This window comes from Varroa jacobsoni, unplaced genomic scaffold (genome assembly GCF_002532875.2).
Source record: "Varroa jacobsoni isolate VJ856 unplaced genomic scaffold, vjacob_1.0 contig01062, whole genome shotgun sequence".
NCBI lineage: Eukaryota > Metazoa > Arthropoda > Arachnida > Mesostigmata > Varroidae > Varroa > Varroa jacobsoni.
Window position 1 is genome coordinate 524 of NW_019214577.1, and position 72,089 is coordinate 72,612.

At 41.1% G+C, this 72,089-nt stretch overlaps 1 protein-coding gene and 1 long non-coding RNA gene across 5 annotated transcripts in view; one reads left to right on the forward strand and one right to left on the reverse strand.

Moving 5' to 3' along the window:
• Nucleotides 1-836: 836 nt before the first annotated feature.
• On the reverse strand, nucleotides 837-35,389 carry LOC111271819 (uncharacterized). 4 transcript variants are annotated; one of them, XM_022852821.2, is made up of 13 exons: nucleotides 29,931-30,211; nucleotides 28,633-28,684; nucleotides 15,670-15,876; nucleotides 14,842-14,985; nucleotides 13,924-14,289; nucleotides 11,222-11,484; nucleotides 6,869-7,084; nucleotides 6,531-6,672; nucleotides 5,125-5,232; nucleotides 3,773-3,958; nucleotides 3,226-3,399; nucleotides 2,334-2,603; nucleotides 837-1,911 (listed from the first exon to the last, which is right to left on the reverse strand). In XM_022852821.2, exons 3-13 carry the CDS (start codon nucleotides 15,817-15,819, stop codon nucleotides 1,435-1,437), a joined length of 2,496 nt encoding a protein of 831 aa, XP_022708556.1. In that variant the 5' UTR covers nucleotides 15,820-15,876; nucleotides 28,633-28,684; nucleotides 29,931-30,211; the 3' UTR covers nucleotides 837-1,434. The 4 variants fall into 4 exon arrangements, with proteins under 4 accessions (XP_022708556.1, XP_022708559.1, XP_022708557.1 ...); XM_022852824.2 differs by lacking the exons at nucleotides 28,633-28,684; nucleotides 29,931-30,211 and adding an exon at nucleotides 34,692-35,389; XM_022852822.2 differs by lacking the exon at nucleotides 28,633-28,684.
• A 30,300-nt stretch (nucleotides 35,390-65,689) lies between these two features.
• LOC147751934 (uncharacterized) overlaps nucleotides 65,690-72,089 on the forward strand; it is an 11,636-nt gene continuing 5,236 nt past the window's right edge. Inside the window, exon 1 of the long non-coding RNA XR_015315481.1 lies at nucleotides 65,690-66,327. This is a non-coding gene — a long non-coding RNA (uncharacterized LOC147751934). The remainder of the gene's footprint in view (nucleotides 66,328-72,089) is intronic.

Consider the following 72,089-nt stretch of genomic DNA (forward strand, 5'->3'; position numbering starts at 1 on the left):
CTCAATTATCATGTAATTTCTTGACAGATGCCCAAATAGACTCACACCAACGTTTATATCGACGGTCGATGATCAATTAGAGTATGGCTCATATATATATATATATATATATTGTCTGTATTTTTCCCTGGGTCGGTTCTCTGAGCGTCTCGCCGGCCTTTGAATCTGATCGTAGTCTTCAGTTATCATCGGCCTGCTCACGTTAGCGTTCCTTTATCTAGGTTCTTCTTTGCTACATCAAATATTGCACATATGTGTAACTTATCGGTTCGTCTCGTAATGGCATATATATATATATATTTAATGTATATATATGGCTGTTATGTACACATGATCATGTTCACACTGAATACAGGTCGACATACTGTAACGCGTGCGTTCGAGTTCATTGAAAATGATGATCTCAACGATTAAATTTATTCCCGCTGGATAAATGACGTCTATGTAAATTGTGATAATTATGTTTCAATGGCGACGCTAAGGTGCGGTTAAATTTCAACCGCCGACCAAAACGTAAAATGTATTACGTATCTATGTAATCAGTAAATGTCTGTATATGGATGTGTTTGTTGTTTCAGATGAGCCGTGTATGGTAGCTGCGAAATAGATATGTGCTGATCTCGTCATGTCGGAGTAATTAACAAGATCGTCTCAGAATCAACTTAGATATAATAGGGTTAATTTTATGAATGTTATTATCTGCCTGTTATTGTCCTGGCACCAATCATGTACACGGTACCAACTGTAAGCACAAGAGGTAGTAGATCTACGTAGCACCCTATAGTCTCTAGTCAATTAGGGAACTAAAGGCCAAGTAAAAACAGAACGCATTCGAGTTATTTGGTTGAATTTGCAGACAGTTTTTTTTTCTTTCTTTTTGTACATTAGGGGGTCTTTTGCGCATATGAGGTTGTACATTTTATAGGCGTTCTTGTATATTTGTTACCTTTGGAATAGATTACTTCGCCAGATCGTCGTTGAAAGCTTGTGCTGTTTTTTATGAAATTTTGCCCTTAGGCAAATGCATGAATTGGCTTACGATAATAGCTATTCATTAACTGGTGCATGCGAATATTTACAGCCATTGCGTTCTTTCTGTAATATTGAGCGGTATAATTTAGGCTTTTCACTTGGTATCGGAAACGGAGAAGGGGCAATACTGTTGAAGTAATTATTCCTGAACCACTGCAATATTCATCGAATCATATCGGAAAACTAGAATCCTTTAGTATTCGAGAAGTGATCCGCACAGGCAGCGTACCAGCTTATCTAATTAGCAGAAGCTTTCACAAATCCCTGAAGTTATACATACATTGGTATATATATATATATATGCTCACCAGAAATTATAATTTCCTATTTCTACCAGCTAATTATACTTACAAAGTTATTGTCAGTGGAATAAATTTCTAGCCAACGTTCTGCGGTAGGTGTTTAGGCTCCTTCCGACAGCCTTCGTGCGTTGGGTTGGGTTGAAAATGCCTTGAAATCTATGGTCGTTGTGCGGGGCACTCCGCGAGGTTTGGCGTAAAGTGGAGGTCCCATGCGTGGTGTGTGAGGACTCCCCTGTGGACTTGATCTTAACTGAGGGCTTTTCAACAGCTGGGAGCACGCACCTTTGGAGGGACTAGGTAACCCCGAGTGACCCAAGTTGGTTGCAATCGTTGACGGACCTATCAAATGACCTTGATTATGTACCTGTCCTGTAGTAAGACACCTTTGACGGCCCATTCGAGGTGTGCGAGGACTCCGTGGATTACCGAGTCCTACCATAGGACTAACCGGAACATGGCTATGTCCGTTTAAAGGCATCGCCGCGGCAACGTTTGTAGGACACGTCCCTCGTCGTAGTGGTGAACAAAGAGAACTTTGCATCAGACGGGGACTTTGATGAGGAGGTACCCGCGGTGCCTAAGAGAGAAACAAGAACCGCTTGTGTGAATGCAAAATTTCGATGCCTAATGTTCACGACCGATATGGTAGAAACATGCACGCTTCGTTCAAATTGGTGTTTTTTAATGATTATTAATAATGTTGTATTCGTACACTACGTATAAATAAACGGAGATAAAACATGTATCGGAGCCTATCATGCAGTGCATACACCCTGTAGCTGTGTCTTATATTAGTTCGCGTCCTTTTGAATATTACTCGAAATTTTATACGATGTGCTAAACGTTAGGTTTAGGTTCAACGCGTTCTGAACAGGGCATATGGTTCGGCCTCTGTCCCTGTAAGTTTCTTAAAGGTTCTGTAAAGTTTCTGTAAGAGCTCTTAAAGGCACATCAGACATGCATGAGTTCCATGTCAAGGTGTATAAGACTAGTCGTTACCGGTTGCTGTCTGGCGATTTGTGGACTCATCTGGAGGGGAGCATTTGAAGTGCTAGCTCTTCTTTGAGATGGTGGGCTATGAGTCAATGCTGGACTGACCCCTCGGACGGCCGCTCCCCCCAGACCACCAGCCTCTCCGCGTGACGGACGAGGGCTCCCCATCTGACACGGACCCCTGCTCAGATTCAATTCTGACCCGATGTTTTCCAATGTACGCATCAAAAGGAACTGCTTAAACTGTAGCAATTCACGATGTAGCAATAATTTTTCCTGTGAGAAAGGTTATTCAACAGCAATCTGATGGTTATTTTTTAGTTGTTGAATCAGCTAAGACGTTTAAGCCAACAATATCCAATGCGAACGGTACTAGTAATCAAATGATTAGTATATAATTTGTTTCACTAAACATAGAAGGCTTGCAAAGCCTCTCGATACGGGTACGCCTACAGATCGCCAATTAGCTAACTACTCACGGAGCTATTTATCAAAATAGACTAATATCACACAAAGAATTATCATGACGTACATTTCTGTACAAATTCCCAGGACGGTAATCAAATAAATATAAACCAAGTACTAGTAACCTAATCTATCTCTCGGGGGCTTACGTGTTTCTGTTTCATCACTTCTTCAAATGGTGCCCTAAACACCACTGATAATAATACATATACATACATACGTGAATCTATGTCAACAGTAAATATAATAAACACGAATTATATAAAGTCTTCTAGAAATTAACTAAATTATACTCTGTGTACAAAACGAAAAATACCGTTCGTAGAAAATCTTCTTAATTAGGTTCGTAGATTGCATTATCTGTTTCGGATATTGTATAAATGGAACACGGTCTGTAGCGTGAGTGAGCTGGTGAGCAAATAATATCGCTCACCTGTCTACTGATATGCTCCTCCGAACGAACATCGCGAATCTTAGCGCACAGGGCCTCCCGTTCATTACGTAGACGCTGCATTTTCTTAGCTAAAGAAAGCGAGCAGACGTCAACGCGATCAGGACCGAGGATGTTTCCTGCGCCCGATAGCCCACGCAGAGGGCTTCCACAAGCCTGTTTCACAGAAAAAAATAAATAGGTACAGCACACTTTGATTTGGCTACTCTGGCTCAGTCTGAGTCGGTTCCATATGGGACAATTGACACACAATCTTACATATACATACATACTATACTAAAATAGGCACTATAACAAAAAAGTAGAAAAATGTCCTTCGACACTTAGCTAGGATTCACATTTGTTGCTCTTAAGTGTTTTAAGATAATGCTATATGATAAAGTTTTTGCATTTGACATCTTAGGATTCTCATATAATAAAGCATTTATTTAGTATCCTGTTTGATAAAGCTAAGACTTTGTTCCTTTAGCAATGAAGAAAAAAAGAACCACTGGACAAATATTTTACTGTTTGTTTCTAGAGCTCGCACCTGATGCTGTTGAGAGGTTCCCCTTCGGCCTCTGACTGGTGTATGCGTCTGACTTTTTTCACGAGCAGATCGTAGTTGTCCTTTAGCCACAGATTGGCTCCCCTGAGCCTGTGTAGAATGACTTGAATTGGATTCTTCATCCAAAGATACCGGTGTCGTAAGCTGCGATTCAAACCCTGATTCGCCCTAAAAACAAACACAACGGTTAAGTAATAACAGAACTACTTGATACACGCATTATTGGAGGTCGCTCGCCGATAGGTTTTCAAATAGTTGGCTCCCTGTTGTTAATTCGAAACCATGAACTGTGATTAGAGTTATTATTTATAGCATCATGACACGGGTAAAATAAAAGGTAATAAATAAAGGTTTGTAGCCACATATTTTATGTTTACGTTTCAGAGTACTAACAGTTGCTGCCGGAATCATTTTGGGTCATCGGCCAAACAATATCACACCACCATGACCGTGTCACTTTTCATTCATCGGTTTTCGTACTGGTACGTATCGTTAAAGTGTGTGTGGCATCTACGTACCGAGAATACAGCCCACTAGATCTTGAAGTTATAAAATAAATACTGGAAGCTTGCCGTTTTGTTAACATTCTTTTCTATGTAGACAGCATTTAAACCTCAGAACAGCTATACGCAAGAAAGCTTTTTTTAGACACAAAAGTCATGATCAGCCCTTCAGTCTTCAGTAACGTGCACTCGCAATTTACCCTCCACTTTTTACCTACCTATTCTATCCATCGTATATGTAAAAACTACTGGTTTTTGCTCCTAACATGGTTTAATAGCTAGGACATGTCCCTTCCACTCCGTAAAGGACAAGTTTCTCTTAGCAGATTTAATGGGAGTAGTTTCGTATTTCTACTGCAACTTAACTTGGCGTTTCAACATATTCAGTATATTTTACCAAATAAAAATAGCAAACTTACGAAGAAAATCCTTACGACAAAAAAAACAGGCCCTGCTAACAGACAGAAAACCCAAACAGCACTAGCCTCCTTCAAACATCTATGATGTCAGGTAACTGAATATCCGGGGGCTATTGAAGTATCACATAAGACAGCAAAAGGCTTCTAAACCTCTAATATATAAATAAAAAAGGAATTTATAATAACATAAATGCTTCAAAGTACGCCAAAATGAAATCTTTCAAATTAAAATCTACAATAAGTGGTAAAGGCGAAAATTCACAAGGGTAGAGTACCGTACGACGAGGCGTAACCCTGGTACGCATTGGGCATCCATCCATTAGAAGGTGACCACCGACGCGATGATGACTCAAATTCAATTTGTTCGAACAGACGGGATCGATACCTACGATAGAGCGAAGACTAATGATACCTGACTGAACTGGCTAAGAAGGGACGCATCTTCACGTAACATTCTTCGCACGGTGATGACATCACTTCCGCCGCTCTCCGTTTGGTAGCCGTCCGAGTAGGCCTCATCCTAAACACGAACGTGAATGATACAGCAGCATGGTCATTGACTTGGCTCAGAAACACGAATTTTTCAGGCTCAGTTTTAGCCTAATTGAAGTTTTTGTTGTACCCATTGTAGTTTACACTGCATAAGTAAATATAAAGTATTGTGAAATGGTCCGTAAGGCAGCCATAATAAGGGGTCATATTCGAAATTTTGCGATTAATACCATATAATAGAGTTGGAGAATTGGAAGAATGCCAGTTATTATTTGTGCTGCAGTATCTTATATTACAGACGAACATAGTGCGTAGGGAACATAAATCGATGAAAGTTACCCATAAGTAATTTTTCAGTTAAGCAATGTTTACCCAATAAGAATTCTACATCATCTGTTCCAAAACGAATTTTGAGTGTGTTGTATAATAACACGTTTGTCTCCTTATCGGCTATTTCCTGAGTTAGCACCGCCTACCTATGTCTATGCCTACTTTACCCTATTCGGGTCAAAAAAAATCTGCGGGACATCAGCTAGTGAAGACGACAGGAAGTTCAGCGTCTGATCCCAAGCAAGGGATCATCTTATTGCAGTATATATTTATACAAGGACCTAGTCGAGTTCTATCAGTGAACACATTAGTGAGATGCATTACAGGAAACCTCCAGTACTTTCGTTAGGGCACTGTTCGTCTGCTATCATCGCTCGAGTAGCAAAGAAAGGAAAGGCTGTAAAAAATTTAAGAAGCTCTCCCCATCCACAAACTGGATCCGAAAGGGTCCCGGAGAATCGAAAGACATGTGCACGCTGACGACATGTAGAAAAAAAACTGAGACCGTCTGCTCCATAGCAGTGACAACAATAGCTCCTTTATTAACAAAGCGGACGACATACAACAGAACAGATATATCCAAAACAAATCAATCACAGTCAAAAGCAGTAACAATGAAGAGAAAATATTTGAATATAGTTAGTTTCTATAAGCTGCTTAGTTTTAATATACGCTAATAGATATCTTTGTTTTGGGGACATTGTGTGATATTTCAGTATCGATCACTGAACTAATAAAGAAATGCGAACCTTTACCATCCCCTGTAAAGGGGAACGGGTACTTAGCTTCATTTGTAATTATTCTATATTCATTCACAATAATTCATGCGTTTAATCCTTGGAATCATCAATATGTTTTATTACAAGGATCCCATGGTAAGGCAATTTATATGTGTGTGCAAAAAGTGTATCTGCAAAATGTGTGAATGCCTAAAAACGTATTCAGCACTAATGGCGGCAAGTGTGATTATTTGAGTTACTTGGAAAAATTGCTTACCTCAGATGACGTGAGCTCCGCGGGGTCAAGATTATAGCCGGGGCTGAAATAACTCTTTCTATGTGTACGTGCGCTCTCAGGTCGGCCAGACGCTCGGACGCTCCTCGATCCAACGGATGTCAGACGTGTTCCTGATGGGTACCTGCCACCCACGAAAAAGGCACAGCAGAGCCAAAATTTAAGGTCAAAATGGCTATAAATCAAGAGAGGAAATTTCTGCTACTACGCTCCATGCAGTGTGTAGGATGCAATTAACCTAAAGATAGCGCGGTATCGAAAAACATCGATAAACTACGAAAGGCACATTTGGCGATATGCATACGCGTATCGCAGCGTACCTAAATAGAGCCGGCCTGCAGTCACCGTTCGACGTTCCAGCTAGTCCAAGTAGTTGATCCTCGGTAAGAACGTTCTGATATAGAGCAAAGGCTGTTGCACCTATATGCGATCGGCCGCCAACGAGACCTGAGGTCCCGGAGTTGGAGCACGAAGCTGATGACGCTGAAGAACGTTTGGCTAAAGAAGCCGTCGAGGACCCAGATCCTGCGTAGTACCTGTAAGAAATTCAAATACAGTTAATTAAAAGTACTTCACTGTCTCAAAGGAACTCATCATCTAGTAACACTTACAATATAAGATACGGTATACTGTTAATACAATAGTTCTTATGACATGCGCTTATTACTGGCCTACTACCAGTGTTTCCTAGTAGTCGAGTTATGTTCAAAACCTACCAACGCATTTCAAAGGGATACTATAGCGTATCTTCATTACGTCCTTCTTTGATGGCATGTACGCAGGAGGAATGGTAAGCGAGAAACCGTTATTCTTTACATTGATCGTAATCGAACCTTCAAACGAAGGTCTACTCCACTTCCCTTCTATAACTTTGATATTTAACATCATCGGTTTTCAGTTAGTGTTCCAGGCTTGATAGCAGCGCACAGAAAAAGTTTGCCGCTGACCCTGGCAGTCTGTGACAGCATATTGTACACCTCCATCCTAATCTAAAAAAGGAATTTCTTCAGAGATCTTCTCAGCTACTGTGGGAAATATAGTTACGCGGTGTGCAATGTGTGTAGAACAAAAAAGAACGGCTGAAATTCACCTGATTACATACGGATACAGCCAGTCTCAGCGCATAACAAATCACAGGTCTGTGCTTAAACTAGGAAGATTAATATTTTAGTATATAATAAGTGAACGGTGATTTGCCAAATATTGTTCTGTTGGCTTTTAGGCTACCAATGTAACAGTTGCGCCAGATCAGTAAACAGAGAGAAAAGCGTGTACTTTTCACTGACCGTAAGTTCTTTTCAGGGCTGTCTTTTTTAAAAAAAGAGAATTTTATGTAAAATTATCTGCGATTCACTGGAAAAGCACCCCAACGAGATGAGACAGTATCGAACCTTCAAGCGTTATTCAAGCCTTTTCTTCAGGCTCACTTTGGTGGTGCCGGGTTGGCCTGCCATATGTGAACGGTATTCCTCTGTGAGGACACCAAGCTTCGGAACCCTCGCGTCCAGTGGCCTTGTCTTGCGCTGCCTTGGACAAAAATAGCCGCTTACAAAACGGAAGGAATGCATACGGACTAAAGTTGTACCGTGGCGAGACTTCAAGAGCCCATTGGAGTCGCCTTGGTCTCAACAATGCCAGCGTAGCTTTCGCTGCCTGCATACTTTTTCATTTTGCATGCTTAGCAGCAACGTCTTCCTTTACGGTCACTTAATTCAAATTAGTCGCTTGTGAATAGCAACGTGTTGTAAAGCGTGTGGATATTTATTTTATCGATCTTTCTGGGCAAGTTTGGGTAGATTTATCCTTGTCGCTACTTTGTTGCTTTTGATATACTTCGTTTCTCGCAGTGATAGGTCCCTTTCAATCAAGGACAATGACAGGACCGAATGTGTTGTGCAGCTATACTTCATAGGAACAAACTAACTAACCACCGTTCATCGAAAATGCCATAACGCCATAATTGGAATATCATCTGGCGTTCATTCAAAAACAGATCTTCCGAACCTGCAATAATACGAAATAGCTGTACTGAAAATGACAAAAATTATGAGGTGTATGATAAAGATCTAGCCGATTTCTCCTGTATAAAATGTTGAAACAAAAAATGATCGAATTTTTTACATCTAATCAGAAAGCAAATAAACTACCAAGCCATAGGGATAATCCCTTATTATTCTAAATTAATAACAGATACATACACACATCTGATATAGGCATTTAGGCAAAGGCAAAACGTCTTATCTTACTTCGAAATCGAAATCTTAGAAAGAATTATACTTTACGTAGATATTAGTGACGAAATCAATCAAAATGTAATATCGTATTGTTAAGGACAAAGAAAACGGAGTTTATTCTGACAGATAGATATATTTACCATATATCAGGTTCGATTCACTGTGTTAGTTGGGGCTTATGGTAGATCTAGCTACTTAGGAAGGTTATGGCGCATACACCTAAAGCAAACCTGTAGCAAACCTCGACACAGTTTTTTTCCAAGACTGGCCAGAAAGGGACTAAGGAAGCGTTTCTTCCGCAGTCCAGAAATTGCACCGCCCAGCAGGCTATCCTCACCAGCTTGTAAAAACTACTATCAGACGAGCCGTAGAGGCATCGTCCATTTCCAGAAATATGCTGACATAGCTGGCACAGTTGATCTTGTAGCCTTTTGTCTTCCGCAGGATAAAGACAAGAACGCTTTGGGCTTTTTGTAAAGCAACAGGGCACCTGAACCCGAAAGGAAGATGCAGGAGCTTTGAAGACTATCGGTCCTATCCTATGTGGCGGCCCATTTGTTAGATTTTGACGTGTGTGACTGTTTGGGTAGCTGAGAGCCAAGCGTAGTAGAATACCTGCAAACGCTTATAGAGGACTATGTGATAGATTTGGATCTTTTTGACTTATTCTTAAGAAAAAGTTAGGACCGGTTTCAGACATTTTTATTTTTTTAAAGTTGTGAGCATTTGGCCGAAGAGCTCACGTTGAAAGAGTCAACCTCCAAAGGTAGCTATAATTTTTTCAAGAGCTTGAGCAGATTCGCTCGAAAACATTTATAATGGTCCCATTCAATATTGAGCTCTGAAAGCACAACAACCGTTAAAGGAAATAGATGCACACCCAGCTTTTGTGATAGCTCTTGCTTATTGTGATGACTACCATTATTGAGATACAGCGCCTGGGTACCTTACCAAACAAAGTCATTTTATCTAATTTTTTGGTATGGTTGGAACCAGATTTCTACGCTTTTATTTACAGTATTAAATCGTGAAGTTCATTTTTGAGTTCTATATTGTTGAAGCTGACGCACCAAAGCGATTCACTATTAAAAAAACTGTTTTTCCTTAGAAATTGAGAACAATACGCTGTCAAGCACGAGTTATAGCAAGTGGGTCACGTCATTAAACTATAATTTGTTTTTTTCAAGAACTTTCTCATTCCATACACACGATATAAGCAACTACAGCGATTTGGTCTCCTCTCGGCTGTGGCTGGTGCTAGTGAACAAAGAACAGCGAAACCTACCAATTTTTTGTGGCAGCAGCAGTACGGGAACCGGGAAGAAGGCTAACCTCTAGGACGTTTGACATCTTAAAAAGGAAACAGCCTGGACCGGAAAGAAGTAGGGCCTTCTCCTGAGATGAATTCCTGCGACAGTTTTGCTCCACACTATTGCTCCAACTGCCTGAGCCGCCAGTCAACTTAAAACGATCTCACGAAAAAGTCTTTACACCGACATCCCCAGGATATGAAGACTTTCAATTAGTTTAATACACAACGACGAATCTTCTAACTGAGTGAAGAGTCTTTTCATACCCTATGTTTCCTCGATAACCTAAAGGTAAGTGCGACTTGTGAGCATCAGTGTCTTCACAGTAGCAAAACGTTTATTCAAAATGAGCTGCGATGTCAGCACATGAATATTGGATAGGCAACTTAACCTTCACTTCATTTAGTTAAGTTCACATCGAGTGTTACTAGGGAAAAGCTCGCTAATAAAAACAAGTTTGTTAGTTATGCTCAAGATAGAATTAAATTGGTTGCACAAATTGAATGACAAATAGAACCACTATAATTTTAGGAATATTGTTTTTGTTACCCAGAAAAACATTAGAAGTATTCAGAGCTTTCCATAACACTTTTCGATGACTCAAAATATTTATTTACATATAACGTAGAAAGTATTTAGCTAGCTAATGGAAGCATTTTAATAAACTCCCTGTAGACAAGGTCTAGATGTAGACAATAAGCAGTCTTGAGAACAAAGAGTTCAGAACAAAGCTTTTCCTGCGACCTGCTGAGGGTTCCAGCCACTCTGATTTTAGGTTAAGCGCTCCTTCCTCAAATAGGCCAGTTGTTTTCTCTGGGACAGTACCGCATTATGAAATATACTATTTATAAATGACGCCGATACGTTGATATAGGTTTCCGTATTTTTAACTCTGTAATCTATATTGGCAGCTTCTCCGTATTCTAACTGTAAGTCCTATGTTCGGTTACTATGTTTCGATATTTTTACACATTAAGGCCGATTATATTCCTACTTCTTAAAATCAAACTTCATTTTCGATCAAGGGTTACTGTTTAGACGATCTCGACGGTATTGAGTGGTACGTATAAGCGTGCATAGGTATCAGCTTAAGTATCATTTAAATAGGTAGAATCTTAATAAATCCTACCAATCATGAGCTACGGTATCAGGGGATCCGATGTGCGTAGTAATTTGTACATGTCCTCCTGCATGATCCTTGGATACGCCAAGAGCACTGCTCTGTCCGCTGCGGGCTGATGCTCCTGAACGATCGCTTGAGGTCGCCGTCCACGCACCAGAATCTGCCGACGCCGAAGAAGAGCAGCAGGGACTGCGGATGGGGGAGCCAAGTGAAGTCAATAACCAAGGGTTGGTCTTGATACGGCTTCGTTCACGTGCAGCCTGAACCTCCTAAAGATAACACAAAAATGGAGCTCAGTGTTATTTCGATCCATATCTATTTACATTTTATGTTACTTCTATACATTAGTTTTCTGATTCGAAATACTATGGATGAGTCTCTACTGAAACAGCTTACTTTTCACACTGGAGTTTTGTTTTACACAAACTTTAAAACAAACTTCAATCGTTTCACGAACCAACTTCGACTCTGTACGCATTATATCGAAATGAAGTAGTCGAACCCTTGCAACCGAAAAGGGAGTCAACTGGAAAAATTCGAAAATTTCTTTACTTCATCTTTATTTACAGGTTAGTTCTGTGGTCGTACAGCGGCACAAGTGCGATAGGTCGCTAATGATGTTTTGCGCATACCTGCCCTTCCGTAATAGACTTCCATCATGTGTGGTTACCATTATTGCCGTGGGCAATTCGTGTTCTTATTTGGGCTAATCGGCTAATGGGTTCAACCGATCAGAATATTTTGTAGCGGAAAACTTCTTGTCGACAAAACGGAACTTAAATACTGCGTGAAAGCAAAACGTTTTAGGGCGTCAACCCTCACATAGTTAATGTTTTCTGTTAATAGAAAGGTTCAATGCGGCAATATCTCTCGTTTTCTTACTGGAATTAATGTTAAATGCTTTACCGTATTTTCATTTACGAGAAAATTGCTCTGACCTAATAAATTGTAAGGCATTTCCACATAACCTCGTCAAATCAAAGGGAATATGGTTTCGCTTACTTAAACAAATAAACTTTTACAGCTCTAGTGGTAACGTACGACATTTTCATTTGCGTGCGTTCTTGCCCTCCTTCTCAAAAAGTCATCGAAGAGTTTGAAGTAGTACGAACCTTCACGTCAGTCCCCATCGGTCTACTTAATCGAATCTTCAGTCAACAAGCTTCAATTGAAACAGTTGAGCCGAGAAACGTACACAAGCCCACAGGCGATTTCGATAGAAATCATACAGGACTTTTGTTCTGAATCGACGAATGTGTCGTGAAGTTCTGCATTTTTTTTCCTCTTACGCATCATCATCAACCGCCAAGCGCTCGAACACGACGAAGCTGCCAGCGCACAGGAAAGGGGAGTCCACAGCTACATATTATACATGCGCCCCCTATATTGGTCCTACAAAAGCGGCGGTGAAAGGTAAATCGCTTCGGATCAACTTGACTTTGATCTGTAGCGCTTTATTTGGCCAGCCCGAAGCCCAATACACCTGACGGTACTGTTAGCAGATTACCTGTAAGTTTTGTCCTGCACCCTGATGGGCTTCTAACGCCGATAAACAGTAAAGGTAGACAGCCAAAACGCGTAGCACAGTAGGGAGGCCTGAAGCCACTAGCATGGACGTTTGCGGCTCCTATGCTGAGCGCTTTTGTTACAGTCGAAATAGTCCAGCAGGAGCGGATGAAGCGAAAACGAAAGACGAAATGCTGGTGATCCAATTGGTAAAATTTGCCAATCTAATTTCGTTCATTCGACCGCCACCATCGCCCAACCTGGGCGTCACCCAACTAGCCAATGAATGTTAGGCAGCACAGATCTAAAGTAGTCACTCGTTTGCTACTGCTGCATAGCTAGTTTAACGAGCTAAGGTGAAGTATCGCAAAAGAAGAGGAACGACCGAAAGCCTGCCGTAAGACCCAGAAGCAAGGTGCGGCGCGTATGGGTGACCCGAAGTAACAGATGAAGCCCAACACTGGCTTTGCAGTGCCAGCGGCATCGTTGTTTTAACTACAACCCATAAAGGTACTAGTTGATAGACCTGAAAAATACTAGTGGGTCACCAAGAAGGATGAAGCCATGGTAGCTAGTGTTTGTTGGAGCTATAGTGCATTGCAGAACCACTCCACAGAAAGGATGCGGTGCGTGACCGAAAAGGTCTAACGCAAGAGAACTAGTGGCCATCCAACTCTGACTGAGGGGACTAATCCCTAATCAATTAACAACGTTTCACGGGTTTGTTGATGAACGCAATGAAATCAAAAAAACATACTAGGAAACGAGCTATGCGAAAGTGTAGAAAATTAGGCCAAGCTCCGGTAAACTGTATTAATCAATGCGTCGACCTTAACCATCCTCTTTAGCTATATCACACCAGCCCCACCTACATGCATAGTATGCTAATTATATTTGCCTTCAATAACATTTTTATCGAAGGCGATCAGTCGGATGACTTCAGAAAAAACACCGGCAGTGGCAATCGTCTTTTTAAAAAAGACCTAAATTATTCTGAACGAGTCTTAAGGACTCGAACTAACAGTACATCTAATCTGACTTTTAGTGCATATTTAGTACGCTTACAATTTTCTTTATTCGCACAGGTTATACAGGGCGTGTCCTACCCTAGTGTGTGCCTATACGGTTATAGCAAAAGATGTGATCGGTTTAGATATGTATTTTTAGTTAGAGAAGTTCATCATTATTTAGGGTCTACTCACGGTGCTGCTCGACGAAGCTGCCGTAGAGTGTATATCTGCCCCTGTTATTATTTGCTGTTGCTGCTGTTGCTGCTGCTTCTGTCCTATATGCCGAATATGTTGAAGGGGTATACGATTGGCAATAGAGGGGGGAGCTGGAGGAGGTGGGGTGTCAGGTATTTCGGCATAGACACTTGCGCTGCCAGCTAATGAGTCCGAGTCAAGAACCTTCGAATGATTCGGCGGTAATTCGAATTTTTTGTCGAGATCTGTCGACTGGTGCAATCGCCGATGAAACGATTCCAGCCCTTGATCAACATATGGCAGGGAATCTCCATAATGCTCGCCTGCGTTAAGAATCTCTGAAGAGCCTCCAACGCTTGAGCCCTGTCGATAGTAGTTAGAAGCGGAGTGAAGCTCGTTAGCTATTTACAAATAACTATTTCGAGTTGTGTTGGTAGTGCTGTGGTTAAGCATTGCTTCGAATGGCTGACTCGCAGCTGAAGGCGAACTATGTCAACACCCGTTTCGAACCTCGAAGTTAGGCAGGCAAGTACTCTGCTGCCATCGCGCCATTATGAGCGACCAACTGGCTCTCCCTAACACTGTTTGGTTCAACGCGCATTAAAAGATTAACAGCTCTAGGGTGACTTGAGATAACCGCGTAATGGCCATAGGACATGTATCGGTTACGAGCCAGCTGTTCAAAGTTACTTAAAGTAGCGATAATAGTTCGTAATATTTTTAGACAATCGTTTTTTTTTTTTTTTGTTAAAAAGCAACAGATACTTCAAAATGTATATTCGAAAAGTGAATAGGCCTTCAGTAACCAGATGAATGCGTTTATTTTACCGTCATTTAAACAAATTCCACCTTCATAGTTTAGGATAAAAACACATTGTTTATATGAGTAGAAAAGATACAGATAGTAGAACTTACTTTGCAACACAATGATTCTGGAGTTTTGTTAAATAATTGTCGTCCTGTCTCAGCGCCTGTTCCTGACGGATTATACAGTGGACCAAGCAATGAGTCCACAGTCGATGACGTCTGCTCTCGTATGGTATTTGCAAGGTCACACTCCTGCAAAATAGGAGCAATAAAATGAGACATAACCTTTGTTGAATCTATATTCATCCCTGCTTCTACCTGACTGTTCCAAAAGGAGATAGATTATCACTGGAAAAGTAATGGTAACTATCATGTTCTCGTCAATCTCAACATAATTTTATAAAAAAAAATTAATGTTATGTCGTCTACTGTTTTTTTTAAACTAGACTAAAGTGAACAAATCTGACGCCATGAGGAACCTTTGTTGTGAAGTCATAAATATGTAGGACTGACATTAACCATCATTTAGCTCATATGGGAAAGGGAAAATTATCTTCAGCAAAACCAAAAGTTAAAATGATTCAATTGCAGTTATATTTCTTGTCAAGCGATAAGGTACTGTCTAGTTAGTTTTCATGAAAATACGCTAATTTTATATATGTATATATATTCACTATCAGGTACGACCTATATTAGGAAGAGCCTACTTTCCTCCTACTTTACATCTATCTGCTGGTTATCTTCAGGTCGCGTGCTGTTTTTGCATAATATATTTATCGACGGCTGCATACGATAATACTTTCGACCCACATAATATCGCCTATGCTACTAAGCCTTTGTTACATGGGAAGCCAAGTTAATTGTACAAAGCATACAATAGTTTGTACAATACAATAAGCTGTCGAATAGATTGTCATAAAATACTCCCATACTGACCTGCAATTTCAGAATCGAGCCTGATTCTACGCTAGCACTACGAGGCCCCTTTTGCTTGCTCCCCCTGGAGCCCCGTTGGCTGTTTTGGTTATCCTTATCTTTCTTGCGACCCACACGGATGTGTTGTTCGACCCAGCGCATCAGCTTCATAGTGATCAGTTTGATGCGGGCATTTGCCTAAGAATTATCCGTTTGCCCGTTATTTGTCTGCAATAAATATTTCAAGTCAAACATTTATGTCAGAGATCTATATTATGCTGCTACATCAATCGTTTTGCAGACACAAAGCTCAAATTATTCGAGACATAAAGTAAACTATACCTACTCTACTGTACTATAATGTAAACTAGCGTTTTTCAGAGTCTTGCATACATCCATGCGGGGCAGGCATTTCGTATGCTGGCACCAGGTTTGCAAGAACACACTATAAAAACTAATCAATGTGTTAGTTGTCTCATCTGCTTTCGTTAATTAAAAAGAAAGAAAAAGGAATGTAAATAAAAGACACACGCGGATTAAACGACTAACTCGCTGGACACTTTTTCATCCACTTACAAAATAAACTACTGTTTACTGTTGGGGGGGGGGGGGTATCAGTATCTGAGGTTCCTTTATCAAGTTCTACACTCGAATCTCCGCCTGCTTTCCCACTGGAAATTCTAGTCTCTTAGTATGCGGATAACGTTACAAAAACTTTTTTTTTTATTCTAGTAACAACTGTGCGCCGAAAATAAAACTGCAGAGCCTAACAAGGACATGAGCGTATGCTCCACGTTGGTTCATTGAAGCAAACGACTGAATGCACCTGTTGAATTTAATCGATATAATAAGTTGCCTAACTCTCAATATACGATCATTTAGACCATTTTAAAAAGACTTGATGCTACACAAGTGTACGTTATTCTTTTAATGGTTTGCTTGAATGTACCAAGTAGTAATCTTTCTTGCCAGGCGAGACCCGTTCAACATGTACAACTATATTGAGGACCCGAATCTCCTCGCAAACGGAACTCCCCGGCGCCCACCGCCAATTTTCCTGGCACCGCTAAACAACGAACGTATATATATATATATGTATACGTCCGCCAGGCGGTATCCGCGGACAAAGGCAAACTAGGGGAAATGGCATTCAAATTTTACCGTCATCGTCTACGACCCTTGTTAGCGGTAAATGCTCAGCATTCAAATGAGTCGTGAAAAAGGACGCGATAATTTATAAGCATGGCTTCATTCAGCCGTAGCCTAGCACTCGATGTTTTCCGTGCAATGGGAAAGAGTCTTCGCCGCCAGCGCACGGCTGACTTGAGCTTGGCCCGACGCTAGCGTTAAGCTTGAGAGGGCTTCAACACATTCTTTAAGGTTTGAATCTCAACAAACGAAGAACCCGTGACAAGGCGACAATTTGACTCGATTCCTTTTCATAGAAGCAGTGTCGACTGATTACTTAGGTTAAGTCGTATACAGGTAGGACACTTCAATAGCTAAAGGGTTTAATCGCCTAAAACTTCATTACCTAGCTTCGTATAGTGGGTTAATCTCGGATGAAGATACCCGATTGTTGTAGACCGGTTTTGTGGCCGTAAAATCCATTGTTTCTATCTAGCCAAAGAGTTTTTCTATTAGCCAAAGCAGATGGAGTTGCTCGTCTCCATATAAACGCACGGCAGCCATGTTCGTATAGCATCTGCTGGCCTACACAAATTCAGTTTGTTGCTACGGTAACCTTTTTTGTTTTACTGACTTATTAATTGATCGAATACAGAGCTCAGTTACAGACAAAATCAGTAAGCTTATGATTTGGGATAAAATCTGCCATTTTCGAGATATATATATATATATGTATATACTAAAGGTATGTATACACACTTTGAATAATTATAGTTTCAGTTTTTATATACACATAATTAATAGTGATATTATAAAAAAATCTACACAAACTGAATAACTTTTCATTCTGGCGCAGATGATTGAAGTGACTACTATTCCTATCGATAGACTTCTGATACCGATGGCATTAACGAGCCTCTCGTTCGGTGTGCGGTGTATTTTTGCAGCTTTTAAACCATATCAAAATATGCGCTTACATCATGATGATGGTTCCGTCCTTCCGCCCGTCCGGCTGATTCGATCGAGTCCTGCTAAATATCTGCTAAAGCTGATTTAAACTCAGACAACTGGGAACAGTCACTCTAATGTCGAACAATGGTGGTAAAGCTATTTTTTCACGTTTGAAATGTTGCGTTACCCTATAACTCCTTATATTTATAAGGAGTTATAGGGTAACGCGGGTACATACTATTTCTGTGTAGCATGTGCATATACAGCTGCTCGGCATTGGTGCATGTATGTAATAGAGTATGTAATTTGAACAAGCTACCCAAGGAACAATGTGTCTGATCACAGATTTTCATATAGCAAATTCCCTTCGGCCCGAGTCATTCTTACTCATAACATTTGCCATTGTTTAAGCGTAACTTCTTAATTAGGAGCGTATCAAAACGCGGCGGCCTTTCCACTCGTTGATGCTAAGCTTGCTACTGGATTGTCGTACAGAGCCCTAGAATATTTTGCTAGAACTTGCCAGTTCTGTTTTTTTGCTGGGCACGCTCGTCAATGTTCTAGTTTTCCGAAACGTTACCTAGGAACATCCTTATCAGTTCTACGCGTTTCAAGCCCCTCTTTTATCAGATTGGCTACAGATCGCCTAGGCAGGACTGTCTGTTAAAACCAGTGATATTGTCTTTTTATTTCTGCTACGCTTTCATACCTTCAGTAGCATGTAAAAATAACCGTTGTTCGATCAAATGTTATTCTTGGTCCACTCAGTAGTTCGACTTGATTACAGCGTGACAAGAAAGAAAAAAGCAAACATTCCGAAGCCCGCATGTACAAAAACGCTCTGACAAAATCTACAATCGATCGAGAGATACCATTATTATTGCCTGGGACACAATGGCTGATTCATCTATGAGTGATGATCCTTGGAGCTGTCTTCATTTAAAATCAATACATTATTACAGGCTGATTATTATTACTACCGACTATAAATGGCAAAGTCAATATTGTTACCAATAAAATACCAAACAACACCAAAAAAACAACTCAAATCATGGTTCCTCGTGAATCGTACATCTATCTCAACTACTCCATTGTGATAGTGTATATCGGCGCATAGCTTAAAGTTTTCTTAAATTTTATTCTAGCATTAAAACGGTGAATCGACGGAACCGTTAGCGTCATGGAATCGCTGCCCTTGCCTAGGACTAACCGAATCAAAGGCCGACTTCCTATAAAATTGCTCAGTTGTCCGATTCATTGTACTGTGGCAACGTTCGTGATTAGCTCTTGCGATAATTCTCAACGAAACACGATGCTGAATCTATACTGCTTGCGCAGCCATGTAGGACAAGTAAGAATTTCTTTCAAAGAATCTGGTTGTACCCATCAGTTGACAAATGTTTGTATTTGTCAGTTTTACGGGAGTACAATATGGACACATGCACGGCTTCGCCGAATCAACTGTGTCAGAAGTGTTTAGTGATGATTCGAACGGCGAGGCCTACTTGAAGAGAGAAAGGGTCTAAAACATTGCCATGCTTTCTTTGATATAAATAGATGTCGCCGTGTGCTAAGGTAGAGGTTGGACAATACGATCTAGCTATTCTGTTATTCTACTCAACGACGAGTTGGACAGATAAGAACGTGACGGCAAATGATTCGAGACGGAAGACGGGACTGTGCGAGCGACAGGTTTGCGTATGACAGATATATCAGTAATGTTAGTTAGAGAGATCGAGCTCAAATATTCCGTTACGGCACGTTACATATAGCGAATCTATATAGCAATACTATATATCACGTATACTTATTTGTAGAGCAAGGCAATTTCAATGTATTGACTTTTATCGAAATACTTGTACACTTATAAGTTCGTATCGTGCGCTAGCTTGACGTTTCGGTCGAACGTCGACAGCCGGTACACGAACGATATGCCATCGCTATTGGCGCGTCGGGCGATTTCCGTATGGGTACTTGTGGCTGAATGGTGTTATGAGTGTTAGTCCATGTTTAAGATTTAGCGCGACGACCGCCACAAACTGGCTCTCTGTCTGCTGTTTATTATCAGTTTTATTTGTCATTGGGTGAACAAGGGAGCGGCGGGCTACTCAACTTTCTTAAGGTCTATGCTTTACGCGCACGAAACTCAAGCGCCGGCAAGAATCGGCTAGCCGACCTCAACGCACATGACACCTTTGATCCTGTACAATGGTTATCTTCTCGGCTATCGTTTTTACCGAAACCTATGGACGACTTCCAGGAAACGTCTGCTGGCACATCGCCAGTAGGGCTATCTTTATAGCCTGACTTCGGCTGGAAGTAATATTTGTGTATTAGCATTTAGCTAGACGCCAGAGTGTTTGTACATAAACAAACATGGTGGACGTCTCGTTACTGTCTTGACCGCGCTTCCACTATACATGGAACGCAAATGACCAGTAAACAAACGTCTCGTTTCTTCTAGGTACGTATGCACCCGTCATGATAATCCTCTGATTACATAATGTTAGGACCGAGGCACCTAAGCAACAATAGGTGTGTTGTCCTCTTTAGTAACCAATGAATTAAGGCTGATAGGAAATTTCCCTTATTTCACCAAGGCAAAGATGTTGCCCTTATATATTCGAATCATAGTATAAACCGTCAGACAACCTTCACTGAAATGGAAATTCGTTCCTCTTCCTTCGTTTATTGGGCTGTAGCGGTATAAATATCCCCGAACTCTTCCAACAAATCCCATCTCAAAAAAACGTTAAGTAACAAATCACTGACCATACAGTGTCATACTTCTGGCTCTTCGCAGTTAATATTAACTTAGTGAATTCGTATAGTTCCAACCAATTTTCCTGCTTATTAGCTCGCTCTATCAAAGGATATGCGAATCTATATTTTATCATGTGTTGTATATTAAACTTTACGCCTTCCTGATAACGACAAGCAATGTAGCAGTAGCAGTTGTCTTCTTGTGTCATCATATATTATTCTGACAAACGACCGTGGCCTAGTACACAACTTCGGTAAAACAAAGATGGCCATCTGGTCCCAAGTGACGCCGACAAAAAACCAACCGACTATTACTTACGTGAGTCTATTTTTATTACAAACTCTCTACATTTAAGATTCTATTTAAATATAACACTAATCAGGTGGGCTACTTCGAATTTTTCATGGCACTTTCAGATTTTGGTCCCTTTTGAAATCGCATACAGCTCTACTTACGTCTGCAACGGTAGCATTCTTTTTTTAGATATTTTACTTGTCTATCGTCCGCGGATTTTTGTCGTAGACAGGAAAAGCACGGAATGCCCCCGAAAAAAGCTCTCATCTAAGAAAAAAAAAAAGCACTTTCTGTTGCAACACGATTGGCCCGCTTTTTTGTAGACTGTAAAATCAGTTCGCCGCCAGGAAATGATCATAGACTTTCCTGTGACCAAACAGCCTTGAAAAACGTTTTCGGGACACGTGGCTTCAGCAGGGTGGGTGGTCCAGCACGTAACTACTGAAGTAGGCGCGTGATTAAAAAATAAGGATCACTTCGGTTAACCGCTAATCTGCCAGCGGGGCAACGCGAAGCAAATGGCTCCCCAGATCATGTAACATTGTCTCGGCTTATTTTTATAGGTCGGTCTAAAAAGAAAGGTATACCACGGACGGTGGATGTATTTAAGTAATATACTCGGGCCACCAGCATAAAGATAGGGCCAGCTGTATAGGAAAACGTGATAAAGGAGCGAATAACTATCATGAAGTAAATCAAAGGAGCCCGCCTCATTAATATTGTATTTAGTAGAATTTCAAATGTATAAAATTTGTAATAGGGAAAGATTTATGTAAATACATCTAATTGGCACCATTTAAAATATGCTCCTGGCCTAAAGATGACCGGCTCTGAAGTCTTTTGCTAGAAGTAGTTTGCTATCTGGTTTCGCAGAAAAAATACCTAACTCTTCTGTCACTAATTGATTCATCTACAATACCATCTAAGTTGAGTCAACTGTGAACCGATGTTAGTATATAAAAGACGCTTATTACGTGAGGGCGGAAACAGCATCAGTTCTGCTGTTTTGCTGAGTACACGTACCAACGCTAGAGAATCGCCAGCTGAAGCCTGCCAGACCCAGAAAAGACGCTAGTCAAGATGACATCATCAATGTGATCATTTAGAGCGAGCAATATTTTCAGCACCATCAGGCACGCCTTGTTGGCGTCAGTATACTTTGTTTCCAAGCGAAGATACGGTAAGGAGACATTTCGTATTGGCTGATGCATTAATTAGAATGTATCTATCTGGGTTTATGGGATGATATCATTATATAAGCGCTCAGAGACCCATTGTCATTGTGCAGCTAAATAAGATCTAGTCACGGGGCTGATGAGAGCAGCTCGGAAGCGTGAAGGAAGAACGCCACTATGCTTTCAAGCCATTATCTTATTTGGCGACAAAATGTAGATATAGCGTTAGCTCAACGGCGCTAACACAAGGTGCCGCCAACGTATGGCGATGTCCACCAGATCTAATAGAACGATAAGCTTTTGTAAAAATGTTTGAACAGTTTGAAGAGATGAAGTCATCTCAACTGAAAGCATCAACTGGCGATTCGAGCCGTATACGTTTGTCAGTTATATTTTGTGTTACATAATAAATTGTTTTTTTCAGTGACAACTAAAAATATCGTCAGGGTCGCCTACAAGATAAGTGTCTATATACTAGAACGCTCAAAATAGCGGACAAAGTTTCCTAGTTGTTAACAGCCAGCAATCATATGACAATCATGACATAGTTCGCACCGGATAGAGGGGGGCTACTGAATAGGAAAAAAAAACGATTTTTACTTCGGACGCACCCCCCGAAGCGTACATAACACCTAATAAATTCAAAATACGTATGATCGTACTTTTAAGCTCAACCTACCACTATGCAATCGTGCTTGTTCGTAATCAATAGGCACAAGTTAAATGTTACTAAAAATTAATTTCAATGATTATTTACATAAATAAAGAGTTACAGAAATAGACTTCAGTAACAACAATCCTTTTGCGATTAAAACAGGGTTGTTGAAACGTTTTTTCAAGCTGAGTTAGCCGTACAATAAAAACATTACAGCCATTGCTATAATTTTTAATAATGAGCGACAGCAAAGCTTATATCGAAGCACAAAAGTTACTTGTTAGCGTGCAGATGTAAATGTGGACACTTTTAGCATCGCTCGCTTTAATTAATAAACGGTTGTTGATATGTTAGCGTAAGTTATATCGTTCTAGATGTACGAGATATTGAGGCACGGATACGACTACAGAGTAGTAACTGTAATTATCTCTTAATGAACGATATTTTCCAAAAAATAAATAATTGCTTATAGTTACATTTTTAATCACACAATCATATAACAGCAACCCTGGTACTATTATACATATTATGTACAGGAAAATTCTACTATTTAGTATATCTTTGATTAGCTACTGTTATTCAGTTAAGGTTTAGATCCGGCGTTTCTAAGTATCGGCGTCTCGATGCAGATGCTAGTCGCTAGACTCTGCCGACGAAACACGAGCAGCCAGATTCCAGTAAAAATGTCTCCACTTCAGGCTCTCCATCTGCATTGTACGATATGAGTTTCCGATACGAATAGGCCTGTCGACAATAGGCACGGAGGCCCTGATCCGTGTGAACATTTGAACAGTTGCCGTTTGCGCTCGTGCACACCTCAATAAATTCATATTGTACGAAATCGTTCGTGTTTAAAATAGCCTGAAATTTTAGGTCACTGGCCCTTTTAGCGGACGTCGGTTGAATAAGGCGAGTCCTGGATGTGCACGCTTCCCCACTTGGTGTATGGGCGACTTTGCGGGTGTGAATTCCGTCGTCTGGTTCCTCATCTTGAGCAGGTCTATAGGAGCGGCCCCCGAAGCGCGGAGGTCCTCTTCTGCGTTGGTTGAAGAGGCTGAGTTTGTGCATATTCCTCTGTATGATAGCAATCACCTGAGTATTGGCTAAATCTCCCTCACAATAGTAATCCGTACATTTCGTCTGACTTCCCGGCTGACGATACGAGGGGTCAGAATTTGCGCGATTTTCGATGCTTGACCCGAATCGAAATAAATGCGATTCACTGCTGTCAAAGCACGCGCACTCTGGCACTACGTAAAACACAACCCAATAAACGATGGCAACGTTGAATAAGCTTGAAATAGACCGATATCTAAATAACTGCATCTCGTAACTTATAGGTGAACCGCTGTCGTTCAAGCACCAATAGTCGTAGGAAGAAGACGTACCCGACGTGTGCACCAACTCCCTAGCCATAACAGTAGCAACGAGCTTTCGCTGAACGACGCTCTGTCTCCGTCGCCTGTGAATATATTAACTTAATTCGGTATTTCCAGAAAAAAGAGGCATACTTTAGCACAAGTGAGTGATTTCTGCGTGATGAGATTTCAGCACTGACGCGAAGAGTGACACTATATGGCTCTGATAAAGGTGCTGGTGTTTCGAAACACATTTGTCGCCTGCTGTCTCGCGTTGTCTAGCCGACAGAGAGAATGTTCGAGCTAGATGGCAAGGGTGGACGCTGCGAATTGCTCCACAGCACGTACTAATAATGATAACAATAAAATGACGACGAAACAAGCCCCGCCAAGCTGATAGCCTCCTCTTGTTTTTCATCTCCGGTACCTGAGCCGTTAGACACTCACTATGCGAGACGAATTTGGCTGGCCATTGTCTGGCTTTTTCTCCGATAGACCCATGAAACGGCAGGGTAACAATATGCCGCAGTAACTATTTGCAAATGTTGGCCATATGTTCGTGTCTGTCATATCTAAGCAGTCCAAAAATAGTCAACAGTTGCAAACTGCTATCACTATTGCGGCTTCAGGGCTGACTTGAACTATCGAAAATTTTAACTTTACTGGGTTCCGGATAACGACTGAGAGTCTGTAATTTATTGTTCGTAGCTTGGAACGGTGAAGGCACGATCTGCCGGTGCTAGTGATGCCCCTTTGTACGGTTGGCCTTTGGATAAGAGACGCCAACAAAGCAAAATCAAGAGTACTTGTGATACAATTATTAGCCGAGTATCAAAACATGTTCCTGCTGCCTGCCTGGTGGCAATACCGATGTACAGCGTTATATTTGCATTGAACGCAGGTGGAACAAGAAACGTTGTCGAAGAAAACAAACAAGCCAGGATCTAGGCCCAGACTTTCTACACGTAAGCTGCCTAAGGAATACTAAGGTTTCAGGCGACATCGCATCGGGTGTTTCGACTACTAGTAAAAGCAATCTTAGATGTTTATCGCGGCTGCATGGTATTGGAAAGTGCAGCGTTCAACACTAACCTGCAGCATAGATAGAGTCGCCTTACTGCTTTTTTTTTTTTGTTTGTAAAAGTGACTATGACCTTTATACGTTGTGAATGCCGAAAATTAAAATTCCGAAAGTTTAATATCTAAGCTGCACAGAATTTGAAGTTTCTCTCCAGAAACTTTTCACAGGCTTATGAAGCGCAACGCCAGCAAGCGAAAGATATAATGCGCAGAATTCATATATATTGCAAAAAGCTACTACTATATATAATATTTACGTGAGATATATAGAATCGACCTTTACCGCACTCAAGTACCGTACACGACTGAAGGTTTGGAAAATGTAGTTTGCAACGAACATCTTTCTTAGGCGTTTAACTGCACATATGGCATCTTTTTTCTTTTACTCGTATAGTGACACGGTTGATATATATATATATATTATCAAGGATGATTGATACCAAATATAACAGAAATAATGACCAAACCCGAGATTCTATTTCCCACTGCCGCGGTTCGTACTTATACGGATAGCGCAGCTAAACACAACTAAAAGACTCCGCATCTCAGGGGCAGAATGTCAAAAATCACGATGAGAATTCATCATAGAAGCGGGTCAGCGGTACAGATGTAGTAGCGTTTCTGTTACCCTCCGTGCTGTTTATTTAGGTTCTACAATAATCATTTGTCTACTCTATGTAATTTCATTTTCCCAACAAGAGGCTCTAAAGCTGTCACTTATTATTAAGTGCACTCAGTGTTAACAAACAATCTCATGGAAAAAAATCTGTGTAGGAACTATATAGTGAGCGCTTCTACTTACGATGACGACCTATACTTTATTCATTCAACAGAAGATTCATCTCACCATGACCGAAATGGGATCAATGTAGCCATATCAACTTTTTCATCTAGAACCCCTTTAGTCGCCGTCAGTATGTTGATACAACAGTTAGACAAATTTATTATGCTACCCAGATACACTCCAGAGGTCAACGAATTAGGTTGTTTTACTGCAGCCCCATTTTCTAGGATCAATTACACCGCATACGACATTTCTTCATTTCACCTGAGGCCCCACTTGAACCGACAACCGCCAGGAGGCGTTGTGTTGATGGGCTGAAGCGATAAGAAACGAGAACGTAGCTCAAGAATAGCATGACTTCCCAACATTTCCCCTATATATATATACACAAACAGTCGTTTGCAAGGCAGAATTGTATTGCTGCACATGGGGTCCCTAGTTGATAACTGTGGTCTTCGATTTTCATATATTCAATCGTATAGGGTAACATACTTAGACAAAAGCTGGAATTTACTGATAGAAAAAGGCCTATTTAATCCAGATCAAGTACCACGAGCAATACAGGGGGGGGGGGGGGGTTTGAACTAAACAGTTTTATCTAATCTGATTCTTCAGATCCGAGCGTCATCGAGTGAAGAATAGCTCTATTGCGTATATAGATTTTACGTATCCGTCCTCTATAGCACTAATAAGAATCTGTTATACAATTTTGATTCTCTGCATCGTGCAAGATAGGGCTTCTCTGCTCGTATGGTAATCTCTTTGGTAATTTGCTATCCTTCAAACGGCCTTTACATAGTTTTAGCAAGTCAACTCATTGCATAACGTTGACGTTCAGCTACAGTTGCAGCCAAACACAGTTAAAACTAGCGATTCTGTAATAACAGCACCCTCTCGTTTATTTGTGTCTATAAAAGTGCACTTCACTATTTCAAGATCCTACGATCGGTGCGTCCGATCAGAAAGATTGGCCAGCAAAAATACTGCCCCTGTATGACGCCGTGGTGTATTTGTAGCATAGTGCACCATACTTCATACACCATATGTTGCACCTAGTACCAAACCAGTGACAAAATGCATTCGCATAAAGAATATGGTAAATCGTTCGGCCCTCCTCTTTCCTGGCTTTTCCTCTGTATCATCACAATCGGAATGGATCTTTAATATTATTCTTTTTCATGTGCTACTGGGCTCCAAATGGGCAGCGACAACAGAGACCTAAGATCTGTGTTTTGGGTCATCTACAAACAGCCGTGTGTTACTTCAAAGCTACAGAAACCTTTTCAACGACAAGCAATGCAGCCCCATGGTGCACTCCAAGTACGCGGGCTTGAGTTAATTGTATTTTTCGAGTTACGTTGGTAGTAAATGTCCCCAGATAACTTGGATTTCATAGGATCTTCTTAACTAGAGGCATTTCTATTTCGAACAGGGCTATTGTGTTCTACAAAGAATATCCTAATCGTGTTTGCAACTGTCGCTCGCCGTACTCTATTTATGAGGTACTCTGCAAAAGTTTTGGCCGTTTAAGGACAAAACCATCTCCGGGTACTCGAATCCGTTCGCGTACTTCAAGGTGGTTACGTCTATGCGTAGGGAAACAGTTCTGTAGATAAATGATATCGAAAAAACAAGTCAAATCAGATAAAAAAAGATACTATTTTTTGTTGTAAACGGAAGTAAGAAGGAGAAACCGTTCTTTTGTTTGGCCAAATATGACATTGCAATAAAAATCGGTGAAAAAAACAGTACTGCACTTTTTTAGCGCTTCCAAAAATTCATATTATTATTATAATTAATTATATTATTATTATAGTTGTTGCCTGTACACGGTAAAGTATAAGTTGTTCGAGCCAGATGAAGTTTATTCTAATATTCATACATTCTTGTACAAAACGTTTGCACTCGTTTGTCATGACTGAAATAACGAATACTGATCTACCAGAAATAGGCCTTTAAACAAATACATGCTAACTAATTTTTGCCCTGATCTTTCACCACATAAATATGTGTGTGTAAGTTGTGTGTGCAAAGAAAAGTAGGTCGTTTAAGTAAGAACTATCGTTGAAAACAAAGTATGGGTGTATGGGAAAATAACTGCCTCACAATAATTAACAGATTTTTAAGAAATACCAACCAAAAATACTTGCGCCCTTACGCAGGATCTACTAGTCCTCTATGCTGATTGGTAAAAACAAAGCGTTGTTACAACAACGCGAGGTTTAGCAATGATCTTATATGCACGCCAGTTTGGAGTTCTAACCTAACTTAACCTAACCTAGCCTAACCACATCTCGAGAGGATTCCGATACAATCAACTGAGGGATCATTAGAAACTGGGTTAATAATTTCGAACCTGAACCCTACTTCGGGTCGTGGCGGTCGTGGTGCTATCTTGTTCAGAAAAAGATGTCTAACAGTTTTTGCAGTTCGTATTGAAAAGACATTTCGCACAAATTTCGAATCCGCTTGCAACACTTTTTAATAGGGGACGGCTTATATAGGTCGTTGAATTTGTGATCGTTAGTTAAATCTTCACCTGGCAAGCATAGCCAGTGGCATGTTTTCGTTTTCCTGCTTGGTCTTCTGAGATTACAACAATTTCTATTTAGCGATTATGTATTCTCGGACATGTTTACTGTTGAGGTTATATTTGCCAGTGTGGTTTGATAATGCCAAGATACAATAATAATTGCATTATTATTGTATCTTGGAATTGGTAAATAGAGAAGTTGGCAATTGTACTTAAAGGTCTGGATATTTCACCTTAGAAGTTGTCATGGAAAAATACATACCTCAATGAGTTGCTCCTGCTAATCGTAAGGACTCTACTGGGGACGGCGTAAGCTACAAAACAGTGTGAAAAAATTATCATTTATACTTCGCTACTTTGATTACGCGTGGTCGGAATCGGTCTTATGGCAGAAGTACTTCATGAACGAAGGTACGAGGATATTCGAAAATTATAGAAACAAAGGTTGGAGTGATTAGTACATGTTGATCCTGATTTCTATATATGTAAGTCGCATCCAGCCGTCGCTATATGAAGTGATGTCGCAATATGTATTACTCATATACATTTCTTATGGAAATGTTCAGCTCAAAGTCCTGTCTAACAAAATTGTCTCAAAATGAACTCTGAAGATGGCAAAGGCACTTGTGCAACTTGAAGTTATCTTTATTTTTTAATGTAAAAGGCGCATTAAGCGTGCAATGTATATGTATATAACGTGCCTTCAAAGCGTATTTCGTTTGGAATAGTGGTTATTTTTATCAATAATTACTTTACGCTTACAGATGTTAATAACAGATTACCTACACACTCACATCAGCTTTCTCGTAAGCCTTCGTTGAATGCTTCCAACAAGTTCCAAATAAAAATAAAAAACAAGTTTTACACAAACATACGCAGCAGATCGTACATGGAAGTTTTCGCTGTTACATCCAATCGTCGCGCCTTGATGCGCGTGAATCTGACTATCGAAAAACTTCGAATAATGCGTTTGTTGAGGTGATGATAAAGGCCATAATGGCCTTTTTATTATCATAATTGACATCAACACCTGTTCACCGAACTATTTGACCGATCGTGATTTCAAAGGCCAGTGCACGCGACGATATGCGACATTAGAGATCATGCTCACCAGTATGTTTTCTGTTACTACCAAACGAATTCAATCTAAGCCTAAGTACACATTTTCCCATAGGATGCTCACGGTAAGCGGCGCAACTTATTTCCTTGTGCAGGAACATACCGCGCGTGTTTGTCTTTTCTTCCACGGGAAACATAGTTTCAGAGCCACGTATAACAGTTCATCCAGGGTGTTATAACCAGTGTCTCAGCAAAAGGAATTCCGGTCAGCCACATTTGATAGCACGTTTATGGGCGTTGCCACGCAGAGCACCGTCGATTCGACAGATATAGCAATTAGCAATTGTTTCCTGAATTTATTCACTGCTGAGAGCAAAAGTTCTCACTGCGATAAGGGCCGCCCGAAGCCTTACTAGGACACTGTATCAGGGAATCATGCTAAATGGACACAAACTGAATCATTCGCTAGCGATAAGACAGGTTAAATAGCACGGTACTTACTGCTGATAGACTTCGTGTTTCGAAAGCGACGTGTTTCAGGACTGTGCATCTTGCGTCGTTAACTTTCATATATAGAGCTTTGTAGACAATTTCTGCATCAAATACGCAGAGCCACTTGCCTGTCTCGACTGATATCGGCGATTCTTCGCAAGCCAGTCGTCTAAGAAGGAAACCCCAAATATCGCGACCGAATACAACTCGCTCCATAACGTTTCTTATGAGCCTGACTGCATTCCGTGGCCCAGACACGGACTGATCCGCCGAGCAGAGTACGTAAATTAGACGACTGTTCAACCATCCACCGATGGCCTTGCTTGCCGCTTAAACGTAACGTGAGGGACGTCATCTTCGATAAAGGTAACCACACAAATGACTTCTCCGCATACGTCTGAATGTCTACCAATTGAATTGCACAACTGTGACACTTGCTAACCCTTGGACCTGACCGACTAACGTCATGCTTATTGATGACTAAGGCGCGCTAAAAGTAACAAAGGATCCGATGTTTTCCAATCTAGTAATTAACGATTCAGTGTTGTGAGTGGCTAAAACGTCACCCGTTCCTAGCCACGGCTAGCCAACAATACGATCCAGAATCGGGTGACGCAATTTCAAAGACTGCCGGAGAGCAGATGTGACTGTCACAGTAAGTAGATAATCCACAAAATGATCCCCTCAAGACCGAGCTCGGCATCAAGCTGGACCTGGCTTAGTTCTTCTGTGAAGGCAAAGACCCTTTAGCGTATACGGTACGCTGTAATGCCACTGGCACACCCAAACGGAGATGACAGAACAACACGGTGAACATATGCATAGGCCAGCTTGAACGACGGAAACCGACTCGGAGTCATCAAGCACTTGCTATATTCGTTCTAGCTCAGAGCATTATCGTATGACACACGCACACAATCAAATGATTCGTTATTTCAAAGTAAATACTTTAGTAAAATTACTTTTTACTTAACAAGCGACTTGTGTTGAGGATTTCTTCAAGAGGTTTACCGGCTGGCGTGGGTAAATCTCATATTTATAGTGTTTTGAGTACGATCCTTTATTATTTTTCTCGTTCAGCGCCGAGGCAGACGATAGCTGTAACTACTTAATTCAAACGTTCACTTCCATTGAGCAGTATTTTTCTCATTAGAAATAAACGCTCGGAATGAACTTATAGCTAACTGGCTACAGGCCAAATCGATATCCTTCATGACTAGGACACACAAAATTAGATTTCAAACTTATCATTTCTGACATAAACTGACCATTTCACAGTACTGAATTTTGTTGCGTAGCCTTATTCGTTAAATATAGGACGTCCAATTCACTAGTTCAACCATATCCACTCTGATTTTTCGACGTGATCACATTCAAGCAATAAGAAACTCCTGCGTTTCCTAAGGTTTAAGCCAGCTGTTGGTCATTGACTAAATTCTCAGATTTGACAAGGAAGATGGGTCCATCTTTGACGCCCAGGCTAGAAAATCGTAACCGTAAGAAAAAATATCATCGGTCACGCGGTACCAGATGTCCAAAAAGGAACGGTATGGTACGGCAGTATCAAATCAAGCACCGTGTAAGCTTCAGCTTCGTAAAACACTATAGGTTAATGTGCCAGTTTTGTCACGAACTATCAACATCGAATAGAGCAATAATAATAATTGTAGTACCAAAAAAAGTACCATCACCGATGGCAAATCAGATTTATGGATCATACGTAGAAGAGTGACGGTGCGCGATGAGCACCATTATGCAAACGGTGTCTGTCAGTCATTTGGTCGCAACAAATGATTCGTTCATGGGCTAGTATGCTTAGAATTTAGTTTCATTGTTGGTATATCTCGGTGTACGAACAAGATCTGATATACCAGTTCAATACTATTAGCTATAAATGGGTCAAGACGACACGGTCGAGTCGCCTGAACCGACTGATCGGTCGAGTCCATGGCACGGCATTAGCCAGGATTCAGGAAGCTAATCCGATAATAATGGGCTTTCAGATAACACTTCCATAGAAAAATATCGTCATATCGTTAAATCAGCACCAAACACATTACACGACAATAAGCAATATAGATTTTCGATGAACACGTCATACGGCATTTATACATGCGCAGAGCTCTGTCACCTCTAACTTTGTCTATGCCGGCTCGAAGGGTAATTTAGCAGCAGCAACCGCAGCGGTGTCTGTTTTGTACCCATCGCCCAGTCGCTAAGACACGTCAGCCTGTTACCGTGAGATGGACTCGACGCGATGCTGTCACGCTTTCTGCGGCCGTTCACTACGCTCAGAAACGGTGGCATCGTAAAGCACGGCAACTCTGATTCCAATAGCCTCAACTGTCTCACAGCGATAACCAATCCACATATATTATTCATAGGAATTTGTGCGCCCTGTAGCCGACTCGTTGCAATCCTATTTTGCAGGAGTTGGTTATAACAAGTCCCAGAATTTTTGCGTGTGCTCGCAGATACCGAATATTTACAATGCCCTACTGACAGATAGAAAAAAAAACAAGATTTACATAGATTAAGACTGAAGATCTGTTTTCTTTTGTTATGATTAGAGAATATACCGTGCCTCGTAGGGCGTCGCAAAAGTACACGCGGTACATATTGCGTTAACTAGGACTGCCTGACATTTTTTCTAAGGATTATTCACTCTGATTAAAAGTTTCATCCAGCGGCTTACTGCACCAGTGACTTAATGAACTATACTTAGCCGTTAATTATCCAGTGGCAGCGGGAAACGGAACCGTCCGCACAACTTCGAAAAAGGAGTACAAAAATAAACCGCTAATAACCCAATTAATCGCTGGCTTAAAATCTTCACGTAAACAAATATTTGCGATAGGTGAGCCGCGGTAGCCAAGCAGCGCCTCTTCTGATAGCTAAATGTATGCTAATATTTATAATAGCAGTAACCTGTTGGAAGATTCCGCCTTCGGCTTCCAAAGCGGTTGCGCACCTTCACTGATGATGCGTACTGCTTAGTTAATGTATACACACTCATCTGTACGAAGATCAGCCCTAGTCCCTTCTAAGGAGCATCATACGCACACAATATTACCCCATATACTGACAGCTTGGGTTGTTGGTCGAAAAAGACCAAGCTGTTCTCTCTACGACCCTTTCTTTTTCCTATATCGTTTTTCTATCTGGCTGAAATTCAATGTCGTTGAACCACATAATAGTTATTTGTTTCTATACATCATCACTTATCTTCTCCTTGACTTACCTCCGACAACTGCGTTTGCTTTCAGAGGTTTCTATTACTGACGTCAACAGCACTCTACAACGGGTCCTTATCTGGCACGAAGTTGAACCTCGGCTTTCGGCTCATAGGCAGTGGCGAGAATCCGAGGCGAAAAATGAAGCTCGTAAATTACATTGCATATTCGCTGGTTAGTTGGGCCAAGTAGGGGCGAGGTAGGTTCAAAGTTAAAGGGTCTACCGCCGCATAAGTCAGAATATCAGACAGGGTTGGAATTTCTCCATATTTGAAAGGCCAGCTACAAGTTCTTCTTGGCGCTATAACTTGTTTTTCATTTTGCATCTCTTTTTTGTGTGTGTGTGTGTGTGTGTGTGTATGTTTGAGATATGAAGTTGCTCGCGCCCGAGTTGGACCATACGTTGTGTCTTGCCTACAGACTTTTATCATATTAGTTTTCTCTTGCATGACACAAACTAGTCAGCCCAAGCCTACTTAGTTTTCATCTTCTTCACGATAATATTCAGCAGGCGTCATTAGTAGAACTGAAGCTGTTTCACTTTAGAATTGCTTCGAAAGACGTATTGAGGGAATGAAGGCTAGGTCGATGAGCTTGCAACGCAAGAAAAATGTTCGCAGTCTGGCCCAGCTGAAATACTGATCGGGACATAGATATTGGGTCTATTTTTCTAGCCATACGCATAGGCACAGGCGTTTTGCACTCATGCGTTTTGTGCGAATTGAAGAAATAACATAATGTTCTGTGTTCTTTTGCGATATGAACTTGGGGCAAAAAAATTCGAACAGATAGAAAGGCAGACATGTGTAAACATATATAGTAAACCCTGCAGAGCGTTCAAATGGATACTTGCCCCTGCCAGTTCCATCGTTCGTGTTGCCCCGAAACGCAGGGGACAAATGAGTAGTGTGCCGGAAGTCGTGAGAGAAGATAACCGTTACTGTTACCTCTCCAGTGTTATATCCGTGGTGACTTCCGAATTAGCTCGTATCTGTCCGTACTCTCACAATGATACACTTATATAAGAGTGTATATTCAGACACAGAGTGGTAGCACTTCGTTTTCGGATTATTACTTATCCAAACACTAGATTTGTGCCGTTTAGTCCTCGTGTTCATTTCTCCTCTGTTTTTATATTGCATAAAAAGGGCTAAATACAAAAAAAGAAATACATTATTTTTACACTGTTTTCGAAGATAGTTCTTGCTAAGAATTCGCAGCAGACTTTTTTCGTCGCCATTTCTTATCTAATGCAAACACCATTTGATTTCCCACAACCCAACGGATTTTGTCTGACAGTCCTATTCGTGTAAGGTCTCCTCGTTGATTGAAAGGGAACAGAACAAACGTGTGATTTAGTACAGTTATGTCCTGATAGCGTCCTTCTTCCATTCCTCACTAGCTGTTATACAATGCACACGTTACGCTGATTCGCCGTCTTCCCCGGAGCACGCTACGAGTACGGTGATGTTTACGACTAACTAAGCGCCGGTTAACTCTACCTAGTCAATGCTACGGATCTGCTTTTTGTTCTCACCTTTATTATCGTGCAAATGCGAGAGCGAGGGTTGAAGCTCGTTACTTCGCTGTCACAATTTCTGAAACGCGACTGTGTATCACGACGAATGCAACGACGCCGATGGGATTACGCTCTAATTTCATACTCAGTCCGGTCCTCACTTGACACTTTTGTGACCAAACACGCTTGTTGGCTTCTTCTGTTCGTTATCTTTAACGTTGTGCGAGCCAGTTACGACTACCGCTATCCTACGAAGGTTGATACCCTTTTAGTTTCTCACCAGGAAGTCTCACTTAAGTTGCTCCGCTTCCGGTAACAATAGCAGCATCATCATAACATATAATCATCAGCGCCGTCGTCATGATATCTGCAACTGTTTTTCATTGATTATCGTTACTGTTGTCTGCTTGACGTGCTCAACTAAGCTTCACGGCCTTGGTGAGCAGCGATACTCGTTGACTACCAGATACAACAATATAGATAATTGAACCGCAAAGACGGCACCGATGCAGCAACGATACGTTGACGCTGCGATTGTACGATTGTACCACAACACGAAGATAACGCACGATCTATCCAATCACAGATAGGTAGATATACGCGCACAGAAAAAAACGGTTACAGGCAGATAGTGAATATTTGCAGTTTTAGCCGCCAGCACACGGTCGTCACACAGCCATCACAGTGGTAGCTGCCGTCAAAGGCCAAGTTAGGCTAGATAGCTGCCGCTTCCACTACTGCGTTCACCCAGAAGGGGCATTAACCGAATCCTGCTACTAGCTTTCTCAGTGTTGGAATCTCCCTCACCACTCGCAGTGTTGATGTCCCGCGTCCGCTGCCGCTACCATAAGCAGCAGCGCTAGGCAGGACCAGCACAGCCGCCGCTAGAAGCAAGCACCGGCGACGAAGATGGGGGTGTTGCGAGCGAGAGGGTCCTCTCTCTCGTCGACAAGTGGAGGAGAGTCGTCCAAACCTCATCCAACCCCCAAGCTATGCTCAGGGAAAAACAGAGGTTCAAGGAGCAGAGGGAATAACCGGGAAGCAATGGGGCCGCGGGAAAGCTCCTAGCTAACGTCCACTCTTTCGAGTTCTAGCCTTGCCAGCGTAGACAACGCACATAGGCCAGTGGCAAAGGTTAGTCTAACTTCTCCACATGAGAAACAGGCACATCATGCACAACACGATGGGCGCATGCGCGTGCCAACGGTACTCGCGTGCATTAGGAAACGAGGAGAGAGAGAAACGAAGGTGGCGAATGGAGGAGTAACCCCTCTCAGGACTGGCGAAAGAAATACAAAGAGAGAGAGAGAAAGCGAGGCAACTCTGAACACAACTCTGGGGAGTCGCACGGGTGGTCGCGGGGATAGCCAAAGAGAGCTCCTATCCACACCACAGACCAGGCTGTCCGAGACTGTACCACACAGTTCGGGCTGAAGGAAGACCTCAACCAACAAATATACACTGAAGCAGACATACGTGTAAGCGCTTCATGACTTCAATGGAAAGGGACAGAGGGCTCACCAAAAAAAGCATACAACTAGGAAAGGGCGTATCAGCTTTTTTCTAACTGGACTCAACCGATAGCAGTTGTAAACCGCGAAATAAAAAACTTCTAAACAAAATTTAACGCAGTAAAGATAGAAACTTTCAGCATTATTTAAATATTTTTGCTGTCCTTATAAAATGTGTGCCTTATTGGCTCACGTACGTTCTTCTACGAATATACGTAGACTTACTAAAAGTGTATTCAAAAGGTCCGCTTTCTAAAAATAACCGACCTCTCGTAGTGCCCCCGTTGATGCAACGAAATTTTTAATTGCTATATATTAACGCGTATTTGCAGTTTTAACAACCGGCACATGTTGACAGATAATTAAACACAGCGGATAAAGCATGCCATTCGTTTCAACGAAGCGAACAAAAGTCTTCGGTACGGAAGAGACATTCAACAAAAGAGCGTTGTTGGAGTCACCCATCAACATCATCGCACAAGAGCGCAGGCGGCTTGCCTTGAGTCCGGAGAGGCAAATATTCAAGAATATCATATCTTTATGATTTCGGAGGCATCGTCCACAACAGTAAGCGGTGAGCACGCTGCGAGCAGGAGCTTTGTCTGAACGAGCAAGAACTGAGCTGCTTCTCTATGAACAAGAAAGCCGTTCAACCAGCAGCCACTTGGTGGGCGCACATTGAAACTAGTAACCGGGCACACGTGAGTTCAAATTAGATCCTCGCCCGCAGAACCTAAGAAAGGCGACGATGATGGTTATCGGCTATCGCCGCTCCTTTCGGCTCCTCGCGTTAGCTTTAGATTTCCCGCACCAGCGTTCCTATTATAACTGCCCCCACCCGTTGCCATTTTCAATCTGAACCCCTTTCCAGAAGCACGGTCCTGCCAATAGCACAAGGGCTTGTATAGCCAAATTTACCATCGATGGTCGAGACCGTCTTCGCCGAGGTGATCCTGACCGCTGCTTTGATGGTGGTCTTCAATACGGCCACCCATTCATAGTCAGCGGAACGGCCAGCTAATGTTGATGGAAGCTGAAGTTCCTGCGAAGGATAAATGGATCCTTTTTCTGCTCGTACACTGGTATCCGGCGTTGTGCTCGCCGTTGTTGTGTCGGCCGTCCGACGTTCAGCGTGGTTCAACCATTCGTTCGGCACTTGCCTGCTCTTCTGTTGACTCGTTCCAACCTCCCTTTGAACAGTGGTAAGAGACTATGGCATGGCTTGTATTTCGTTGTACTCATCTCGTCTATAATAGTTGGTCGAAGATGAGTAGCCATTATCGATGGCCGAGTCGCCAAAGATCTGACCGCCGCCGTCGCCGCCACAAACGGCACAGGCCTCATCGGTGCACGAGGACGAGAGGACCTCAAATGATCTCGGAGACCGTATCGGATAGCCCCACAAATTAAGGAGCCTTTAATTGCCAGCTATATAATACATAGATCCGCATTAGCTAGGCGGACATGCTGGGGGGGGGGGTAAGGAGGCGAGAGGAAGAGGGGGCAGTGTATGCACAAGGGCTTGAAAACAAGATATTGTATGGGGGCAGACGGCTTCCTTGCAAACTCGTTAGTCTAATTAGGTTGACCAGGGGACGCGAAGGTATGTAATTATCTACTATAAACGTTTAGCTGATAATCAGTGTTTTTCGAAATTCACTTCGAAAGCTAGCAGAGAGTTTTAACACGGCATAAATACAAGTTTAAATGATGAATCTTATAAAATTTCTAAATTGTTCTTCTATAGTAAATGGAAATAATAGAAGATGACTTATGCTATGTCATATTGAAACAATACATTTTGCCTCTTCTAATTTCTATGTATGTGATTTGTTCATACAAATAGCAATTGCTATGAATCATTTCTGAGGTTGAGCTAAATGGCCAGTTTAAGTAGAATTCCTATATCGTGATGGCTTTAAGGGACTCATGTGGCGGTACGTCGTTATGTTGCTAAGTGCTAGCTGATTAATATAGAACATAGAAAACAATTTTGTCACACGTAAGTGCATATAAGTAAGGTATCTTATCTTTTACTATTTTTTTTGAGAAGAGCATAAATATCCCTATCATCATTAAATAGCTTGTGTAGATCAATTAAAGACTATAAAATTTCAAATAAAACGCATTTCTTGTCCATCCGAACTAAAATTTACAGATCCGCTATTTGCCCCTTTATACCTTTTGTTCTTGCAGTGCTCAAGGCATAGTAGTAAAACCTTGCCTAACAACTGTTACTATCAATTTATTTAGACTTTCATCAGGGCCGTCGAATGCCGCCATGGAACAAAGACATAGTTGACAAAACAATCGTTCGATAACGTTTTTTTTTTTCTGTTCGGTGTCGGGCAGTGCAGCTGCTGTCACTAGATATATATATATATATATATAGAATAGATAATCTCCTATGCGAGTCCACGGTCGCTGGCCAAACGTATCCTAACTTCGACTGACTTCGTAAGGTGGCTTCTACGAAAACCTTTGTTCAAAGCTGACTGATGTAGTTCTGTCATTCCGTTACACTCCACGGTACCCCTATTTTATTTCTCGGTCCATCCTGTGCAGCGCTCCCCCTCCACCTTTTGGTGGCTCCTCGTGTATCGCTAATGAAATCTACCGTTCTCAGAGGCTTTTTTTTTTTCTCTTTATTTGCTCCATCTAGTTTATCTGGCGTTCTGTGCGGTTATCCCCCTGATCTTTCCCTCGTCAAATGTATGGTGATTCTGAGCGATGAGTCACTAGCTTTAGTCCCTTAGAGCGAACTGGGCTGGCACTAAAGACTAAGCAATGCGTGAGGTGAGGCAACGCACGAATGGCCATGATCTGGGTGCGACCTTAGGGTCGGAATCGATCCAACTCCTGTCAGTAAAACAGAAGCAGTAGAAGGAAGCAGCAATCCTGAGCTGCACCAATCTTGAAACGACCGCGTGCTCCGAGTAAGTTCCTGGCAATCGGCTGGACTCTGCCAACAGCGTGTTGCGATAGAGTTATATAGGGGCCCTGTTTTACTGTCGAGGTAGGACACCACCATGATCAAAGCTGCAATGCCGGCAGCAGAAAAATGCGCAGGAGAGTAGTACAAAGCGAAAGCAACAGCTAGCTTGAGTCTAAAGCTGGCTGGATTGAAGCTTGGCGCCTTCTGTGGGGGCGCAGGTGGAGGATAGGAGCATTTTGCAATGGGTAGAATCTTGTGATTCTGCGTGAATCGAGACGAGCCGTTACAGCATGCTGAGTGTTAAAGGAAAACAAGCTGCGCTGATGAAAAACATTTGCATTATGGTGCAGAGAAGAAAAAGCGTAGTGAGCACACAGATATGCTAGCTTGAGTTGTGTTCAATAGCTCGATCTGCTGATTGTCGATTCAATGAGATGTCGTCGACAGATGTTACTTTGTTGATTTGTTACTGTTTCAAGCCAAAATTAAAGTAACTATTTGTCATGTCAAAGATAATATTACACAAGTTAATGCTATAATTTTTGTAAGTGTCTGACGGTAGAGATCGGAATAAATAGTTTTGTTAGGCGTCAATGCTCGATTCCTTATTTACCCTAAGAAATACACAGCATTCTCTTTGTTGGCAGCGGTCTGGGCTTTGTCACAGCTTGTAAAGCACAATTTTTATCTCTTTAGCTGTACATTATTGTTGTATATGACCCATCTTTCACTACCTGTGTCCAGCTGCTTTAGAAATGACGCGATTTCGTCAAGTGTCTGTAGCGTTTTGCGGATGAAGATACGATTGGGTTAGTTCTTTTGCCTTAAGCCCTGTGGCAGCCAAACTCGAGTCTCTTTTTTAGGCTAGCTTTTAAAGTTGGTTTAGCGTTGAATGTTTAGTTTCTTGACAATATCGCGGCTATTCGCGCGTCGATCTCTGATGGAGCTTTAGCAATTCTTTCCGTAATTGGCACACGAGTACGAAGAGTATTTTTCATACAAAAATTTTCAAAATGAAAGCGATAAAACGATTTCTCCGATAGCTCATTCCGACCGTAAATTGTACACCGTTTGTTTTTTTTTTTTTGTTCATAGACCTGGGGAGCATTTGTGGTTTTTTTTTTTACCATAACGAAAATCGTCAAATTTTGCAAAACATTTGATTTACTTTAAAAACGCTGCATTTCTTAAATTTGAAGAGAATCATTCTAAGAGCTTTCAGTACTTTCAAATGCTACCAACGTGAAGTTGTAGCGACTCATCCTCATCATACCTGACATATGTGACTTTGAAGTTATCTAACTAGAGAAACAATCAATAGCCTTCAAACAATCTATTATTATGACGCAGCCTCACGGGCGGAGGATAAAATGTCAAAGAAACAGGTGCGATCTCTTATGACAGTAGTTAAGTTTACTAAGAAAGTTTTCTTAAAAGTAAATTTATGCTATGTTCGAAAAACACATGTTGACACATAGTACCTAGAATTGCGATGCAACCATCTATTTCTACTTCCTCGCATCTCCTAAACACGTTCATGCGAGTTTTTGTTGCAATTTCTTGATGTTGGCATGTTGCCGCTATTGATCCTTCAGTGGATTCTACTCGGGCTGTACTAGGGACACTCGTCTACTTCATCGGCAGTCCTCTCTACTCCAGACGAAGGCACACACCTTGACGAAAAACAAATGCTCTTCAGTGCGTCCTTGCTTGGGAACACCTGCAAGCTCTTGAGCGGCGTTCGACCAGATAGTTAGTGGAAGCAAGGGGCCGCGATTGACTTCACTAGAACCAGCTTAATCTTGTCTCGTTTAGAAAAATACAGCGGATAAAGCACTCGAACGCATCTATGCAGACGTACGGAATGTATATGTAGTTCAAACGTTTCGACAAAAAAATGAATTACAGATAGAAGCGACACGTGTTCTTTACATACCCAAAAAAAACTTCTAGTGAACAATAAAACCACGATGATGCTTACTACAATTTACGATGTCTGTTTGTTCTGGCGGACACCGGGTAAGCAACGATGTGAAGTTTGATAAGTGATGTCGGTACTTCGTGGGGCAATGACAACAAGCTAGTGCAAGGAGGTAGCGGATTAGAGCGCATTGGGGAATTATAGAAGCAAAATCAAAAAAAGAAAAAGAATGCCATCTGAAATATTCAGGAAGATAGTTATTGCACTATTGCAGAACTATATCATTGGTAATTTATAATTTGTTTGCGAACGACGTTTGTCTATGTGCCCTTTCTTAAGTTGTGTCGTCTTTTTTAACTTAAGTTGTGAAGAATCAAGTAAATTTGACCGCTTCATCAACGAGAATCGAGCGCTAAAAACTCACGATCAAATTTATTTCGGTAACGAAAGCCGGAAACTTATAATGATCCACACTTAGCGCGCCTTACACACTCAAATACAGTTTCATCCGCCGGACATTTTTCATAACATGATTTATGAAATGAGCAGGAATGCTATCAGCTATGAAAATAAGATTGCTTTATTTAATCTGCTCAGGAACGTTCTGAAAAATCAACGGTTCCACATTTCTGGCTGTAGTATTCAATACGCGAATGTTTTTTGGTTATCTTTCTACTGGTATTTGTTGCAGGCTGCTACGTACTGGCACCCCACAGTTGCATAATGCTGAATGGCTGATAACTGTGACAGGAACGAGTCTGTGCGGAGGTGCGGGGTGTAACTGCTCATATCATACCCTCTCACGAGGATCATTGGAAAACTATGCTAAAAGTTTCTTATTCGTCCTTCCTTCCAGGATTACCCCTATAGCAACGACAAAAACAATGACAACAACCGCCACTGCGATGACGATGACTGGCCACAGCAGTGAAAGCAGCAGGATCAATAGAGGCAAGACCATGACGCTTCCCTAATCGAAATTGCACTATTCAACATAACCTAGCAGCCATTGGGAAAAATCGACAGCCCCTGAAAAGACCTCGATGAAGCTGCATTGGTTTCTGATGCTGCTGCTGCCGCAATGGCCTCTTCATCCGAGGTACAGGGCTGCTTGTTGTTTTCCGTCTCCCGCTTTTTTCGTTCCATCCATACTAGTGTCATCCTCAGAGTTGCCTTTAGGAAAGTGTAGATATTCCCGGAACACTACAATACTTCGAAAGCATTCAGGCAGTAGCAATAGCAGTAGCAGCAGCATAGAGATGGGCCGGTCAAGTCGACGCGGAGGGTAGTTTCGCCCATAATCAGCGTACTTCGTACCGTAGAACACCGGCCGCCAGCCAAAGTATGCATATTGGCCTTTCACAAGGAGACATATGACAAAGACGCCCCATTCCACATCAGCTAGCGAGCCAGTTGCCAACACCATATGGCCACGCAGCCTTCGCAACCCACGATGTAATGGCTCCTGTTCAGGTCCCGAAACGCCGAGGTACACTAAGGGACTGGTAGTTGCTCTCAAAGGGTGGGCAGATAGTGTGACGACACGAAAGACCAAAAGCGACCACTGAAGTAAAGACCGATGCTTCCTCCAACGAGCGGATGGGAACAAGCTGAGCCCGAACAGTCATACCCCGCAATAACCCCTGTTCCCTGTGCCGCCTTCCGACGAGGTGCAAGACTGGTTGTCAGCACAGGGGCCGTGACATTCCAAATGACTCGACGTTACTTGGTCTCTAGGGCGCGTAGCTGTAAGGGCTTCTAAGGGTTAACGACTCGTATTGCCTAAGGCTAGGCGACCTCGAAGCCAGCATGAGCTGATGACTTCGCATTTCAGGCTATTTGACTGCGGAAGTTACACTTGATTGTCGGTGATTAGAATGATACACGTGGGCTCAGAAGCAAGAGGGCCCAACCATTATACGCTTAATACACTTGCCTACATATACAAACCTACGGCCACCTGCGGGGTCTACTGGTGGAACATTTTCTAGGGTGCGGTAAGGAGAGGAGCGACAAAACTAGAAAAAATACAACAAACTGGAGTGAAAACGGTCGTATTTGACAACTGAGAGAAATAGATAGTTCCAGTTAGTTTGATAATATTAATAAGCTTCGAATTCCTAACTTTTCTTTTTGGAGAAATGTAATCGTCTCTAACCATATATTGACGCAAAAAGACAACACGATGTATCTTTGGCATCCTCACATTTTTTCCTACCTATAACAATCTTTTTTTTTTTAATTACAAAAATTTAGTTACGAAACATCAATAACGTCAATAAGTCTTTTTTAATTACTCTGCAATTAAGCTGATTAGATGGGACGGAAGATTTATTTTGTGAAACTGTGTGTAGTAGAAATATGATTTTAAGCAATGGACTTGTTTGGCGTATTAGGATAATAAGCCAATTGAGATTCACCTACCTTTTTCATTCGGACGATGCCGTTCGAGTACCTTAATAATAAAAAAGTAACTAAATTTGCCTGGATTATGCAGATGAGAGACAATTCGAAAGCAGAACTTATTCAGCACCCACAGTGAGCCTGAAACTTAACTTGAGGCGGCAGGACGCGCTCGCGTCACAACTGCACGCTCTGCCCGTTCCTCTTACCGTTACCATTTCTTAACCTCATCCAGATGATAAGGCTAACGGTTTTTATCCATTAACAGAGATAAGGATTTGTTGAATGATGATATAGCAAAATGTTTTTGAGCTTTTAGTAATTCGATTGCAAGTAGAATCACTTGGGATTATTTCAACATTTAGTACAGTCCGTTCCATACGCTACTGAAACCTAAAAACGTCATATGTTTAGCTTGCCCTTTCCTCCATTACATGCAACAACTAACTAGCATAGAGCACGAGGCATCAACGGCTGCGATATCTGTATAAAACCGCTGGGCATAGAGGCTCGCGCATAAAAGACTGGACGATCTGACAGTGTTACGAGTGGAGTGCCTGACATGTCCGTAATATGAGTTGTTCTTCATGAGCGATTCGATCTCCAACCATTGATAACTTTCAACAGAAAACGGTCGTTTACAAGCCTTCATACACTATATGGAATATTATCATTAATGCTAACTCGTCAAATGCTAGATCTCGAGTATCGCTAACCGGAAATATGGTAGTTCATCATAATACTATTGCTGTATGTACTTCAACTATTTTGCGCAGTCTACGAGTTCTTAAGCCTCGAAGTTACTGTTTGTCAAAGACACCACGCGGTCGACGGTCTGGAAAATGTTTCCTTTACATCGTATTAAAGTATCAAATGTGTGTGCACTCGTCCTGGTCACATATCATCTATTAATCATGGCAACCTCTTCACGGTTTATATGATTGCCTGTGGGTCCGCTTTGAGCATCTGTTTTGTACGGAGCTGTGTTATTTTTTCGACGTTCCCTATGAGTTCCGCTACATGCCAACAGGACTCAAGCGATGTAAACGTCTAGCTTCCCAAGCCGAGGCCTTCGAAAAATTTAGGCCTCAATTTAGAAAGGCTACCTCGTTTTAAGGAAATAAGTATGGTACAATTTAAGATCAGTTCGATACAATTACTCTCTGAGAGCACTTTGTCCTGCTAGTCTAAAGGAATACCTAACGCTAATAATAGTGGACAAAGAACTCCAAACATTCTTAGCCTACTATCATCGATTACATAATTACACAACGTTGCTTTCGTTATTTTTATTTATAAACAAATTTATTTAATGCTTCCCATCTACTAATCGATTGTTGTTGATCGTGTTCTGGAGGCTTAAGCTTATGAGCCTTTTGAACGAGTTCACAGCGCATTTAGCGCCTCTCCATCCATACCGCCCACTTCAGTGTCTTTCTTTAAATCAAAATTGAGTTCTTCTTAGGATTATTGCCGATTGTAGCAAACGGAAACTTTAAATGGAATATCAAATAGCCACTGGCTTTAAGACCCGAACAGTACTGAATGAACCTAGCAATACCTCTTACCGCGATATAGATTGGAGAAGATGATTCTTCTATCCAAACATATCCCGCACTTAACCATTAGGGTCAATAAATTTTTGCTCATACAGCTAAACTCCCGCTTTAGTCACTGATGAGGGCCTAATAAATACACAAATTATCTAAAAAGTTTACGGATCGCAACTGTGACTGCTTGCTCAATATGACTGTCAAAGTCATATCTGAAACATCTTATCTATAACCATCTTTGCTTAAGTCTTCATAATGAACAATAACTCAACGTCAAAGAACAAAGGGGTTTGCAAGCATTGCACGATCTCTGGATAGGAGCGATGTGTGCATTCTGCAGTGCTCGCGAAGTAACTTTGTTCTTCAGAACTTCAGTGTATTATGTCATTATACGTACGTTATAAAGTATCTAACTTACTACGTCTGGTTTTTCCGATAGCCCACTTAGTGTATGTGGTGCAAAAATATCTACCAGTTACACACCTTTTATATAGCCGGAATATACATAAACTATGCTATAACGCCATCTTGACGGACGAAACGGATAAACTGTCTCGGGAGCCTCCTGAAATAGTCATAATGTCATGCTATCGGGTCTAGATAGTGCAACACGCCACGTAACAAAGAGGCAACAGCCAAAAACGTAACTACCCAGCTGCAGCAATCGATCTTCTATTTGCGGCACACATGGGTCACCACCTGTTATAGTGCATCGCAACAAAAACCGGGCCCATTAGAACAACATCCACTCAAGCCGATCACGTGTGAACGCTGATCGTAGGTCGGTCGCATCGAAGGAGCATCCAATCGTGCCTGTTTGTTTTTCGAACGGAAGTCTAGGCCCAATGGAAAAGTACAATTTAGAACAATAGGGCCTGTGTCAGTAACGGTTAGCACGGCGGAAGTGCAGCTGCAAGCGTATGAGACAAGGTTGCTTTTACTGAAATTAATGATTAACTACATGAGAGCGGAAGAAAGATAAGCGTAGTACAATGCAGAAGGTATAGTGCCGTTTTTCAAATGCCAATGGTACGAATCTCTCAAATGGCATTTCGGAGCTCCACGGTCGCTGGCAGCAGTAGCAATGACTAATTCTGCCGCCTTCAGGTTGAGGCAAGGTCGCGGTGGAGTTTCCCGAGAAGGCAAGCCGGAGCGAAGGGGAAGACCAGCGAGAAAGGAAGTTAAACGGATGACGTCATCCCTAGGAGCCGTACTGACCCGTCTTTGAGCAGAAACTCTAATTATAGCCGAACCGAGAGAGATGTGTGTTTAGAGATAGGCATTATGTCTGAGTTTCCAACAAAAGCATCAATTGTGAATTAAGGACAGAGAAAGCTTATTGTTTCTGTCAACTGTCATCTTTAACTACACTATTTGAAAAAAAAAACAAAGGTAAAACTTTAGTGCTAGTCACGTACGTTGTCGATGTTCTTCGCGTTACAGTTAGTAGAACGTAAACTGTACGGCCGCACAACTAAGCCTGTAAACACTTCAAAGTTAACAATAAGAAATAATTGGCAGAATGTGAAATATAGAAATTCAACATCGACCTAGACGAGTTCTGCACAGCGCTCTACGGTAAACGCCATTTGCTAATCGGATCTAATTTTATTGCGAGCACTAGAAAGAAAAACAAGCGTCCTTTTCTTATTCGATTACAGAAACAGCAGACATATGCAATGGAGCTTGCTGCTGTCAACCTCCTATTCGCATTCAACGGAGTGGGGGGAGCGAATGATAGGAACTGATGGCCAGATGATCCGGGCGCCGGATACGTCCCTTTACGTCTTGTCATATAAGCAATTGCCAGTGTGCATCTTGCGACCTTCGAAAAAATCTGCTAAAACGATTACACAAAACAGTTTACTCTGAAGTATCTTCGAACGCAGAAAAATTTTCCCTGTTAAAAAAAAAAAGCGAACCACTCAGGAAAGCGTGCCGAAGCAATGGACATTGCTTAGCTGTATGCGGCCAATAAATTCGTTGTACCGTACATTCACTCAAATTAACAAAAAGCAACATACACTTTGCGAAACGAGATCGGCGTGGTTCTGGAAACGGGGTGTCACGAGTTTCTCGGTACTTCTAAATTTAAACATGGATCGATTGGTGTATTTATTGCCTAAAAGGAGCGCTAAAAGAACCCCGAAAGTAGTGTGCAAAAATGAATCTCATTGGGCATTTGTTAGCTTCTTGTGCTGTTCATTTTGTATGTGCATGTACAGGTTGAGCCATATGCATACGATCTCAAAAGAAATGGAAGTGCTCGGCTTTTCGAATGGAATTGATGTCTAATGGCGCAAGAGTCCTAATAAACCAAACTAGAAGAAAGGTTTAGTTTGTGTCGGACTGAAACATGTTTTTAGAGAACCGTAATTGCTCTGAGTAAATACTCCTAATAGATTTAATCAAAACCCACTATACGCTTGATTGCTATAACTAAAACTCAACATTTCGAGCTGCTCGCACCATGGAAAGGTCTTTGTCTATCCTCCCAACCAGTGCATGGCCAACACACTATATGCGAATTGTCTCCTTCTCATTACTTCATGCCAATGGCCAGATAGCATAGCTCTTCGATGTCTACTGTTGTCGTATGGCTATGAACCGTCATTTACAACTATGGCTGAATGCGTGTTTGTCTAATGAAGAGGGCAAGGTACAGCAATATTTGAGAGTGTCCTTGTTTTGGATCTCGCCGATGTGAAGTATCTCGACTTGGGTCTCATAAGCAGCCCTGCACGAGCTGCAACACTGTGAAGAAATGAAAAGTGAGCGATAACGGCACAATCCCGAATAGAAGGGCAGACAGGCAGGTTGACGAACAGACCAGCAGAGTTGCTTGCTTGGCGGCCGATCTTCTGGGCGAATGGACGCGAGCCAAGGAGCAAGACGGGGTTCGAATGGTCTTGGAACGCGGTTGCTCGAAAGGCCCCTTAGGAAGGGGCGTCACCAAGTGGCGACGATTTATTTTCTGGGATTAACTCTTCTTTCCTTTCCCCTGCTGCTTTTCTCGTTACCATCATGATCATGATTCTCGGACTTCTGCCTTTGTCACGAACTCGCAGTATTCCCCCTCAATTGCTTCCACCCTAACGCTAGCCCATAGCTTTATTGCTGGATCTAAACTCCCAGATCTTTTCACTAAACCAGACTACAGAGTGAGTGAAGCAGCGCTATCGTTACCGACAGGCTTTCATCTCGATCACCCCAATGAAGGAGGAACGAGCCAGGAATACTGCATGAAACATGGACTTGAGTTCTGGAGCTTTACTCGAAACCCGAGTAGTAAGGGAAGAACTTCCCCCTTCTGAGCCGCCACGGTTGTCCAGACTTAACTTGATGTCAGGGTAGGAAAGTCGAAGAACATTGTACAGGAGTGAGGGATAATTGCGGAGAAAATGTGGGAATAGTTTAGAATGTCGGCGATAGAGAGAACATAGCTTCGTTTAAAAGTATATGCCGCCGTTACTGCTTCACTTTGGCCAAAATGGCTATGTACTTTGCGCGCGGCACAGTCGAATTAGTGTTATCTAGCGCGAGCTTATAGCATATACACACACACACACACACAAAGACACTTATACATCGCACTGTAGCACCGATTAAAATGCTAAAGGACGACAACTTCGGCAATGCTTCTGACGAGCGGTTGGCGAAACACGAAGACCGTACGGGTAGGGTAAACCAGTACCCCACCTGAAGGACAACGCCATCACGAAAATATGAGAACGGCAAGAGGGGATGCCAACATGAATATTAGTGGCGTAGGCCTTTTGCCTTTCTCGCTTTCTCTTCTGATACTCTTATTGCGTTTTTTTTGTGTACGCACACAGCGGAAATAGGCACGCGTCATTATGCGGTAAAATTCCTAATAATAGGTTATATTGCGGTGGCGCCCATATCAAAATATGACATTATGAAAGAAAAAGATGTGCGAGAGCGGACGGAAAAAAGCTACAATTCGAGAATGCTAGCCAAACTTATTAGAACCTATTTAACCAATATGATACGCAGTAACCATATTAAATAAAATTTAAAACTAAGTTACAGATGCACACCCAAAACTTACCAACAGATATGGTAACGAGATAATTCTATGCATATACATATTTGTTCTTGAAATTCATATTGATTGAAGGGCAGGATTATAACAGACAACGAAAAACGTATAATCCTGCACGTTTTTACGTTCCGTAATTAAGCTATTTGGCATTGCTTCATTTCGCACGTTGCACTAGGACAAAACTATCCACTATTTGCACGTTCTTTACTATTCGTTCGAACAAAGAAGCAGCTGTGATGAATCTATGACCGTTCTATCTGTGCATGTCCTTATACTACTTATCGATTGACAGAGTTAAAGGTAGTTCCTTTTAAAGTTGCTATTTTTATAGGCAGCCGAAATATGTCTGGAAACAATAACAAGATAAAAATTAAACGTCAGTCAAGTCATTATCCTAGTACGTTGCGTCCTTCTGGGTTATATGTTGCGCTATGTATATATATATATATATATATATATATGTATATACTAACCCATCAAAAAAGTTTTCCGAGCTAGATAGCGTTAAGATCACGTATCTCAGGTTGTATGAATCGGATGTTCATGCCGGTGTTATTTTAAGCTAAAATTTGTTAGTTGTAGCTTTGCTACAATTGCAGGCATAAGATACAGCGGTCTGAATCGAATGTCTGCAGAAATCGGCTGTATCTTACGATCGTATTACTATACAGGTTTAAATGTGCGCTAGGCCCATAGAAAATTGTCCTGTTATGGTCTGAATGCATATTGGAAAGAAACGGCTCCAAGATAACTTTGTTTTCGTTCTGGAGATTTCGATGCTTCTCGTAGTGATCGACCTGTCACAAAACGAGTTGATCAAATGATTGCGAAAGCTAAATAGAAACAATATGTAAATGGTAAAAGACCTCCTCAAAGAACCAAACACTTTCTAAACCATTTGAAAATAGACAAACTAGTTGATGCAACGAAAATATCCGATAGTGTTTTCATGTACATAACGAAATCAAGCTATCTCTGAGACGACTGATCACATGATAAAAAAAAATTAGCCCTATGCAGTAATCATGTGCGACATTTTTAAAAACTGATTTAGTCTATATCGCGAAGCCTCGACTGAGATTCGAGAAGCTGATCCTATGTGTTTCGTGAGACCGGAAAGGAATCGTGCATTTTGATCTGCTGGGCTCTTGCCGAACGATTGACTCGGGTCTCTGCCGTCCACAAGTAACATAATAAGAATAAGCTATTGAAAAAATCGACCGGGGCAAGTGAACAAAAAAGGCCATCGTTTGCCACTACCATAATTATACGTCATACATATATTTAACGATTTCGCAAAAATCTTATTGGAAAATTCGAATGCCTCCGCGGCATAACCCTTATCTTACATCGTCACACTATTATCATGCGTCGTCTCTGCCAGTAGTGGGATTAATGCAGCTGCAATGGAAAAATCCAAAAACCAGTTGTCACAATTTTTTGCCTAAAAACTACAGAAATTTGCCGGAAAAATAACAGAAGGTTATCGATCAAAATGGCGTGTCTTGGCATAAAAATGATCAGTCCCTTTCATATATACTCAAGTCTTACTCAGTATTACTTAAGTCTTATGTTTTGCCTCTGATTGGCTAAGATTCGATGAAATACATAGTATTTCGATGAGATAGGCAGTATTCTCTTGAACGCTATCAGGTTGTTGCTGTCGAACTTTTTATAGTTTAAACTTCAGTAATTTAGCGTCCGCGTTCCGATATTTATCTGTTACTATATTTAGCACATAGACGCTTGAGATTGTCGCTTAATGTTATGGCAATCAATCCTAGCTATAATTCCAGCAGTGCATGCATTCATCGAACTGGGTCCTACTTTTTTTACGGTGGGTCGCACTACCCACATATCCTCGATCGCTACAATGAGTCCCTCCAGAATATTTAAATGTCAAAAAAACTCAATTTTTTAGATACAATCTCACATTGTCTAGGTATGTTTTCATCGGCCTCACTTTTGTTGTGGCCTTTCTCTGGGAAATTGTTGCAATGTAAGGATTTCATGCAGAAAGAGACAGACAAGCTCGGTCGCAAATTATCGATATCTAACGGCGGCAATCTATTTAATTAAAACAACCGTTGACAATAGATAATGTAAACGGAGGGAACAGGAACGAGATATTCACTCTCAATTCAGCGGTTTCACTGGACATTTAGGAGATTGTAGGAGATAATAATTTGTCAGTCAGCCACCTAGGCGTGGCTTTAGCCGTCGGAGACCAAGCTTTATTTTAGTCAACGACCCCTCCTCAGCTTGCGATCTTTGTATAAGCCTAAACTAGAGCCCCCCTCATACGACGGCCTCCGGCATCAAATTTCCCAATATTGATTCCTCATGTCAAAGCCATATTTTGTATTAAATTAAACCAGTAAATATTTCAGCCTAGACACTCTGAAACAAATTGACTTTACAGAGATGAAAACTTGATCATTTTATTCATAACTGCTCACTCAATAAAGGTTTAGAAATTGTGCTGATCTTTATTGGATGTTCTAGCACATAAATTTATTGACACAAAATCAATTTTTAAGATAGATTAGCAGCAATGTATATACCTAAATTTACGGCATTTCAAAGGTCCTCAAGTTCAAAGTAAATATCATACACGTAGCACTTTAGAAAAGTGGGCATGTGAGGATTCTCTGATCTACGGTGATAAGTTTATGATGAAGGTCAAAAAATTTAATTTTCAGTTAACAAGGCCCACATACTAACGCCTTTCATTATTATGCACGTAGAACTCGTTTTGACAGCTCTATGTACGTATTGCCCTACAAGCATAACGTAGTTCATTCAAAGCAATTCAATTAAACATAGTTAATCTGTACAAAGGTGTACCGACATGTTATCATGTTCTCGCATGTTCACATCAAACAGCTGGGGTGCACTTACAACGAAGTTATGGCGGACCAGCGTTGGTCTAACGCTCTGTCAGCAATGAATATTGCATGAGTATACAAAATAAGTTCGGCCCTTAAAAAGACAGAGCAGTGAACGAGAATAGCGAGGTGTTGAAACGCAAATCGGGCGTCATCTGTCCCTTAACGCCGCTCGTTCTGTGGACGTGCTGGTACACTAGTAAGCGAAGTATTAAAAGTCAAAAGGATGCTTTAAGGCTGAATTTACAGCGCTGTGGTGCCTCTCAGCCCTAACTTTACAAGCGGTTTTTGCGCTCCAGCGTTGAATCTGCCGCCTGCAGGTCTAAGACGGATTACGGATATCGCTAGTGCACTAGGCCTCTGCAAAGGCCCGAAGGTGGGTCGGCTGGACAATTTAAAGGTCGTAATCGCTTCTCCCACATACGACGCCGTTAGCCTTGCCAACTGCCTCCATGTCCATTTAGTAAAATAGAGATGTCTATACTCATTTGGCATTTAAGTCTATGTAAAAAAGAACTGTACTCGGTAGCGAAGCGTAGTTCGCTGTCTAAGCTCCGCGTAAATAGCATAAAATAGTTATATTTTTATAGCAGTTTACGAGCTATCTATCTTGGGTCATTAGTAGATATTACTTATACAGTGCTAATAAGCCTATTAAAAATTGGTCTATTTTAATGTTGTTGAGGATTAGATTGTATATGTGAACTACTGCAACATTATTTTGGCAATTATACGCGATGCGAAACAAATTCAATAGCGCCTACACACACGCGCTTTGACGAAGATTGAACTGTCGATTTGAAGATTATGCTCAAGTGGTAGGAAATGGCTAAGTATGTTTGCGAGAGCCGCGCGGACTAGTTTCGCCAGCTTGGTTTTGAAATACTCGGCAAAATGGTGACTCATACATTTACCCCTAGGACCTTATGCCCTTTGCTTCGAGCTGTTGCGACTTGGCCTACAAGACGTTAGCCTGACGAAGGGATTTCCAGAGTCTTCTAACGAGCATACCGGTGTATAAGTACGTAGTTGAACGGGTGTTAACTGTCCGCTTTTGCGCGGGGAAGCCATATCCGGTAGCTGAAAATTTAGCATAGGGAAACTGTACGTCAATCTGTACAAATGAAACGTTTGTTTAAAGCCTTGAATAAACGACCCACGTGGTTCACCTTTGTTGGCTATTAAAAACCGGCCGTCTTGTCTAGTTAGCTGGGCAAGCAACACCCACGCACTCACTTAAAGAATTCTCAAACCCACATATTTTCGGAACTTTTTAACGGGAAATTGAGGCCTTGATGAAACCGAGCACAGTATATGTATATACACACAACACTTATATACTCTGTATATAACAATAATCGAAACCAGTTGCTCTTTAAGACAACACACAGTTCCGTTGAACACTGGTTTCTGTTAATGGTTCTGTGGACCACAATAATTTAAGTTATATTTTAGCAAAATGCCTTGATGTATTAATAAATATTATATGCTTGCGAATAGAGTCTCTGGTTAGATGGCCTTGTTAATATGCACAACATAAAAGACACGATCTATAAATTTGTATGCACTCAAGTTGTAAACAATGTAAGATGTGTGTGGAAATATGAATATAGAAAAGATCCCCGTTGACTACTACTTCAGCAGGTCATGAGCAGCGTCAAAAGTCGCCGGATGCCCAATGAAAGCATTGTTTTGCAGCTCTCGCTTCGAGACCTAAATTTTTTTGAGAGGTCTTTTTCACGGCTTCTCTTTGAACCCAGAAAATCAACAGGTTAAAGGAAAGATATAAGGGCGCTGTTAGGGAAGTCTCAAGGACAGTCTAAAGTGGTGAACGGAGAAGTCGTTGAATTGCCACGCAGGTCATTACATACGCATACAATGCTTGACCCTAAAGCTAAAGCTTCCCGGAATACATTTTTCATCTACGAGATCAGCTTCTTGGGGTGAAATCGGTAGGGCTTGCTTTTTGTAAAAAAATGAAAATCTTCTAGCCATTCTGTAGCTTTAATCCTGTGCCTTCTTCGATACCAAACAGAGGATGAATCGAAAAATGACTTTGTAATACATACTCAGAACCTGTAGTGACCCAACTTTTCTCTGAACGTTTTCTTCTGCAATAAACAACTTAAATTATTTCCTTTTTAGATCTCTATTTCAACGCCAAGACTCGATGTGCAGGAAACTTCCGATGAAATAAATTCATATATTAAATAGGGATTACCGTTTATTTTCAAATACTATCAATATATACTTAAATTCGACAATGACAAATAGTAAATACAGATATAGATGTGCTACTGCAGCTTGCTAAGTTACGCCTTATAGCTTACGTGATTTGGCCGCGAGGTGCCTTACTAGATAATAATCGACATTTATTGGATTGCTTTGGTGAAAACAGACCAGTACGATGACAGAAATAAACAGAAGTGGTAACTATAAGCCTAAAACGAATATGGCTCTTATTAGGCTTTTTTTTTTTGGACAGGCGTAAACGCCTTAAATTAGAAACTAAGTTATTATCTTTGAACAGCGGCTCTGGTGTGCTTGATTTGTACAAACGTTCGTAGTTGACAAACCAACAGGTCATGGGTATTAGACCCGAAATCAGTGTTAAAAACCATTGAATTTCAATTGTAAAGCATTAATTAATTGTAATATGACTAGTCTAAACCAGTCTCTAAATAACTATGATTGTCCATTCTATAACAGTTAACATGCACACGAGGTAAAGTATTTTTTTATTCGAAGAATAGCAGCGCAACAGTAACCCTCAAGAGACTCCTGCAAAAGAACTGCATAGTCTAAAGGCAGGAACAGAACGGGATGTCTCTGTGCAGCCTACGGGCTGATTTAGCCCTAAGAAGCTGAGAGGAGGACATTAAGAATGGTCCCCATCTTTTAAAACTTTTAAGTCATAACTGTTCTGATGGATCTGGTCCTCGTCAAGGGGGCACTGGAGCTGCCCGTTTCATCGCTAGGCACCAATTGGCAGAATCCAGATGGCGGAAGAAGCTATTCGAACGCGGTCAGCCATAGCCTCTCAAAGAGCGAGCCAGCGGGAGCAGTCTGGTAGTCTCGAACAATCTCGCGTCTTACAGGTACATCACAGACTGACGAGAACAAAATTTTCAGAGCAAAAATCTACAACTTGCATTGGCGTAAGACCAAGGGCAAGGCAAGGGCTACGAATATTGTTGCACAATATAATGTAAGGGGCGAAAACGCAGAAAACTTCGCAGGCAACAATTAGTCGAGATTTCGATATCTGGTCTGGAGTGGAGCCATAGCTAACCGGTAATATCTGTAATTGCATGCTAGATATGTGTAGTTTAATGGATTATTAATAAAATGAACACACAAGAAGAGAAAAAAAGCTGAATAATTAGAACTCGTCTCTTAAAAAATTTACCTTCCTAAAAACATCTTTTGTTTTTTTCACACAACTAAAACTGTAAATTATTTCGAGGTCAAGTTGACCTCAAAATAGGTAACTTTCCTTCTTTAAATAAATTATTTGTGAATAACATGAACCATCAATGAATAGATCACGTATTATCAATGACGTGTTGTTGGCGGAACTTTAACTAACAATCGCTAGCCCTTGCAATTAGGGGCTTGATCGAATGAACCGCTTCGTTCAATGAATAGAAATTCAATAGATAGAAAAATTATCCAACTTTAATCTTACCAAGACCCATGAGACTGGTCAATCGTTTATATATAACGCTGTGTTAAAAACTTTCATTCGCTTATTCATTACTACTTAATAATGTATGCTTTATGGATGCTCATATAAATTATTATTTTAGGGTTAACATCAGATCCAATCGTAAAAGTAGTAAATTCTCTATGAAAACATTCATAAAAATAGCAAAATGAGTAATAGTAGGTCTAACACTGATTACATATCTGTATGTTTGTTACTGCAAAACTTTACCGATTTGTTTTTTTTGTTTCGAATCGAAAGCTAAAAAAAAGTAAAAAAAAAATTTTTAATTAACCAACAACTGTCACTCCTAGTTTCGCACGAAACATTCACTGAATAAGGTATCAGACAGTCACCAGCTATCCTCCTTCTATATTCCTGTTTTTTTTATGTTTCAAGAGTGTTTGTAGATAAACGACGACAAAGGATTCACTATTATTACAGCTCACCAAGACACAGCACCTTTATCTGCTTTTTACGGCAGCATAAGGGAAGCTGAAAACCGCAAAGAAGCACACGACGATCCGCAACGAAGGTACGAGGGGGCGTCCAGCCAAGAGACGCAGTCCTGTATAAATAAATAGTAGGGACTCGCGCAGGAGTCAGCACCATTCTTGAAGGGAAACGAAGACTTGGGATGAAATGTTGTGGGCCTAGCTTAGCATGCAAATCGAATGCGCCTGACCTCCTAAGGCAGGCCAACCCTTCAACGTCTGCTATCGTGATCTTGACAGCGGTTGGTCGTTTGTATGTAGCCTAGACACCCTCGCCTGACTTCTTACATTTCTTTACACCTTACTACGTCTTCGTTACAGACCACAGACAAACACCGAAACTGCTACTACTGTTTATCCGCGTAGCTCATAACATCTGCCAGCACTACAACCTTTTTCTGTATTATACTTGGCTTGCGGTTTCCCTTTTATCCGCCTTGTGGTTGCTGGGCACGCGGACTAAATAAGGTCAGCGAAAAGAATCGGCGAAAAGAGGAAAGTGCGACCAGTTTCGTCGGTGACGCAAAGCGACGTTTGCGCCATGATGCCATCAAGACGCATCAGTCTTCATAAAAAGAAAAGGTTGCTTCCATCATCGTCATCTTGGTGTTGCTGCAATTTGGCTGCATTTAGATGTTAATCACGTAGTGTCGACATCATCACGGTAGCTCCTTCCAGCATTAAGATTGCCAAACAGTTGAGTTCCAGCGCACGCAGTCAGAAAGTATCGTCTAGGAGTTCTGGGAGCCATAGCTGGGAGTCAAGAACGCGGCCCGGGGTCTGTATCGTATTTGTGCTACAGCGTTGTGCCAGCGCCCCCACCCATGCGGTGACTGGGACGCGATAAAAGGAAAAATAAAAAAAAAAAAAAGAGGAAGGTTCCCTCAACTTTCCTCCTTCAACTTCATACCGGCAGTCTCATTCGCATGAAATGCAGTGCATGAGCTTTACAAAAGTTGTTCATTACAGCAACAATAACAACTCTGACAGGTAAGAAAAAGTGTTAAATTATATTATAACTTACGAATAATAACTTATTGTGCTAACGTTTTGCTTATATTCGGCAATGTTAAATGCAATTATAAAACGCATGCCAAATACTTTTACTACGTTCAACACAAAGCTAATAGGTACATATTGATGTTTAAATTATCCTTTATTCAATCCGCTTTTTTCTTGTAAATCAATAATAACTTCTTTAGGATCAGATCATCCATTTAGGGTATTAGATACTCATCCCTTATCATATTGAGCCAAATAATGTAAGCATTATGCTCAAGAGCAGAAATATCTGTTCGATAGATAGGCCTATTTTAAAAAGTTACTTCACACCGCCTGAATTGTTACTCTGTCAAATTTAGTTTCACAATTAAAATGTGACTCTTTATAATGAAATTAAGAACAGCTTCTAATTCACAGGTTTGATATATTCTACGACTACTAAATCTTGCGTTGACGGGTCTCCATCTGTATCTTCAGGGCAGCGAAAAAGCTGTCTTCAGACACAACATAGCCCAACTCACTTAAGTTACTGCGAGTAAAGGGATTTCGCTTTTACGCCTTCAGGTGCAGCTAATAGCAATTGTTCAGCAATTGTTCGAAACGAGATACGACAATTGCTGCAAACCCGGCTTTTACTTGGTGACCTCTTGGCTTTGGCACTTGTACGAACTCCAGCCAGTAAAGGACCCCGAAACTCTCTCGGTGAAAAAGCACTTAAATTACGATACGAGTGCTCGTAGTAGCGATAGAATCGATGTTTGAATAGAGAGGATGGTACGAGCGAAAAGGTTGCCTCGTCAACGTCTGAAACGTTTCTGATTTTTATACTTAAGACGCGTTTGAGATTTCGAAACGGGAAGGGCAGGGAGTGTATATGCTTGTGTAGTCATTTGCTCTCATTGACACAGTTCGTTCCCTGGTCGTCCGGAACAGTAAGATACGCGGGAAACGGTAAGCTGAAGTCGACTGGGTTATAAATAGAAAAGTCAATTGGTTCAGACGTCGCTGTAATGGTGGTTCAGTCTAATCGGTAGACACCTAAAGCGCAGCTGTGTAGAACCAATAATACTAATTGACGACCCCACAATGCTCAGTGAGGCGTGACGCCAGCGGGCGACTGATCAGGCGACAAAATATATCGAAACGCAGACAGACGCTCGACAGGTTAATGCAACCCAACTGTTCTGCGAACGAAACACATAATCGCAACTACTAATTGCCATGCAATAGGAATCAAGTGATTTCTAGGCTTACTAGATAACTTGTAGCTACTTGGTCTACTTGACAAGCATTTAACTTATGAACAAAGATTAGCCAGTTGCCTTTATGAGATATTCATACCTAACCTAATAAATAACCTGTCTCATTAATTATTTGCCGTTAGAAGTTAGAATTTTCTTAACTTTTACAACTAGGTTGATAGGAATAACACAAGGCACCAGTAAAACCTTCATCAATTAGTTATTTAGTGAAACCAATCTAGGATGCAGTCTTGGATAAACAAGAGATCATTTCTTTAAAAAGCATCAAATAAATATCAAACGATAATTGTACGTGTACGGATAGGTCTGTCTTTGATTCAATTTTAATTTAATCATTAAATGCGACATTAGATATATCACTTATGTTTTAGCTTGCGCTTCTAATGGCGCACGGTGGCCATTTCTTTGAGCTAGAAAAAAAAAATGGTACTTAATCCTGCCGCTGAATTATCGAACAAGTCGTTTTATCGTACATAATTTAGGTCCTACTTTGGGACGTATTAGAGCCAGCACAACACTGACACCCATCTGTTGGGGCCAATCGTACAAAAATCACATTAGAATTCAAAATATAGTTTCCTGAAACAAGCCCCAGCAGCTGCTCTTACACGGTCAGGCAGTGAAGAAAGGAATTTTGAGGGTGTCGTGTATTGATTATGCCCCCCGGCCGCTTAAACAAAAACGAGAAATCGATTTTTAAGCATCTGAACATATCTGTCTTTGGCTACATAGATTTCTTGAAACAAGGCCAAGAAATCGTCGGTCCTAGGGTAACGGAAGGTCGCAAGTTTAACGTTTCTTTTCTGCGTGGATGGAGGTTATAAAATGAAAATTCCTTAGGTCGCTTAGAAATGGAATAAAGGTGTTGCTGACATATCAACGCAACATAGTACATTGTCTCAATAATGAAACGAAGTGCACCTCTACTTAGTCATTAAACATGCTTAAACAGATTAATTGCATCTCCATTAGTTATGGTATGGTCATGGGGTTAGCAGTGAAGTCGTCAAAGACATGAAAACAGAGCACACTTTAAACTCTGTTCTTGCTTGAGACACTGTTAACTATCTAATAGTGCGAGGGCAAAATGACAGGTAAGTAGGGGGCGTGTCGGCAACCAAAATAGACATAGGTTCACGAGTTCCGGCGAATGCAGAAGAGGAAGGCATCCAACTTAACGTTAAAGCTGGTTCTGTTTCGATATTAAACTGCGAGCAAGCTAAAGTTGCACTCAACTGTTCAGCGGGCTGCAAAGCACAGCTCAAGAGACCTAGGGCTTTAAACAAAAAAACCGTATTTGCCAATGGTGATTTCGAATGCGAACATGTTATTAATAGCTAAATGGTATCCAAAGAGCCTATACACAAAAAAACATTTCGCCTGTGTTCATTGTTGCACCCCATTCGTTAAACATAGAAGATCTATGAAACTATAAGACGGTCACTCCAATGGCAGTATTTGGTGACCGCTATAGATAAGTACCTAAACGCCTAGTACATGAAATGGCATTTGATCCCAACGGACAACGGATTCATCCATAAGTCAAAGCAGTCCACTGCATTAGATGATCTGCAATGATCTTGATGTTTTTTTTTCTTGAATGGTAGTACCGGTATCTTCGAGATTCCGGAAGTTCTTTCACGATATCGAGGAAAGACCGTTATGAGCTTTTCTTCTTGCGTTAAAATGGATATTTCTGTTCCTCTGCTGAGGATTAGCATCTGGAATGATACGAGAGAACGTAAGGACGCCGTGGCTGCTTAAATTGCAGCTCGGGGGTCCATAGCAAGTAGGTGCTAGCTTAATAGGTATTCGCCAATTCCGCGTCCCATCGACTGGACTGACGCTATAGAAGTGCAGGCAAAGAGTGCCAGCATACCTAATGCTAATCTGTAGAAGTGTGAAAGGATAGACTTCAGGTAGCGGTAGTCGCCTTGACACATCTGCAGGTGGATGCTTCAGACGATCGTTTTCTTATACCACACCCATGCCAAAGCACAGGCCGTTTGTTTGCCATATAGCATAATCTACTTGTGTGTGGCAGAGTTCATCGCCTCCCCCATTAGATCTTTGCTCTGCTATGAAGACGCTAGCTCTGGGTATAACTAATAGAATCCGTAATTTTTTTCTAATACATTTTTTGTAATATCACATGACAGGTGTGCTAGGGCTAGAATAGAACAGCACATACTCACAGGACCCACTCTTGTCTATGAAGGATATCTCGTTCTAAAGCTTTGCTGATCACAATTTTCATCTATTCTTGGAATTATCTATAATCTTTTACTCTCTCATCAAGAGTCATAACGTATGTGCTTCCTCGTTCGACTAGTGGACGCTGATGGCAAAAAGCTGAATAATGCACCGGATTTAAGTAATTAGAAATGTAACTATAGAATGGAGCTCATTGCACACATGTACAATGTACCATTTAAACATGATCATATTATGTAGCTTTTTATGTCTGGTAAGCAATAGGATTTGCTCGAAGGTAGTTTGTCGAACTCGATCGGCTTGTAGCGTGATAGTTTTCGGAAGCCGTCTTCTCTCCGACAGGGCTAGAAAACGTAAGAGGTTTCCTTGTCCAGCTACTCATCTCATCTTTGACTAGTTTGCTGAACTTCTCCGTTGTAAGCGAAGATTTGTGACGGTGAGGGCAGTTTTATTCAATTATGACACAGTCGTTGTAGTCACTTTTTTTGGGCCCCCACAGTTATTTGTTGTGGGTTTCTGTTCTTCGGCAAGCGTCGTTGATGAAAAAAAATTCTTTTCATTACTGTAGATAAGTTAAAGGTTCGCTGGTCGTATTAAAAGGTATATGTAACCTGAAATAATCTTACATTAAAAATAAATCCTAATTTCTTTTGATGAAAGGGTGTCTGAATTATATCTGAAAGTGGGAACTTGATGATAACACCATCTTCATTTGTAAAACTACAGAGTTGTGAATATAAGTCCTGCTTGATCTTAGAAAGTTATGTAGCAAGAAGATTTGAAGATGAGGTGAAATAACCGCGATCACCAAGATGTGACAATGTCTGGGATGGATGGACAACCCGATTTAAGGCCATAAGGTTTTTAGGTGACACTTAATGGTCATCATCTGAAATTGCTTAAGTCAAACTAACCATGCAGCTTTACCTGGGTGAATATTATCACGCTTCATCCACGTACTATTGTCGAACTAGTTGTTTCGCAGACAATTAGCCAATCGATAACTCCTGAAAAATCAACACCTTAATAGGAACTAGCGTAAGTTAAGACACTGGTATTGTTATAGCTGTTTCTTTAATGGAACATTATTATATTTAAACCATAACCATTTAGAGATGGGGCATCAGTTTAGGTGCTTGAAGGCCAAGTCAACTATTATTTATTCAGTTAGAATTTGTTTAGGCTTATAAGCCTGCATATTTGTTACACATTGCTAAGTTTCTGTAGCTTATTCATGCTGAATCGACGACGTGAGAATAGCGAATATAGTAAGAAAAAATTTAAGTAACTTATCGAATTTTATCCTCAGAAGGGTTTTCAAACGTCCGCAACTGAAATTGCTTCCGAAAATGTTCACAATGAACACTGCCTCGGCAAAGTTTCCTTTCTTGCGCTTTGGTATCGGTCAACCGTTCATCTTTTCAATTTACTTAGAAGACCTTAACTTTTATCCAGAGTTCGGTCCATAGCTTCCAGCCCTGGAAATCAGCGGCAACGTTAATAACAGCAGTCACCTAGGAACAGGCAATTTTGGAGGGAATAGGAATAGGATGACGGCTGTTAGTTTCAGAACTAAGAAGAAGGCTAGTCTCACAGTGTTGTCTATCTGAGCCTGTCTAGAACTCTGTGTTTTGCATCCATAAGCGTGTCACTCTCGACCGACCGACCGACCGACTGAACTATTGACGTGACTTTCCCGATGTCCTCCACCGTCGCAACCACGGCCATCCACACACATCCTATCCTTTCCCTGGTTGACGGCTTTTAAAGGGAGAAAGGAGTCAATGCAGCGGCCGATGTAAACAGCTGGGTTAGAAAAGGAAGTCGGTCAGGGTGTGGGACGTGTTATAGCGAATTTGCCTTTCGTTTGACGCCATGCTGCTACGTAAAGTGCACGAGTGAAAACTCGCAAAGATAGCGAAAAGAAAACGAAAAAATAGCTGGCTGAGCAATAGAAAGGAAAGCTGGGAAGAAACCTCGAAAAAATACCGTCTTTCACAAGAAGGAAAAGGCTAGGGACTTGATTAAAGATGATTTTTCAGAGCACAACTTTGTTACTGGCTCTACGACGATTACTCAGAGATTAGTGGTTATGCTTTGATTAATGGCTGCTTATACATTGTGTCAATGAAACTGTACGTTCAGAGAGTTCCCATTCGATATTGTTTACTATTCTCTAAAAGCGGTCCACTAAGGGTCTATGGTTTATAATGGCCCAGCAAATTACTCCAAAGTGAATGAGACGATCTAGGTTGAAAAGTTTTTAAAAAAAATTAGGACTTTCGTATCAACTGCTATAGCATAGATGCGACACTATCAGTTTTTCTTCTTTTTTTTTTTTAAATCTTAATCATTCTTTTCTTTGCAATTTTATCTGGGCCATTGTGGAATTAATTACCGCCTTTTCGTAATGCTACCTAAAGCTGTTCTGAAGTTTTTACTTTCATAAGGTCATAGAGTGAAAATTGACGTTCCTAGATCCTAAACGGTGGAGGAAGGGGTTTACTTAGAAATTACTTAGAGTTTTTTTTTTCATTATTCGAACAACGCTACTGAGATATTCTAGTATATGAGCACCTCCCTTAAGAAACACAGTAATTGAAGGTCCTAACGTGGAACTTTTGAGCTGTATATCAAGTTTCTGAGCAAGGATTCGTTAATTCATTTCATTCTTTTTTAAGTTTAAGTTAGCTGTCGCATTACGGGTATCTACTAATTGGGCGGACTAAGTTTAGGAGATGTATAATTCAATGATCTAACAAAAAACGATCCTTTGGCACTAGTGAAATGGGAGATACGTATTTTGGTGTCCGTTTTTAGTCTAGTCTATCGAACATATACATATATATGCGCAGGCACGTTAGTTAAAGACAACATATAATCAAGCGATATAAAAAATAAAACCCGCTCGTACTCCGTATTTTGCCATATTTTAGACGACCAGCTCAATATGCGACTCAGTGACTGAAGAGAGGTTCGTGTTTCTTTGGAAAAAACATGAATATCTGTCCCGTAATGCTGTTCGAAGCAACAAGTCGCTCTGTAACAAACACGTTCAGGTAAAAACACTGAGAAAAGAATGTCATTTGCAAAATGTAGGTTGTCTATAGAAAGGCAGAAGCCATATAATGTATTGTCATTGTATACCTCAGCTTTCTGCAGCTGAAGTATTGTCAAAGCAGCGTATACGACGTAACTGCAAAAAAGCTAGGAACGGGTTTTTCTGTAACACGCAATAAAAGGACCAACCCTACGCCTTGATTTTGTAAGTTAATGCTTTTTTAATACAAAAGGCCTTTAAAGCCAAAGAGATCTAAACCTTGAGAAAAAAAATGGCGCATCTTTAAAGACATACATATACGAGCAAACTAGAGCTTAATTTATTAATTTAAATAAAAAAAACGTTAGCATAAAATAAAGCTATTCAATTGTAAATAGCAGATTGATACGACTCCTTCCATGCGTTTCGTAGGTTCGTACTACAAGAAAAATCTGGTAGCATTCTCATTTAATTTTCAGATGGTAGCCAAATATTTACCTTTCGAACAGGACGAGGAAAGCCGTTAACACTACATCACCTTCCCGTCCTTTTAAGGTATCTAACAGGATACCTTTGCCACGTTTCGTGAACCATGTTATTATCTTGGTTTCCACTTGCTTACCTTGCTCTCTAAAGCTACTGGACAGACAACAGCTACCTACATATCTAATATTGAGTGCCGACACTGCGATGCAGTGAAATGGGAATGATTATTCCTAAATAAGATGACTCACTCGTGTTAAAATGAGTAAATTCTATCAAACTAATGTTAAGAGCATCGTAGACTGCTTTATACTTTTCTGGACGCAAAAATGGCACATTAAGATAAATTTTATTTCCACAATTATAGAGAAAGTTGAAAAACCAAAAATTATTTAGAAGAACAACTATTCAGAATATCCAGAAATATATCTAGAACGTATCTCGAATTGTCCCATACCTCATACAGAAAGTACATCTTCAAATGTACGGAGAAACAATTCTTTTGTTACAGAAGATACTCACCGCACTACTCATTACTAAGGGACCTCTGTTGATTGAGCCACTATTAAGTAAATGATGAGTGAGGTAATTGAAAAACCATAGTATCCGCTTGTCTCAGACCTGCGGAGAAATAAACATTTTTAATCTTTTTTAATGAAAGTTGTTAATTCTTTTCGTTTAATAATGTTGTCAAGTTATATTCGAAACGAATAGCTCCTCGCCAATAAATTATCAAATTCAAGTTGAATCTCTGTACAACTATTTGTTGTTTTCTTTAGCTAGTATTTTATCTAAAAGCCAATGGTCAGAGTACACTCGATAGATCTCTAACCTAACATTACGTGCATTTACATTGAGGTCCTCCAGGAATAATTTCATTAGAGTCCTTTGACGACAAGGATTCGTGACTGTTTGTTATACATCCATATGCATCTGTATAATATAATACATCGCTGTCAAACGACTCGATACATTCCTTATCTTCTCTTCTGTCCATGATTCTTATTCAGGGCCATAGTGAATAGCATTCCCTGTTGCACAGTCGTCGCAGTAGTACGGTCCTCAACAGCTATACGCCACGGGCCAGTGCTATCCCAATATACCTAGTGTAGTAATAATAGACCTTGTGCTAGATGGCAATGAGAACGATCCATGCGAATGGAACAGTGACGACAACATCTGACACTGTGTAGCTTTTGTGCACTAGAACCGTTAAAGCACCCCGACGAGCTACCCTTGACAACAGCTACCAGTTCCCTTTCCCCAACCAAAGTAACGCATTCAGTAGACGGTGCGCACCTAATCCGTTTCCACACCTGGTTCTCCTTTATAGTATAGCTCTGCACAAGACTTCACCCCCTTCCGTCCCTCGTTACAAGATACACCTGTGCGTGACAAATCGATAAGGTTTGCCCGCCGAGCCGTAAGGTGGCGCCAGGAGGACTTCATGTGAGCTCAAGTCTAACGGTTCTTGCGTACCCCAGGCCTTTTCTGGGCTCGCCGAAAGCAAACCGAAACCAGCCAACATCCGGGCGCAAACGAGGAACACACACCACCGTCGGCCCAAGTGAGAACGACCAACAGAAAGACAGTCATTCATTGAACATAGAAGGACACAGGCACAGTCACAGCAGACCGAATGAGCTAAGGTCCGGGGGCGGCTCTGCCTTTGCGCCTCCTCCACTTTCTCTCTCACTCTCTGCAAACTGGCTGCTGGCAGCTGCCCGCCTTCCTGTTTGTTCCTACAACGACTGCTCCATAACACCATCAGTTTGCCTCAGTGAGGGAATGAGCGCCACCCATAAACGACGTGAGCACAGACCCATTGATGTGCTTTCGTTCGTTATGCGGAGAAACGCGCTCATGACACCTCACGATTCGTACAATTCGACTCAGCTATCGCTAGCGTGTCAGCCGCACACTCTTTGATAGTGTGCAGCTGAGCCGTTTCGCCCGTTGTTGTTGTGACAGTGGTCATGGTGTACAGGTGACGGCGAACGAAAGGAAAAACAAGGAAGCAAACAAACGTGAAAACGAAGCGAAGTAACCGTGCAGTGAAATGCGTACGACAGTACGACTACAACCGAAGCCTGAATGTGCCAGGAATTCGCAGCTCTCTTCAAATACACTGAAGGACAGCTCTTATCCTCGCGAGAGCCATCAGCGTCGAGCCAAGGTCAGTGTACATGGATGACCCATGGATTAGATGAGATGATGACAATAATAGGTGACACATCAGAGCGGTTCAGCATCGGGTTGGTACGTTTCCAGAAAGCGTTTCTACAAAACCAGCCCTATTGACAATAGAGACTGACATCGCCCATTCGAGAAGGTGACGAAATCAGTGAGTTGAGAAAACGTCTTGGAATTTCTTAAGATTGCAATCGGATTCCCCATATAATCTAATGGCAGCTTCGCTAACAGCTATATGGACTTACATGCTGCGCACTGCCGTGTAACGACAACATTTCAATAATGTACAAATCACATTACCATGTCATGATCCCCAGCTCGCGTTAGCAAAGCTAAATCAATTCAAATAGATTTAATTTGTTAATCTAAATAAATAAAATAAAGCTATTTAACTGTAATTAGCAGACCGATACGACAGCTCCCATGCATTTCGTAGGTTTGTGCTACAAGAAAAATCTGGTTAAAAAAAATCGTTTTCGATGTCTCATACAAATACACGCATGTGGCAGACCATATTCTTGTTGCCTGCCTACTTTGTAACCCAGAAATAGCACACATTCAGCTCCTTCAATTAAACCCTTTCGATCGGTATTGCTTTCCAAAGGACACCAGCTCAGTCGTTCCTAGTTGACCGACTAGACATTCAGAAACGTACAAACGTATGTATATATTTAAGTTATTCCTTCTGCCTCAATTCGGTAAATTCAAGGTGTCCGTGGGGCAAAGGTATAGGTGAATAAGAAAGGGAAAAAGCGAAACTACCCTTACACACGTACACGTACTTTTCATCACTTCAATGGCTCCGGGAAACAGGCATACGGGTGGTCTGGCAGAAGGATACGATTTTAGACAGCTCTTCTTTGATAGAGCACGACTCAAATCACTCGACTCCTACGTCAGCTTCCATACTTCATTCCTTTCAATTGAATGTCACCCATGGGCTAGTTAGCTATCGGTACCTGACTGTGTTTACCTCAGAGCAAAGTAGGTGAATTCGGTAATTTCTTATATATATGTATTCGGTATAGAGAATAGCATGTTGAATGGGTGTGAATGGTTGATAAGGAATTTTATCTAAAACGGATAGTTATATTTTGATTTAACTTTTGAAAAATTTTAGTTTTTCCTTCAAAATATCATCTATTGTACCAAGCTAGACTAGCCCCTCTCTATTGTTAGTGTATATATCTTTTTACGCACATGAGCATTAAAAATCTGACTATACATGCCAAAGGAAACATGCAGAGGGGAATTTTCCTTAAGAACAGGGTTCTTCAAAGATGGCTGATGTCATGGCCACTACTTTTTGCAAGGAACATTGGCAAGCAATCTACTAGTTTTGCTCATGACTTAGCTACTTGAAGCACAGTCGTCTCGTGGACGGTACTGAACAATAAGCGCTTGTGAGCTACAGCTTCGATTACGGTACAAACACTACTTCGAGACGATTCTTCCAATGGCAATAGAAAGTGCCCTATTGCCCATTAACTTAGCTTAGAGGGCGGAACAAAAGTATTTTGACAATCTGGAAAAGTTACTTCACAGGCTAAAAGAAAGTTACTTGACGGCTTGGAAGCCTACATTTTTACTTTTGATTTTACTACATTTTACCCTCCTGCCTATTTGATAGTTGTAAAATAAGGACTATTTGAAAAATTTTTCAAATTGTCAAGAGATTTTTGTCCCACCCCGTATACAGACGAGTAAACCAATGCAGGCGTCCAGTAAAACCTTTAAATAGTATTATAGTTAAGTGTTTGGTCGAGTGCAGTTAAATTGTTGAATTGTTGAACTGTGTAAGTGTTTCGCGACGGATCTATTCAATGACCACTAAAGAAGCATTCAGAATCCAAAGTATCAGTATATCAGAAGTAAATAAAATACCAAACTAAATATCTCAGAATTTCTAATAAAAACACTTGCCAGTTAGTTATATTGACGTACTGAGAGGAGAGCATATGCTTTCGTAGACTGATGCATCGTATTGAGCTTGCTATTGCGTATTATCTGTGACGTGAACGGCAACAGTCCGTTCTGCCTCAAGAAAAAGGGTTTGCAAAAATTATAACTGCTGTTCGATAATTTGGAATTGAAAGCCCTACATACAATAAATTCATAGAAACGACACGTAAATAGGAAGCTCAAAAGTGCCGTGCTTTAATGCCATACTTATTTACGATTAACGCGTAAGTTACAATAGACTATAATATAATTTTACATTAATGTAGCAATATCCTACATTCTGTGCACGCCCTTTCGTTTCGAACCCGCAATTGATATGACAGCCGTCGTAAGCGGGCATGCTTCTTGCAACAGCTTCTGAGGCCCTGCATTAGGCATTAGGTACGCGAATAGATAGGATCTCTGTTCAGGCGGAAGTTACGCAGGCTATTGTCATCGTGATTCGGTGGTTTACTGTACCGCCTCACAGACACAAATAGGTTTTTGCTGAGAAAAGCTACCTACAAAAAGGCGGTAAGAGAGCGAGAAAACAGTTTAGTAGAGGTTGTACGAGCAAAGCTATCACTGTTAACACGTACTCCTTCCTAGGACTGTTCAAACATTGTATTCCTCTATTATTCTACAAGCTTGAACCATATTGGTCGTAAAAAATCTACCAACCCAAACTCTTTTTATACCGATAGCTCAGCCAATATAGTCCGCTCGTACCCTAGCTGGAAAGCCTGACATTTATCTTTTTTAAAATGCAGTCGTATTGAATATTTTTATTTTGTGTGTGCTAAGACTACTATTATTAGCACTTACGCAGAATAGGTCGAATAAAACGAACGTCTGATGCAGAAAATGCACAACATTATCATTGGTATAAGTACAGAATTACCTTTACGAACATCTTACAATCGAAGACAGAGACCGAAAGACACCTATCCGTGTCCATATTAAGCCATCTTATCTTTCATTTTCCGTTGGGTTTTGCGCCTCGCAGTTCTGCTTTGCGCATAAGACACTGAATCTATAGCGTAGGATGGGGAAAACCCATCTCGTAAAGCACTGGTAAATCACTGGGTAAGTAATTGGGATACCGACAATGAGTCCACGCGGCTATTTCTGTGGGGGGCAATAGGTTAGGAATGGGTACACATAAGGAATGGAAGAAGAGCTATTTTCTTCCAGTTTCCCTTTAAATTTCCAGTGCTGAACAGCCTACATTGGACGGAAGAACGAACATTTTAACCATACCGTTGCTCGACTCTTAATACCTAGCGCCTGATGGGTTTTTAATTTTAAGTGAAATTTGTGATAAGGTAACGATATGTTGTATTAGCTGAAAAAAAGCTAACAGCACGTATCGTCTCAAGTAAAATGACGGACCTATTATTAGTTTCTATGGAAACTAATATGAATCTATACCTACCTGTATACTGGTTTTACCATCATTCTCATGTATTGTAAGCAGCCTTACGTAACTCACGGCTCACAATCTTTACACATCAACCTTTCGGCTAATCAGAAGCAGGGGTAGCAATGATTTTATGGGCAGCTACGACCGAGTGAACCTAGGAACCACCACGACTTGTCAAAGTGATAGCTTATTTTGAATGTATTTATATATGCCTCAACTTCAACCGTGTCAGCAAAAAATTTTCGAGATTGTTACGGTCCTTCTCTATTGCCGCGTTCCTAACATTTGGCCGAAAGGCAAGCCTAGCGATTCAGTACGCCGAAAATTAAATCCTCCAGACTAGAAAGCACTATTAGTTTTGAAAGTTACATTTAACTTCTACGCGTATAAACGATTCCTCAATAGGGTAACTAAATATATTCTTCCTGCAGAATTGACAATTCGACGACACCGGGCATTATGCAGTTTCATAAAAATTCGAAGAACCAGAAACGATTTTTACGTCTATTATTTATGTTTCATGGAACATCAAAGCGTGCTAAGCAACATGAAGTCTAGTAATACCATTGGAATCTACAGTGGGCTCACAAAGCGGAGTGTGTAGCCTACCACTGCATCAGTTTAACTATTGTTTCTCCATAAAAGCTTTTTACCCTAACTAGTCAGACGGTAGAGGCCGTTTGTTTTCGAGTGAAGTTCACATGGCCTAAGGTTCAAATCAATAAAAAAAAATGTCGAATCCGAAAAACACTTTTCCGAAGTTGAGCAACGGTAGCGGCAAAACCAGCCTCACTCAATCGGACTGGTGATTATTAAGATGGGGGCCGATATGAACAGAAAGGAGTTAGATCTGAGCTGTGTGATCAAAACCCGTTCATATTCATTTAGACTTTTATCAGCGAGTACGATACAGATAGTCATCATACTGTCAGTTTGTAATTGATTTATATAACTGTATTTCACTGCAAGAATAGTTTGTGTCTACACAGCAATCACAGCAGGCCAACTAGTGCCCCTAAGGGTACCTTAATAGGAAAATATTTAGCCATGTTCTAGGGTAGAGGGCGTAAGGTTTCGTTTCCGCTCATAACGCACACCCAAATAAATTAAATTCAATAGATTTCAATCAACAACCTAGGCAGGGGTTCGCTTCAATCCTAGAGCACAGATTGCTGCCGGCAACGAGCTATTACGTATAACAAAGCGTAGTAACTTCTCTCTAAGAAGTTAGTTACTGTTCTCATAAAGTACCAAATGTACCAATGTTCTTCAAAATCGAAATGTTATGAGGGATAAATGTTTTTATGTTTATTTTTTTCTTGGCTATTATAGACGTTATTACTCCCGTAAGGCATCCTAAAATATGAATACTGAGATTTACTCGTTGAAGTATGTTAACCTAGTTGTTTTCATAAATGTGTGTAGTATTTATTAATGGTCAGAACGTATTGAAGATCGCACATATTGGTATTTACCATGTATTTCTATGCGTTGACAAAATTTATTCGGCAAATGTGAGACCAGAAGAAAAAAGATGTTGTCAAGAACAAAAAAAGTCTATTTCTTTTATGTATGTTCAGAAGTAATGACGCTGGTACACATTTGTGTGTAGTTAACGAAAAAAAAGTCGCTTGAATAATACAGGTTGGTACGGTGGTCCGAGATCCAGTGTAGATTTGAATTTCTGTCCCTTAACTAAAGTTATTGTTTTATAACTTTGAACTGACTCTAGTTTAACAAATCAGCCTTTAGTTTTGTTGATCTGTAAAGCCCTGCTGTCTTGATCAGTTACGTCCGGAAAATGATGTCGTTCTAGATGAAGAGGTTCCCACCAAGTGTCGAAGCTATGTCGAAAGCATGCAGTCTTTAACTTCTTCGTAAAGTATGATAACGTGTGAAAATAAGAACAAACGCACCAATTTACCCACCATTGCATTAAAAAATAGGAAAAGCTTATTATGACGCCTCCTATCCGACAGGAGCGAAACGGAACGAAGCTACCTCGTTAAAACGTAACTTTAAGGAAGACGGAATTTACGATTGTGGGCTAAAGCATGTCTCAGCTGATTTGTTGTGCCATCGATCCTAAAAGCGGTTGATAGCAGTATGACAATGTAAATTTTTCAATGGCTCTGAAGTTTCAAACGGAATTTGGAACGTTACCTCGTAGAAAAGACCTGGGTAATTCCAAATATTTTGAGTTTTCCGTGTAGTACCGCTTTCCAATAGACCGCTGGCTTCCAGCGCAAAGGCATAGTGTGTCTTCACTTGTCGAACCAAAGCCACCACACGTTGCCCAAATTTAGCGGGCAAATACGTTACCCAGTACGCCATCATGGGGTTAGAGTAACTCTAATCTTCTGTGAAGAATCTTCTATCAG

Coding starts and splice junctions, on each gene's coding strand:
- LOC111271819 (XM_022852824.2), bottom strand. CDS start 15,819: ATGAAGCTGATGCGCTGGGTCGAACAACACATCCGTGTGGGTCGCAAG. Junction 11,485..13,923: donor CAGCTTCGTCGAGCAGCACC/GTGAGTAGACCC, acceptor TGTTATCTTTAG/GAGGTTCAGGCTGCACGTGA. Junction 7,085..11,221: donor GATACCGTAGCTCATGATTG/GTAGGATTTATT, acceptor AATTTCTTACAG/GTACTACGCAGGATCTGGGT.